Source organism: Ranitomeya variabilis, chromosome 4 (assembly GCF_051348905.1).
Source record: "Ranitomeya variabilis isolate aRanVar5 chromosome 4, aRanVar5.hap1, whole genome shotgun sequence".
Taxonomy (NCBI): domain Eukaryota; kingdom Metazoa; phylum Chordata; class Amphibia; order Anura; family Dendrobatidae; genus Ranitomeya; species Ranitomeya variabilis.
This window is the reverse complement of record NC_135235.1, coordinates 220,822,076-220,894,164: the sequence shown is the minus strand read 5'-3', so window position 1 is coordinate 220,894,164 and position 72,089 is coordinate 220,822,076. Positions and strand designations below refer to the sequence as shown.

The following is a 72,089-nucleotide window of genomic DNA, read 5'->3' as shown; positions in this document are numbered from 1 at the left end:
ACCGCCGGTACACCGCGATCATGTTTGATCGTGGTGTGCCGGGGGTTAATGTGCCGGGGGCGGTCCGTGACCGCTCCTGGCACATAGTGCCGGATGTCAGCTGCGATATGCAGCTGACACCCGGCCGCGATCGGCCGCGATCGGCCGCGATCGGCCGCGCTCCCCCCGTGAGCGCGGCCGATCGCGTATGACGTACTATCCCGTCGGTGGTCATACGGGTCCACCCCACCTCGACTGGATAGTACGTCTAATGTCAGAAAGGGGTTAATTCCATGGTGCTGTACATGTGAAAAGGGGTTACATACAGGGTTATAGATATAGTTAACAGTAAACAAATTTACAGTGACAGACTGGTACAGAGGGGAGATGACCCTGTCCTTGCGGACTAACATTCTTCAGGATAATGGGGAAGAGACAGGAGGTTGGTGTGCTGCAGCACTGGTGGTGGTGATGCAGCTGCTCGGGTGGTCGTGGCGGCAGCTCGGGTGGTCAGTGACGTGGTGGCAGCTCGGGTGGTCGGTGACGTGGCGGCAGCTCGGGTGGTCGGTGATGAAGTGGCAGCTCGGGTGGCCGGTGACGTGGCGGCAGCTCGGGTGGTTGGTGACATGGCGGCAGCTCGGGTGGTTGGTGAGATGGCAGAATGGTTATTGTAGGCTGTAGGCTTTCCTGAAGAGATGGGTTTTCAGGTTCCGTCTGAAGGATCCGAGGGTGGTGGATAATCGGACGTGTTGAGGCGTGGAATTCCAGAGGATGGGGGATATTCGGGAGAAATCTTGGAGGCGGTTGTGTGAGGAACGAATAAGTGTGGAGGAGAGTAGGAGGTCTTGGGAGGATCGAAGATTATGTGAGGGAAGATAGTGGGAGATTAGTTCAGAGATATAGGGAGGGGATAGGTTGTGGATGGCTTTGTAGATCAGTGTCCATTCACAGAGAACAGACTGCGAAGAAGAGATAAAGTCTGCAATAATCAGGTGTTAAGCAAAATATTAATTAGATAGGTTTACTGGGTTGATCTGACATACTGTACATGTACAGTTCAGTGGATTTTTTGTTTTGTAGCATTGACTTCTACTTTGCAGCTCCTGACCTTTCATCTGCAAAAAAAGGGAAGGACATGAAGAGATGACTGATGAAGAGCCCATGAATCACCGGTGGAAGAGGAAATGGAATGATAGCATGATCATATTTTGATGCTAGATGATGACAAATAGATTAAATTGGATGGACCGAATTGGAGTAGATTGAGTGTGAATGGATCCATTCAATTTAAATTAGCTTGAATTGTGTTATATTGGACAAGATTAGTATTGCCTCAGTGAGGTATTAGATTTATTGTTATGAAATTGTATAAAGTCGGGTTACACTATGCTGGTGTATCGTGCGCGAGAGTGGTAGTCTTGACCGAGCTACTGTCCGGTTGCATTCTGGCACTTCACAGGCAAACATTGTCTGTGTTTTCAGGTATGGGGTGCAACACACTCACTTGTAGGCCAGAGACCTCCATTGTCTCGAGGCCTCCATCTTCAGAATCCCCACACACAATTTGGGGGCACCAACTCCATTGCAGCAAGCAAAGTTTAGCAGTCAATCCAAGTTCAAGTGTCAAGTGGTAACACGTTGGATAGGGCACAGTGATTCATATTCCTTACTTTCTTAGCACAACACATCTTCAACCCTACCAATCGTTCCTCCTTGAGCATTCCTTTGCCCACTGGCTCTGTTATCCTTAGGGATCTCTCTTCCTGTTCGACAGTGCACCCTGGATCCATGACCTTTTATCTTGGCTGGCACCTGCCCATCATCCCTTGTTCGCCAAAGAACACAATGTGCCAGGCAGCCCCTATGTCAGATCTAGGGCTCGGGAGTGTCAGGAGAGTCCGCTCGGGATTACAGTATTGCGTTGCATTCCACTATCTCAAATGGTAGACACATGCTGACCCTAGCAGCCCACTGGACTTAAGCTTGAACTTGTCATAGCACCTCTCTATCTCCCCCACTACCAAGAAGTGCCCACCTTTTATTAACACTAGTCCCCACCCACTGGGCTAGTTCTATTATTAACTATGTCCTATCCTACAGACTAAACCTACTGTTCTCATCCTATGCCCTACACCGTTGATAAACCACTTACTATATAAACAGTACTTATCCTATCCCTAATCTAATCCTGTGCTTTCCCTGCCCTCTGCACTACCCACACTATACATTAACACTGTCAGGACTCTGAACATTTTGATTACCTTTTGTGCATTAATGCCCTTTTCCAAGATGGCGTCTTTGGTCTCATGTGCACTGTGTCTTCCTGCTATATAACTCCACCCCAGCCTTTAGTCTGTGCTAGAGTATTCTGCCTTGCATGTGCAGCGCCCCAGAGTCCTGGTCGTTGCAGTACTGTAGCTCCGCCACTAAGGGGGGCTATGGTACGTCTGATGGCACTGAAGGAGTTCATCTGACCAGGTATCACAGACACCAATACATTTCACAGTCTGGCCTCCAGGGGGAGCTAAGGGTTCTATTTATTAGGCCACTCCTCACAATCTGGTAAAACTGGGGGTTAGGCAGGAAGTTAGAAGAGAAAGCTGACTGGGTTGGAACCAGGCAACACCTTGTGGCAGAGGGTGTTGTAGGGGAAGATTCAGAGGGGTCCCTGTCAGGGGTGGGATCCTGACAGAGGCCTAGCAACCAGGGAGAACGTTACGGGACCGCGCCTGCACGACATAGCGGCGGTACCCTAAGAAAGGACAAGAAGCGAGGTATATTGTGCTGAGTGAGAAACGAGATCAACGCAACAAGGAGAATACCAGTAGGAGTCATGCTGTAAGACGAGGCAACATCCTATTGAGGCGCATAACCGGTGGCCGGAACGCCGAGGAAGTATAGAGCTCCAAGCCAAACTTCAAACCTATGGCAGAACAGTCAGTTATAGGCGGGCTGTCTCACCCAATTGACCTAGGAAGACACAGGGGGGTAACAACAGGAGTGGGGCGACGCTAGAGTCCCGGAAGAGCTCCAAGCCTCCCCGTCATACGGGTGCGTCCTAACCATAAGATCTGGGGGACGTGGAAGAACATCAGAATCGAGTTGTGAGGGAACACGAGAAACAGACACAACAGTTGTGAGGACTATCCCGTGGTGCTCAGCAGGGAAGGACTACAACACACAAGCGCTAGCAGGTAGGCACAGATTTCCACCTGCAAAGGGAACTCTGGATGTGCCATCGGACCGACCAGGCTTGCGCAGCCCGGTTAACCGTATTCCGGATTGAGGACCCTGAAGCCTTCAGTAAAGAGGTAAAGAGACTGCAACCTGGTGTCCTCGTTATTTACTGCACCGCACTACCACCACCATCCACACCTATTATTGGGCGCCCCTCAGCAGGGTCACGGACCGGGTCTAGCCACCGTGACAATCCCAGAGCAGAGACTCAGAGGCCCGTACCTCGGCCCTGCGACAGTGGCGGCGCTGCAATTTTGGCGTCACAAACAGGATCTACTTAAGCCTGAAGAATCAGGTCATGTGTGCCTTGGAACTGTGATTTATTATACTTGGACTGTGACTTATTGCAAAGACTGTGGATTGCCACTTGCCGCCAAAAACCGCCACCATTACAGCACTAAGGAGAGCGCAGGAGAAGAAGAGGGGCGTGGAGTGGGCGTAGACAAGCTGGAGAGCGCGAAAGACAATGGCCGCCCAGTCTAAATATTTCTGCGTCCTGAGGACGTGCCCGTCAGCAGCCGAGGTCCGCCTCCTTATTCTCTTTGGAGGATGGAGACCATGGAGACGGGGCCGCCCACAAAAGAGACTGCGGGAAGAGGACACTGGAGAGGAAGCGAAGATGGCGACGCCGGGAGCACCGCGTGGGAATAACCCGACTCAGCGAGAGGCTGCACAACCCGACACAGCCCCGGACATGCCATCGTTGCGGGAACTGACCCTTGCGGAGCTACCGATGGGCCGACCCACCTGGCCGCCGTCCGAGGAGTGTGTGGCTGCAGCCGAGGCCCGGCAGATAGCCTACCGCCTGGAGGCCGACGCCCGTGTGATCGCTCGGCTGGGCCAACCTACGGAGGTCCGCCTGTCTCCGGTGTCCCCCGCTTCTTTCATCCCGACCGCGGCGGAGTGTGAGCTGCAGGCACAGGGCCTGAGGATCCTGCCGGAGGCGGAACACCTGCAGCGCCTGATGACAGCGTGGCGGAACAGACCCCAACCGGCAGCCCAGGTCGATCTGAAGAGCGTTGAGGAGGTTCCACCGTCACACTGGGGTGTAGTGATATCCTTTAACTCCCGGAAAGGAAGGGGAGTTATTCAGGAGATCGGGGAGTCGCTACAGGTCCGTGTCAACCGGGAGGAAGTGGAGCCCTGTGGAGGAAGGTTCGCTTGCGATCTGGAGCTGGGTGACGCCGTGACCTATACCCGGTGGAGGAGGGAAACTGGCGAAGCTGGCTGGATAGCTCGGGGCATCCAGCGGTGTGTCGCACTTCAGGCCGAAGCCGGGACATCTGAGGACGAGCCCCCTGCAGAGAAGGCGATGGAACCTGTCTCCGTGGAACCTCCGGAAGTCCGGGCTCACCGTGTGCCCCTGGGTCGCGCTTGCCCATGAGTAAGGAGGGCATCCCGCAGAGGGATTCTGTCGTTGCTGGAGCCGGGACCGGCCCTTGCTGCACCAACGCGACCCGTTGGCTGGGTGAGGCCTGGAAGGAGACCACCCCCTGCACTGCAAGAAAACTGAGTAAGCAAGAATGCTTTATTGATTGTAAATAGTTAACTGCTTGTTTCTCTGCTGTTTTGCTGCTAAAACCCGTCCAGGGTTAACTCTTAAGGGGATCCCTTTGTTGACCCGGGATCCCTATTGCCTTTTGTTTGTTTTCTACTTGTTGCCTCAGTTATCAAGAGACTGCCGAATCATGGACGGTGAATGATTCAAAAACTGATGTTGTAAATAGTTTGCACCTTCTTAAAGGTGCTCTCTACTGGTTTTACACAAGGAAAGGACTCTTTGCGAAGACACTGGTCTAGGAACCAGCATCGGAGTCCTTACTGCAAACAGACTTGCAGCTTGAGAAGTTGCACTACCTCATAGAGACTTGGTTCCCTCTTAAAGGGAATGTTCACATATTGCACTTATGAACAGTGTTGCCTTAAGATGGTTAAATGGCAATAATGTCTTGAAAGAAGAAGTTAAATGTAACTAACTAGTTGATTGTAAGAAATGTTGGTAATGCGCTCTGAAATAAAGTCCTGTAAAGGTGAAAGCTAGAAGAAAGATGCAGCAGACCCGTAGGGGTAGACATAGCGTCCTGCATACGTCAGTAAGAAAGTAATGAAGGAAGTTTAATGTTTTATTTAATAGAAAATGTTTAATAATGTGCTAGAAAATGGGGACAGGAAGTGAACCTGTAGGGGTTAGTTAGTGAGTCCTCCTAGGAGCCATACAGAGATGGCTCAGTAATCCGAACTGAAAGATGGATGATATGTTCTATACTGTGTATAGTAGTAGAAAGACAGTAGGCCCGGGCAGAAAGGGGCGGTCCTGTGACAGAAAGGAGAGGCAGTAGGTCTGGAGCAGTTAGGACAGGCGGTCCTGCCAATGTAAAGAAGGAGAATGCATAAAAGTTGATTAGCCTTATAATGTTTTATAAGAAGATCTTTAGTGGATCCAGCGAGTACGTCCTTAAAGGCAATGTTGAATTATTGTTCAAAGATTTTGAACTTAGTAGAATACCCGGTTGGGTAAGAAAAGTTATTTAAAATATTTAACCATGTTTGTAACGTTCAAGTGTCCTCACCTCCCATAAAGGGAAGCTCTGTTAAAAAAGTTTACTTGTACTTGCAATTTCAAAATTGTATGTCTTTTTGCTGACATGTATTGTTGTTTTCTTCCCAGTCCAGGAGTACTGGATTTAACCAGGGGGGAGTGCAGCGCCCCAGAGTCCTGGTCGTTGCAGTACTGTAGCTCCGCCACTAAGGGGGGCTATGGTACGTCCGATGGCACTGAAGGAGTTCATCTGACCAGGTATCACAGACACCAATACATTTCACAGTCTGGCCTCCAGGGGGAGCTAAGGGTTCTATTTATTAGGCCACTCCTCACAATCTGGTAAAACTGGGGGTTAGGCAGGAAGTTAGAAGAGAAAGCTGACTGGGTTGGAACCAGGCAACACCTTGTGGCAGAGGGTGTTGTAGGGGAAGATTCAGAGGGGTCCCTGTCAGAGGTGGGATCCTGACAGAGGCCTAGCAACCAGAGAGAACGTTACGGGACCGCGCCTGCACGACATAGCGGCGGTACCCTAAGAAAGGACAAGAAGCGAAGTATATTGTGCTGAGTGAGAAACGAGATCAACGCAACAAGGAGAATACCAGTAGGAGTCGTGCTTTAAGACGAGGCAACATCCTATTGAGGCGCATAACCGGTGGCCGGAACGCCGAGGAAGTATAGAGCTCCAAGCCAAACTTCAAACCTACGGCAGGACAGTCAGTTATAGGCGGGCTGTCTCACCCAATTGACCTAGGAAGACACAGGGGGGTAACAACAGGAGTGGGGCGACGCTAGAGTCCCAGAAGAGCTCCGAGCCTCCCCGTCATATGGGTGCGTCCTAACCATAAGATCTGGGGGACGTGGAAGAACATCAGAATCGAGTTGTGAGGGAACACGAGAAACAGACACAACAGTTGTGAGGACTATCCCGTGGTGCTCAGCAGGGAAGGACTACAACACACAAGCGCTAGCAGGTAGACACAGATTTCCACCTGCAAAGGGAACTCTGGATGTGCCATCGGACCGACCAGGCTTGCGCAGCCCGGTTAACCGTATTCCGAATTGAGGACCCTGAAGCCTTCAGTAAAGAGGTAAAGAGACTGCAACCTGGTGTCCTCGTTATTTACTGCACCGCACTACCACCACCATCCACACCTATTATTGGGCGCCCCTCAGCAGGGTCACGGACCGGGTCTAGCCACCGTGACAATCCCAGAGCAGAGACTCAGAGGCCTGGTACCGGGTACCCCTCGGCCCTGCGACAGTGGGGGCGCTGCACATCCAGCTTCTACCCTGGTGACTCCCTGGCTTTGCACCTGCTCCTGTGAACCTGTGTGGAGATCCTGCTACTCAGCTCTGAGTTTCTGCTGCATACATCATTTTCCAGTAATCCTCCTCCATCTGGCTGCTTGTGTTTGTTTCAATCTGCATTTGCTCAACATGTAAGCTGTTGCTGCACTGCTTAAATCTGAGATTATCACCCAGGCCTTCCTGGTTGAGCTAAGACATTGCTTGAACTGCCTTATAAGCATGTCTATCTGTGTTTGGACTATCAAGGACTTATTCGTGTCAAGTATCCTCAAGTACAATTGTGCTTCATAGACTTTCTGCTTGATTGCGTTTTTCCTCTAAGGTTCCTATAGACTGTTAAGCTGCATTTTATATTCACACCAAGTGTTGTGGAATTGAGTTTCGCTCTGCACCTGTTTGAATCACCGTGTGATAATATAGACTTTACCACTTATAAAACTGTGTCCTGTAGTTGTCTTGTTCCACGCAAAGAGTCTCCTGAGTTATCCCCTATAATCATTACAGGATACTCTAGCCTCAAAAGAGGAGACTGCTGTAACAATGACTGCAGAAAGCAGACTAAAGCAGGTGTTCTCCATAATTAGATCACTGCAGAAAGATGTGGAAGGGCTGCAAAAGAAGTTTGGAAGCTTTGAACACAATCAAAAAGTGTTTGGACAAACTTTGCAGGACTTAACCCCTTTCTGACCTCGGATGGGATAGTACGTCCGAGGTCAGAAGCCCTGCTTTGATGCGGGCTCCGGCGGTGAGCCCGCATCAAAGCCGGGACATGTCAGCTGTTTTGAACAGCTGACATGTGCCCGTAATAGGCGCGTGCAGAATCGCGATCTGCCCGTGCCTATTAACTAGTTAAATGCCGCTGTCAAACACAGACAGCGGCATTTAACTACCGCTTCCGGCCGGGCGGCCGGAAATGATCGCATTGCCGACCCCCGTCACATGATAGGAGGTTGGTGATGCTTCTGAATAGTAACCATAGAGGTCCTTGAGACCTCTATGGTTACTGATCCCCGGCAGCTGTGAGCGCCACCCTGTGGTCGGCGCTCACAGCACACCTGCATTTCTTCTACATAGCAGCAAACATCAGCTATGTAGCAGAGCCGATCACGTTGTGCCAGCTTCTAGCCTCCTATGGAGGATATTGAAGCATGGCAAAAGTTAAAAAAAAGTAAAAAAAAATGTGAAAAAAATATAAAAGTTTAAGTCACCGCCCTTTCGCCCCAATCAAAATAAATCAATAAAAATAAATCAAACCTACACATACTTGGTATCGTCACGTTCAGAATCGCCCGATCTATTAATAAAAAAAAGCATTAACCTGTTCGCTAAACGTCGTAGCGAGAAAAAAATTTGAAACGCCAGAATTAAGTTTTTTGGGTCGCCGCGACATTGCATTAAAATGCAATAACGGGCGATCAAAAGAACGTATCTGCACCAAAATGCTATCATTAAAAACGCCAGCTCGGCACGCAAAAAATAAGCCCTCAATCGACCCCAGATCATGAAAAATGGAGACGCTACGAGTATCGGAAAATGGCACAATTTTTTTTTTCTTTTTCAGCAAAGTTTGACATTTTTTTTCACCACTTAGATAAAAAATAACCTAGACATGTTAAGTGTCTATGAACTCGTACTGACCTGAAGAATCATAATGGCAGGTCAGTTTTAGCATTTAGTGAACCTAGCAAAAAAGCCAAGCAAAAAACAAGTGTGGGATTGCACTTTTTTTTGCAATTTCACCGCACTTGGAATTTTTTTCCCGTTTTCTAGTACATGACATGGTAAAACCAATGATGTCATTCAAAAGTACAACTCGTCCCGCAAAAAATAAGCCCTCACATGGCCAAATTGATGGAAAAATAAAAAAGTTACGCCTCTGGGAAGGAGGGGAGCGAAAAACGAACACAGAAAAATGGAAAATCCCAAGGTCATGAAGGGGTTAAGCACCCGAATGGAAGTCCAGGAAAACAAACTTGCTGGCATGGAGTCCCAGTATGGACGGGCTTTTCAGGACATAAGCACACAAGTAGTGGCACAAGCCACATTACCCTCTGGGCAACCGCCACCTGCTAGCCCACCTAAGTTACCCCCATTCAGATTTAATGGTGATCGTGACAAATTTCGTGGCTTTGTGAATCAATGTATGCTATATTTTGATGTGCATGCTGACCGTTTTCCTAATGATAGATCCAAAGTATTGTGTGTAATAATGCTGCTGACCGCACAAGCGCTCGCCTGGGCAAATCCAATGATTGAGTCTCGTGACCCGCTCTTAAATAATTTGGATGATTTCTTGGCCGCTATGGCATTAATGTTTGATGATCCTAATCGCCGTGCAACTGCTGAATCTGCTTTATTGTCTTTACGCCCGGCTAAACGTTCTGTTATTGAGTATGCTACTGAATTCAGGAGATTAGTAGATACTAATTGGGACAGTTATGCACAATTACCTATTTTTAAAAGGGGTCTCTCTAGCATTGTAAAGGATGAATTAGCTCACTCTGAATCACCACAAGAGCTAGAAACATTTATACAGCAATGTGTGCGCATTGACATTCGCCTTACTGAGCGTAGGCAGGAGAAGTTTGCTGCATATAACCGTATTTCTAACTTTTCCCTTCCTTCCAAAGAGCCTGCAGGTAAGACATCTCGAGAGGTAGAGGAGGTGCCCATGCAAATTGATTCCGTTCAGAGGCGCGAGAGTAATGAGCGCCGGGAGCATCGCCTTCGAGAAAGTCTATGTTTCTACTGCGGCCAGTCTGACCACTTTCTAATCAACTGTCCCAAGTGGCCTAACAATGTGCTAGCAGCGGTAGGGGAGTATGACAACTATGATGATGAATCTGACATCTCTGAATGTAGCCTGCCTTTAAACGCTGTATTCCATTCACTCTCTATGACTTCACCAGCCAAGGAGCTAAATGAAAAGAACTCTCACTGTTCTCTGCCAATTAAGATCCTGTGTACAAGACAGTGGATTTCCAGTGCAGCTATGATTGACTCTGGTGCAGGTGGCAATTTTATGGATATCGCATTTGCCAAGGAACATGGTATTGAAATTCAGCAAAGAGCCTCTCCAATTACCATGGAAACAGTGGATGGGTCACCTTTAATCTCCGGGCCTGTGGATCAGGAGATCGCACCCCTTGAGATTTTGTTGGAGCCTAATCATCAGGAGCAACTCTCTTTCTTGTTAATTTCTTCTCCTCATTTTCCTGTGATTTTAGGCATCCCTTGGCTGCGTTCTCAGAATCCAACTATCAACTGGGAGACCAAGGAGATTATCTTTCCAACAAGGAGCAACTCAGCATTAACTGATGTTGTCCCCGAGTCCACAGCTATGGAACCACCGGTACAGGTATTTACTTTACCTTCAGCATATAAAGAGTTCTCTGACATCTGTGACAACAAGAATGCAGATCAGCTTCCTCCACACAGGCATTATGAATGTCCCATTGAGTTGCTTCCTGGGGCAGCTATTCCTTTTGGTAACGTATACCCTTTGGTGGCACCTGAGCTTCAAGCCTTAAAGGAGTATATTGATGAAAATCTGGCCAAGGGCTTCATACGTCCTTCTTCCTCACCAGCAGGGGCACTATATTTTTTGTAAAGAAGAAGGATGGGTTCCTGAGACCCTGTGTGGACTTTAGAGAGCTCAATAAGGTAACCATATGGAACCGTTACCCTTTGCCTCTGATTCCCGAATTACTGGAAAGAGTCCACCATGCTAAGGTGCTCTCTAAACTGGAGCTTCGTGGGGCTTATAATTTGGTGCGTATTCGTCCAGGGGATGAGTGGAAGACAGCATTCAGATACCGGTATGGACACTTTGAATATCTCGTGATGCCCTTCGGGCTTTGTAATGCCATTTTCAGAGATTTGTTGGACCAGTTTGTGGTGATCTATTTGGACGATATTCTAATCTTTTCTGACTCTCAACAGGAACATGAAGAACATGTCAAAGCTGTTTTAAGACGTCTGAAAGAGAACCATCTGTATATCAAGCCGGAGAAATGCGAGTTCCATCGTTCTGAGATACAGTTCTTGGGTTATATCATCTCTCCCCAGGGGCTGAACATGGAATCTGGTAAGATTCAGGCTATCCTTCACTGGCCGGTACCCAAGAACGTTAAGGAGGTCCAACGTTTTATTGATTTTGCAAATTTCTACAGACGTTTTATTTGAAATTTTTCTGATATTGTCCATCCCATTACTTCCTTGACAAAGAAGGAAAAGCTCTTTAAGTGGTCATCATAGGCTCAAGAAACTTTTGATCGGCTTAAGATCTGTTTCACCTCAGCACCGCTGTTGATACACCCAGATCCTAAACTTTCTTTCATTGTGGAGGTGGACTCTTCTGATAATGCCTTGGGGGCTATTCTCTCCCAAAGAACTGGAGAGAAAGGTCTGCTACATCCTTGTGCTTTCTTTTCCCGTAGACTAACCTCAGCAGAGAAGAATTACGATGTGGGAGACAAGGAATTGTTGGCTATTATTGTGGCTTTCAAGGAATGGAGGCATCATCTGCAAGGAGCTGCACAACAGATCGTAGTGCTTACTGACCATCGCAATTTAGAGTTCCTCAGATCCACTAGATGTCTTTCTCCTCGTCAGGCTCATTGGAATTTATTTTTAAATCAATTTAATCTTGTTATCTCGTACCGTCCAGGTACTCGTAATGGGAAGGCTGATGCTTTATCCCGAATCCATGCTGCTGATTCCGTACCTGGAGCCCCATCCAAGACCATTCTATCTGATGCCAATTTCATCGGAGTTATCCACGATCAGGACTTGTGGAAGAAGTGAAGGGAGGCTTATGACGGTGAGGTATTTCTGGCCAACCCACCTGTTGATATTAATCTTGTCTTTAAGGGTGGCATGTGGTTCAGAGATCGACGTATCTACGTCCCTGAGGCCGTCCGTCTGCAGATCCTCAAGTTGGTACATCACTCCAAGTTGGCTGGTCACAGGGGGTTACAGAAGACACAAGAGTTCCTAAGCCGATTTTTCTGGTGGTCAACTTGCCTGAAGGATACTAAGGACTATGTTCTCTCTTGCGAGGTATGTGCTCGTTACAATGACTCCTCATGTGGCACCTACGGGTCTCCTGCAACCATTACCTGTTCTGTACCGCCCTTGTGGGTCTATATCAATGGACTTTATTGTGGAGCTGCCTACATCGGGGGGCATGAATACGATCATGGTGGTACCACAGTTGATCGCCTGACTAAAGCCGCTCATTTTGTTCCATGCACCGGCCTCCCCTCACCTAGGGATACAGTGAACTTGGTTATTCAGAATGTCTTCCGGTTGCATGGGGTCCCGGATGAGATAATCTCTGACCGTGGAGAACAGTTCACTTCAAGATTCTGGAAGGGGTTTTGTTCTGCACTCAATATTAATGTCTGTCTCTCTTCTGCTTACCATTCCCAGACAAATGGTCAGACTGAGCGTACAAACCAGACGTTGGAACAATATCTAAGATGCTATGTCAGCCATCTCCAGGATGATTGGTTGGAGTTACTGCCATTAGTTGAATTTTCATATAACAATTCTCAGAGCGCCTCCACTAAGTTCACTCCTTTCTTTGCCAATCTGGGTTATCATCCATGTATCTTACCTAGGTCTCCGATTAATTCTCCAGTTCCAGCAGTTGAGGAAAGCCTGGCTGAGATGAGGCAAAATCTGGAGGTTCTGAAGGAATCCCTGACCACAGCTCAAGAACGTTATAAGAGAACGACTGATAGATTCCTTAAACCTGCACCGACGTTGAAGGTAGGAGATTCCGTGTGGTTATCAACTAAGAATCTGAAGTTAAACGTTCCTTCACAAAAACTTGGACAGAAATTCATTGGCCCTTTCAAGATCAACGGTATTGTGAGCTCTGTGGCCTGCCGGCTGAAGCTGACTAGGACTATGAAGGTACACCCAGTTTTTCATGTATCTTTACTAAAGCCTGTATCTTCTAATACCTTCCAGGGACGTGTTGTGCCACCTCCGCAGCCTGTGGTGATTGATGGGCAAGAACAATTTGTGGTGGAGTAAATTATTGATTCCAGGATTCGCAGGAATCGGCTCCAATATCTTATAAGCTGGCAGGGATATCCCCCTGAGGAAGACTCTTGGGAACCTGTGGAAAACATCAATGCCCAACAGAATATCTCTCGTTTTCGTCAAAGATTCCCTGAGAAACCAGGTCCAGGATCATCCTGAGGCCGCTTCTAAGGAGGGAGTAATGTCAGGACTCTGAACATTTTGATTACCTTTTGTGCATTAATGCCCTTTTCCAAGATGGCATCTTTGGTCTCATGTGCACTGTGTCTTCCTCCTATATAACTCCACCCCAGCCTTTAGTCTGTGCTAGAGTATTCTGCCTTGCATCCAGCTTCTACCCTGGTGACTCCCTGGCTTTGCACCTGCACCTGCTCCTGTGAACCTGTGTGGAGATCCTGCTACTCAGCTCTGAGTTTCTGCTGCATACATCGGTTTCCAGTAATCCTCCTCCATCTGGCTGCTTGTGTTTGTTTCCATCTGCATTTGCTGGACATGTAAGCTGTTGCTGCTCTGCTTAAATCTGAGATTATCACCCAGGCCTTTCTGGTTGAGCTAAGACATTGCTTGAACTGCCTTATAAGCATGTCTATCTGTGTTTGGACTATCAAGGACTTATTCGTGTCAAGTATCCTCAAGTACAACTGTGCTTCATAGACTTTCCGCTTGATTGCGTTTTTCCTCTAAGGTTCCTATAGACTATTAAGCTGCATTTTGTATTTACACCAAGTGTTGTGGACTTGAGCTTCGCTCTGCACCTGTTTGAATCACTGTGTGATAATATAGACTTTACCACTTATAAAACTGTGTCCTATACATAACAAAAATCCAATAGTGGACTAGCCACCTCCAAAAACAATGTTTTTACACAAACACCACACCAATTGCAGGTGAAAAAGAGGCATAGGCAGATGTATAAAAAATGTATATATACTTTATTAAACATTCATATAAAACAAGACTAGGAAATCCATAAAATACTGATGGCAGGCAGAACAGAAAAATAAATACAGCTGCAAACACTGCACCACACTAATACTATTCACAATAAATATTGAAAACCTGCATCATGACTCATAAATTAGTCTATCAAAGCAGGACATACTGCTGGATAAGTGATTTTCCACCATATTGTAATGTGCTATAATTTAGAAAAATAATCCATGTGCATACATTACTAAACGAACGGTAACTTCGTGCTATAACAACCAGAGTCTGACAAGGCTCACATAAGCCTAAGTGGTGCCCTGTCATACACAAAGTGTTTAGTGCAGGTAAATCCACTGATTATAAGTATAACAAATGCAGCTAAGAATCTTTATTACTCACATAAATGTGTATCCTGTCCTGGGTGTCCATCAGTAACCCCGACAGCGCCGTTTCACCATAATGGTTTCCTCAAATAGGGGCATGTATGTACGCTGCATAGTTTCATATATTTATACCCCCGCCCACAGCTGTAATCAATGTCGGCATTCCCGGCTCGTCACTGCGCATGCGCCGATTGACGAACTTCCCCCAGAAAAAGTGACTTACTGTTCTCCGCGCTTGGAACGCAAGCGTGAAACGCTCTACGTCACCCTATGTGAGCGGAGCAGGAAAACATCGGGCTGTTCCCATCAGCGCATGCATCAACCAGGTACCAAGATCTAATATATAAAGCTGAATGTGTGTATGTGTGTATGTATGTATGTATGTGTGTATGTCCGGGATTGGCATCTGAACCGTCGCAGCTACAGCCACAAAATTTTGTACAGTCACACGTCTGGACCCCGAGAGCGTCATAGGCTATGTTGTGAGGTGAAATTTTAACCCCGCGCTTTCCAATACACCAAACAATTTTGCCCCTATCTACATAATGGGGAAAAAGTGAAAGGAAAAGTGTTGGAGGCGTCGCAGCTACAGGCACAAAATTTTGCACAGTCACACGTCTGGACCCCGAGAGCGTCATAGGCTATGTTGTGAGGTGAAATTTTAACCCCGCGCGTTCCAATTCACCAAACAATTTTGCCCCTATCTACATAATGGGGAAAAAAGGAAAGGAAAAGTGTTGGAGGCAAATTAACAGCTGCCAGATGTGAACAAGGGGGACTTAAAGAATGACAGCGATGGCGCCAAAGAGTATATACTGTACAGTTGCTAAGGTGGGGCCCCAACATGGGATAATCACCACACCACGACGGGGATATGAACACACACACAAAATGTGCCACACACTACCACGTGCTCGAACACATATACCACCCTCAGCGCACATTTCACCACACATACACCAACCTCGCCACATAAAAGTAGAAACACAAAAGTCGCCGCTCAAAACTCGCCACGCGCAAAACTCTCCACATGCAAAACTCGCCACACGTGCAAAACTCACCTCATGGAAAACTCGCCGCACGCAAAACTTGCACACGCAGAAAAAATGCCACACGCAGAAAAATTGCCACATGCACAAAAGTTGCAACACATGCAAAAGTTGCCTCACACAAAACTTGCACATACTCAAAAGGCACCACACATAAAACTCGCCACGCGCAAAACTCGCCATGCGCAAAACTTGCTGCACACAACTTGCTACACTAACCTGTCACATGCAACTCGACACACAAAAAGTTGCTACATGCATGTCGCCACACAAAACTCATCTCACAAAAGTCGCCACATGCATGTCGCCACACGCAACTCAACACACACAACTTGATACACGAAACTCGCCCTAAAACACACACAAGTCTGGTATTATCCTTCAAAAATAAAAATCTGATTAATAAGCAGACAAACTACAAGAGCAACAAATGTACCATATAGGAATCCGGCAGCTGTCAGTCACATGACCAGTCTATTATGTGTATGTGTGAGCTAATATATACTGCCAGGGGGTGGGCTTACTGTTGGCTGGGGATTTATCAGGCTGCCATTTTAGCTTACAAATACTGAGGTAAAAATACTGACCAAATAACGTGTGAACGAGGGCTAATACAGGAGGAGATGACATACAGATATATACTATATACAGGAGGAGATGACACACAGGTATATACTATTTACAGGGGAGATGACACACAGGTATATACTATATACAGGAGGAGATGACACACAGATATATACTATATACAGGAGAGATGACACACAGGTATATACTATATAGAGGAGGAGATGCCATACAGGTACATACTACATACAGGAGGAAATGACATACAGGTATATACTATATACAGGAGGAGATGACACACAGGTATATACTATATACAGGAGCAGATTACCTACAGGTATATAGTATATACAGGAGGAGATGACATACAGGTATATGCTATGTATAGGAGGAGATGACATACAGGTATATACTATATACAGGAGGAGATGACACACAGATATATACTATATATAGGTGAGATGACACACAGGTATATACTATATACAGGAGATTACATACAGGTATATCTAATATATAAAGCTGAATGTGTGTATGTATGTATGGGTGTATGTCCGGGATTGGCATCTGCACCGTCGCAGCTACAGCCACAAAATTTTGCACAGTCACACGTCTGGACCCCGAGAGCGTCATAGGCTATGTTGTGAGGTGAAATTTTAACCCCGCACGTTCCAATTCACCTAACAATTTTGCCCCTATCTACATAATGGGGAAAAAGTGAAGGGAAAAGTGTTGGAGGAAAATTGACAGTTGCCAGATGTGAACAATGAGGACTTAAAGAATGAGAGCGATGGCGCCAAAGAGTATATACCGTACAGTTGCTAAGGTGGGGCCCCGACATGGGATACTCACCACACACGGGGATATGAACACAAACACAAAATGCGCCACACACTACCACGTGCTTGAACACATATACGACCCTCAGCACACATTTCACCACACACACCAACCTCGCCACATAAAAGTCGAAACACAAAAGTCACCACTCAAATCTCGCAACGCGCAAAACTCGCTACATGCAAAACTCGCCATATGCAAAACTAGGCTCACGCAAAACTCGCCACACGTGCAAAACTCACCTCATGGAAAACTCACCTCATGCAAAACTTGCACACACAGAAAAATTGCCACATGTACAAAAGTTGCACCACATGCAAAAGTTGCCTCACACAAAACTTGCACATACTCAAAACGCACCACACATAAAACTCGCCACGCGCAAAACTCGCCATGCACAAATCTTGCTGCACACAACTTGCTACACTAACCTGTCACATGCAACTCGACACACAAAATGTTGCTACACGCATGTCGCCACACAAAACTCATCTCACAAAAGTCGCTACATGCATGTCGCCACACGCAACTCAACACACACAACTTGACACATGAAACTCGCCCTAAAACACACACAAGTCTGGTATTGTCCTTCAAAAATAAAAATCTGATTAATAAGCAGACAAACTACAAGAGCAACAAATGTACCATATAGGAAATACGGCAGCTGTCAGTCACATGACCTGTCTATTATGTGTATGTGTGAGCTAATATATACTGCCAGGGGGGAGGGCTTCCTGTTGGCTGGGGATTTATCAGGCTGCCAATAGCAACCAATCACAGCTCAGCTTCTATTTTGCTACAGTTAATTAACCTAAGCTCTGATTGGTTAATATAGGCAACAAAGACATTCTCAGTATAACAAAGCTAATATATGTTGTGAAATGCTTCTATTAGCTTAGTTTTTGCCTTTTAATAATTACATTTCTATCTATTTGTTTTGTGGTTTTTGTGTGCAGAATAAATTTTTGTTAACACATTCTATTTTGCTAACAGCTGTCATTAACCCGGGCGAAGCCGGGTAGTACAGCTAGTAAATCAATATAACCAGAACAATTTAAAAGCGGCCGGACAGTGGGCATTTAATAGAAGTAGGAAACATGATGATACAATTAACCCCTTAGTGACAGAGCCAATTTGGTACTTAATGACAGAGCCAATTTTTACAATTCTGACCACTGTCACTTTATGAGGTTATAACTCTGGAATGCTTTAACGGATCCTGCTGATTCTGAGATTGTTTTTTCATGACATGTTGTACTTCATGCTAGTGGTAAAATTTATTCGATATTACTTGCGATTATTTATGAAAAAAATGGAAATATGGTGAAAATTTTTAAAATTTTGCAATTTTCAAATTTTGTATTTTTATGCCCTTAAATCAGAGAGATATGTCACACAAAATAGTTAATAAATAACATTTCCCACATGTCTACTTTACATCAGCACAATTTTGGAAACAAAATTTTTTTTTGTTAGGGAGTTATAAGGGTTAAAATTTGACCAGCAATTTCTCATTTTTACAACACCATTTTTTTTTAGGGACCACATCACATTTGAAGTCATTTTGAGGGGTCTATATGATAGAAAATAACCAAGTGTGACACCATTCTAAAAACTGCACCCCTCAAGGTACTTAAAACCACATTCAAGAAGTTTATTAACCCTTTATGTGCTTCACAGGAACTCAAACAATGTGGAAGGAAAAAATGAACATTCAACTTTTTTTGCAAACACTTTAATTCAGAACCATATTTTTTTATTTTCACAAGTGTAAAAACAGAAATTTAACAATACATTTTGTTGTGCAATTTCTCCTGAATACGCCGATACCCCATATGTGGGGGTAAACCACTGTTTGGGCGAACCGCAGAGCTTGGAAGAGAAGGAGCGCCGTTTGACTTTTTCAATGCAGAATTGGCTGGAATTGAGATCGGATGCCATGTCACGTTTGGAGAGCCCCTGATGTGCCTAAACAGTGGAAACGCTCCACAAGTGACACCATTTTGGAAACTAGACCCCTTAAGGAACTTAACTAGATGTGTGGTGAGCACTTTGAGCCCCCAAGTGCTTCACAGAAGTTTATAACGTAGAGCCGTGAAAATAAAAAATCGCATTTGTTTACACAAAAATGATTTTTTCGCCCACAAATTCTTATTTTCACAAGGGTAACAGGAGAAATTAGACCACAAAAGTTGTTGTGCAATTTCTCCTGAGCACGTTGATACCCCATATGTGGGGGTAAACCACTGTTTGGGCTCACTGCAGAGCTTGGAAGAGAAGGAGCGCCGTTTGACTTTTTCAATGTAGAATTAGCTGGAATTGAGATCGGATGCCATGTCGCGTTTGGAGAGCCACTGATGTGCCTAAACAGTGGAAACCCCCCACAAATGACACCATTTTGGAAACTAGACCCCTTAAGGAACTTATCTAGATGTGTGGTGAGCACTTTAAACCCCCAGGTGCTTCACGGAAGTTTATAACGTAGAGCTGTGAAAATAAAAAATCCTTTTTTTTCACTCAAAAATGATTTTTTAGCCTGCAATTTTTTATTTTATCAAGGGAAACAGGAGACATTGGACCACAAAATCTGTTGACCAGTTTGTCCTGAGTACGCTGATACCCCATATGTGGGGGGAGGGCACTGTTTGGGCACCCATCAGGGCTCGGAAGGGAAGGAGCGCCGCTTGGAATGCAGACTTTGATGGGATGGTCTGCAGGTGTCATGTTGCATTTGCAGAGATCCTGATGTACCTAAACAGTAGAAGCCCCCCACAAGTGACTCCATTTTGGAAACTAGACCCCCAAAGAGCTTATCTAGATGTGTGGTGAGCACTAGGAACCCCCAACTGCTTCACAGAAGTTTATAATGTAGAGCCATGAAAATAAAAAAAATCATATTTTTTCCACAAAAATGATCTTCTCACCCCCAAATTTTTACTTTCACAAGGGTACCAGGAGAAATTGGACCCCAAAATTTATTGTGCAATTTATGCTGAGTAGGCTGATACCCCATATGTGTGGAATAAACCACTGTTTGGGCGCATGGCAGAGCTTGGAAGGGAAGGAGCGCCGTTTTGGAATGCAGACTTTGATAGAATGGCCTGCAGGCATTATGTTGCGTTTGCAGAGCCCCCGATGTACCTAAACAGTAGAAACCCCCCACAAGTGACCTCATTTTGGAAACTAGACCCCCAAAGGAACTTATCTAGATGTGTGGTGAGTAGTGTTGAGCGATACCGTCCGATACTTGAAAGTATCGGTATCGGAAAGTATCGGCCGATACCGTCACAGTATCGGAATCCAATCCGATACCGATACCCGATACCAATACAAGTCAATGGGACTCATGTATCGGACGGTATCCCTGATGGTTCCCAGGGTCTGAAGGAGAGGAAACTCTCCTTCAGGCCCTGGGAACCATATAAATGTGTAAAAGAAAGAATTAAAATAAAAAATATCGCTATACTCACCTGTCCGACGCAGCCGGGACTTCAGCGAGGGAACCGGCAGCGTTGTTTGTTTAAAAATCGCGCTATTACTTGGTTACGTGAATTCCCGGCTTGTGATTGGTCAGGTCGGCCATGTTGCCGGGACGCGGACCAATCACAGCAAGCCGTGACGAAATTACGTCACGGCTTGCTGTGATTGGTCCGCGTCCCGGCAATATGGCCGCCCTGACCAATCACAAGCCGGGACGTCACGGGAGGCTGGACACGCGCTCATTTTAAAATGGGCGCGTGTCCAGCCTCCCGTGACGTCACGGCTTGTGATTGGTTGCGCCGCGATCAACCAATCACAAGCCGGGAGGCTGGACGCGCTCATTTTGAAATGGGCGCGTGTCCAGCCTCCCGTGACGTCACGGCTTGTGATTGGTTGCGCCGCGATCAACCAATCACAAGCCGGGAGGCTGGACGCGCTCATTTTGAAATGGGCGCGTGTCCAGCCTCCCGGCTTGTGATTGGTTGACCGCGACGCAACCAATCACAAGCCGTGACGTCACGGGAGGCTGGACACGCGCCCTTTTTAAAATGAGCGCATTTCCAGCCTCCCGTGACGTCACGGCTTGTGATTGGTTAATGGCGGCCATGTTGCCGGGACGCGGACCAATCACAGCAAGCCGTGACGTATTTTCGTCACGGCTTGCTGTGATTGGTCCGCGGCCCGGCAACATGGCCGCCCTGACCAATCACAAGCCGGAACTTCGCGTAACCATGTAAAAGCGGGAATTTTAAACAAACAACGCTGCCGGTTCCTGCGCTGAGGTCCCGGCTGCGTCGGACAGGTGAGTATAGCGATATTTTTTATTTTAATTCTCTATTTTACACATTTTAACATTAATGTTGTTCCGATACCCGATACCCGATACCACAAGAGTATCGGAATCCCGGTATCGGAATTCCGATACAGCAAGTATCGGCCGATACCCGATACTTGCAGCATCGGAATGCTCAACACTAGTGGTGAGAACTTTGAATGCCCAAGTGCTTCACAGAAGTTTATAATGCAGAGTCGTGAAAATAAAAAATATTTTTTTTTTCCACAAAAAAAGATTTTTTAGCCCCCAAGTTTTTATTTTCACAAGGGTATCAGGAGAAATTGGACCCCAAAAGTTGTTGTCCAATTTATCCCGAGTACGCTGATGCCCCATATGTGGGGGTAAACCACTGTTTGGGCGCACGGCAGAGCTCAGAAGGTAGGGAGCACCATTTTACTTTTTGAGCACAAAATTGGCTGTGGCGTTTAGAGACCCCCTGATGAACCTAAACAGTGGAAACCCCCCAATTCTAACTCCAACCCTAACCCCAACACACCCCTAACCCTAATCCCAACCCGATCCATAATCCTAATCACAACCCTAACCCCCAAAACACCCCTAACCCTAATCCCAAAGCTAACCATAACACTAATCAAAACCCTAAACCCAACACCCCCCTAATCCTAATCTCAACCCTAACCTCAAAACCTAACCCTAATCCCAATACACCCCTATCCGTAATCCCAACCCTAGCCTTAACCCTAATCCCAAACCTAACCCTAATCCCAAATGTAACCCTAATGCCAACCCTAATCCAAATCCTAATCCCAACTCTAACCCTAACTTTAGCCCCAACCCTAGCCCTAACCCTAACTTTAGCCCAAACCCTAACTTTAGCCCTAAACCTAGCCCCAACCCTAACCCTAACTTTAGCCCCAACCCTAGCCCTAACCCTAACTTTAGCCCAAACCCTAACTTTAGCCCTAAACCTAGCCCCAACCCTAACCCTAACTTTAGCCCCAACCCTAGCCCTAACCCTAGCTCTAACCCTAATCCTAGCTCTAACCCTAACCCAAGCCCTAACCCTAACCCTAAGGCTATGTGCACATGTTGCGGATTTTGCTGCGGATCCGCAGCGTTTCCGCAGCTGTGGGTCCGCAGCAGTTTCCCATGAGTTTACAGTACAATGTGAACCTATGGGAAACATAAAACGCTGTGCCCATGCTGCGGAAAAAACCACACGGAAACGCAGCGGTTTACATTCCGCAGCATGTCAATTCTTTCTGCTGATTCCGCAGCGGTTTTACACCTGCTCCATAATAGAAAACCGCAGGTGTAAAACCGCAGTGGAATCCGCACAAAAACTGCGGTACATCCGCGATAAATCCGCAGGAAAAACGCAGCATTTTGGTCCTGCGGATTTATCAAATCCGCTGCGGAAAAATCCGCAGAGAACCATTCTATGTGTGCACATATCCTAACCCTAACCCTAACCCTACCCCTAACCCTACCCCTAACCCTACCCCTAACCCTACCCCTAACCCTACCCCTAACCCTAACCCTAACCCTACCCCTAACCCTAACCCTACCCCTAACCCTAAACCTAACCCTATTTGGAAAATAGAAATTCATACATTTTTTTTATTTTATTACTTTTTTGTTACTAAGGGGGTGATAAAGGGGGGGGTTATTTACTATTTTTTTTATTTTGATCACTGTGATAGGATCACACAGTGACCAAAATAAAAAAAGAGGAAGAATTTTCTTCTGCCGGCCGGCAGATCATGGCGGGCGCATTGCGCATGCACCCGCCATTTTCTTACCGAAGCTAGAAGCCGGCGGCCAGCAGAACAAGCAGGAGGACCCAGGGACACCGGTAAGTATAACAGGGTCCCCGAATCCCCCTATTTCTCTGTCCTCTGATGTGCGATCACATCAGAGGACAGAGAAATGACATCGCTTTTTTTTTTTTTTTTGCGGTCGCCGGTAAAGTTAATTACCGGCGATCGCAAAACAGGGGTAAGTAAAAACCGACCCCAATCATGTTCTTTGGGGTCTCGGCTACCCCCGGCAGCCGAGACCCCAAAGAACATCCGGGTGCCGGGCGGCGGGCGCACTGCGCATGCGCCCGCCATTATTTCCCCGGAAAAAGATGGCGGCACCCATCGGGAGCCACGAGGAGCTCCGGGGGAGGTAGGTGAGTATTGGGGGGCTATCTGGGGCTATCGGGGACCACATTTCTCTATCCTCCGATGTGCGATCACATCGGAGGACAGAGAAATTAAATGACAAATCGCGTTTTTTTTTTTTTTTGCGACCGCCGGTAAACGGTTAATTACCGGCGATCGCAACTCGGAGGTCGGTAAAAAAACCCCGAATCATGTTCTCTGGGGTCTCGGCTACCCCCGGCAACCGAGACCCCAGAGAAAATCCGATTTTGGGGGGCGCTATTCACTTTTTCCACAGCGCCGTTAATTAACGGCGCTTTGGTTTAAGTACCCTTAGCGGCCGCCGTTAAAAGGCGTATCGGCGGTCGTTAAGGGGTTAAGAAATAAAATCCCAAACCCTAAATGTAAACAATGTCTCTATAAGAAGGATATAATAAGCAAAAAACATTACTATGATATATACAATGAAAAATACCCTTAATATACCCATACATATCATTTATAGGTAAATATTACCCCATAAAAATGTACATAAACAAAGTGATTAGTGAAATACAATCATAATAAATATTACAATACAAAAAATATAAATATTGAAGTAATAATGCCAAAATAATCATCTTATTACATATGGCTAGCTATACCATAATTAACACCCATAAATAGATTGCACAACCTTCCTAAATCTAACCAGCCAATGCCCTACAAACATATGCTCCAGAACAAAGGAAAGGAAGGGGAAAGGGGAGTGCAGAAGGAAAAGCAAAAAAAGGGAAAAAAGAAAAAAAGAAATAATTTCCCCATTATAAAGACTCCTCATGTGGCACCTACGGGTCTCCTGCAACCATTACCTGTTCCTTCCCGCCCTTGGGGGTCTATATCAATGGACTTTCTTGTGCAGCTGCCTACATCGGGGGGCATGAATACGATCATGGTGGTATTTGATCGCCTGACTAAAGCCGCTCATTTTGTTCCGTGCACCGGCCTCCCCTCAGCTAGGGATACAGTGAACTTGGTTATTCAGAATGTCTTCCGGTTGCATGGGGTCCCAGATGAGATAATCTCTGACCGTGGAGTACAGTTCACTTCAAGATTCTGGAAGGGGGTTTGTTCTGCACTCAATATTAATGTCTGTCTCTCTTCCGCTTAACATCCCCAGACAAATGGTCAGACTGAGCGTACAAACCAGACGTTGGAACAATATCTAAGATGCTATGTCAGCCATCTCCAGGATGATTGGTTGGAGTTACTGCCATTAGCCGAATTTTCATATAACAATTCTCAGAGCGCTTCCACTAAGTTCACTCCTTTCTTTGCCAATCTGAGTTATCATCCATGTATCTTACCTAGGTCTCCGATTAATTCTCCGGTTCCAGCAGTTGAGGAAAGGCTGACTGAGATGAGGCAAAATCTGGAGGTTCTGAAGGAATCCCTGACCACAGCTCAAGAACTTTATAAGAGAACGGCTGATAGATTCCGTAAACCTGCACCCACGTTCAAGGTAGGAGATTCCGTGTGGTTATCAACTAAGAATCTGAAGTTAAACGTTCCTTCACAAAAACTTGGACAGAAATTCATTGGCCCTTTCAAGATCAACGATATTGTGAGGTCTGTGGCCTGCCAGCTGAAGCTGCCTAGGACTATGAAGGTACACCCAGTTTTTCATGTATCTTTACTAAAGCCTGTATCTCCTAATACCTTCCAGGGACGTGTTGTGCCACCTCCACAGCCTGTGGTGATTGATGGGCAAGAACAATTTATGGTGGAGTAAATTATTGATTCCAGGATTTGCAGGAATCGGCTCCAATATCTTATAAGCTGGCAGGGATATCCCCCTGAGGAAGACTCTTGGGAACCTGTGGAAAACATCAATGCCCAACAGAAGATCTCTCGTTTTCATCAAAGATTCCTTGAGAAACCAGGTCCAGGATCGTCCTGAGGCCACTTCTAAGGAGGGAGTAATGTCAGGACTCTGAACATTTTGATTACCTTTTGTGCATTACTGCCCTTTTCCAAGATGGTGTCTTTGGTCTCATGTGCACTGTGTCTTCCTGCTATATAACTCCACCCCAGCCTTTAGTCTGTGCTAGAGTATTCTGCCTTGCATCCAGCTCCTGACCTCTGGTGACTCCCTGGCTATATACCTGCTCCTGTGAACCTGTGGGGTTATCCTGCTACTCTGCTCTGAGTTTCTGCTGCATACACCAGTTCCAGTAATCCTCCTCCATCTGCTGCTCGTGTTTGTTTCCATCTGCATTTGCTGGACATGTAAGCTGTTGCTGCTCTGCTTAAATCTGAGATTATCACCCAGGCCTTCCTGGTTGAGCTAAGACATTGCTTGAACTGCCTTATAAGCATGTCTATCTGTGTTTGGACTATCAAGGACTTATTCGTGTCAAGTATCCTCAAGTACAACTGTGCTTCATAGACTTTCTGCTTGATTGCGTTTTTCCTCTAAGGTTCCTATAGACTGTTAAGCTGCATTTTATATTTACACCAAGTGTTGTGGACTTGAGCTTCACTCTGCACCTGTTTGAATCACCGTGTTATAATATAGACTTTACCACTTATAAAACTGTGTCCTGTAGTTGTCTTGTTCCACGCAAAGAGTCTCCTGAGTTATCCCCTATAATCATTGCAAACACTTTACATTACTCACATGCTGTACATTTCCATAACACATTATATAAGATGCACATCACCATTCACATTACATGTAATACCGCATGACACTATACACATAGCGCCACTGTTGTCTTCAGGGGTAGGAACGCAGCAGAGCAGTCCATCATTATTACATTGAACTGGAGTAGGTGTGACTGAATAGGGTTCAGTTGGGTTGGATTAAATTGCACATATTGGATTTGATTTACGTGGTAGAACATACATTTACATTTGTGGTGTCCTGATGAAGGAGTCACAGTGCTCTGAAATGCTTTGAATTAAACAACAATTTCATTTTTATCATTCCTTTGGACTCGTATACTTCAAGTTGCATGGAGATAATCCACTTTCTGTCTACTTTTTTTTACTTTGGTTGGTCACGAGGAAGACCGGTGGATCGGCAGCAGCCGACATCTCTATGAGCCTATGTATGGGCTCTATCTTGTGAGTAAATTCATTCGGAGTTAAACTCTTAATACCCAGATAAGACCCTATTGCGCTATTTTCCTTCCAGCAGTTAATCGATACTTTATCACTCGTGATACCATTGCTCTATACTGAACCATTCTGTATATCAACAGGTCATCAATATCAAGAGTGCACAGTGCACTTCATTTCTGTATTTACACAGGTACGTGAGCAGACACAATGCATTGACGCTAGATGGCGACATCATGGCACTTGGGAGTTAAATTGCAGCACTCAGTACAATGTATGTAGGAGGGTCGGACAAGGTCAGGGCACATATGTCACTTATCTCACAATTATCTTACATGTAGAGAAGAAGTAGGAGATAAGCATTCTGGTAAACTGTCATGCTTAAGAGGAATAATTACTTGTGTGATAAGATTTTCTTAACTCGTTTCAGGTTCGTATCGAACCTTTCATCAAAGCTGAACTACATGAGATACATGATATATACAGTATGTGGTCCAGTTTTGAGAAACCTGAAACGCGTTGTTAGAGGCTGCTTGAAACACCTATAAAGATGAAGCTTTGTAGAAGGCTAAAAATATCTTTATTAAGACAATTTATTAAAACATTATGATGAAAAAGCATATGCAGTATAATATATTATGAACAGGGTGGGTTAAATACAGGAAAAAGGTGGGTATACCTGGATAAAAAGCTTGTGCTGCTCTACTATATCTTTTAAAGATCAACTTGAATGTAAAGAGAAATAATTTATTCTTACCAAATGGTCTTGTCCTATAGATAGTTATACAAGAAGACGCAAGCTTGATTAAAGCAAATACTAACAAATTCAACCAAAAATATGAGTAATATACAGTTCCTGCAACAATGTATATAACTATCACTATAAAGAAGGGGGTCATGATGGACAAATGCAGTGATCTCTTACATCCATATAGGAACATTGTATCCACATAAGACTAAAAGGAACAACCCAAACATGAAAAGAAACATGATTAAAGAAGACCTTTGATACATGTAAAATTACCAGCATTGCAGGAAACCAGGGAGCCAACATACCCGACGCACGTTTTGCTATTAAAAGCTTCATCCAGGGGTGACACATGGTGATACTTAAAGGGACACTGTCACCCCCTCCAGCCGTTATAAACTAAAAGAGCCACCTTGTGCAGCAGTAAAGCTGCATTCTACCAAGGTGGCTCTTTTAGTTTTTGTTGCTGTTATTCCCCAAATAAAGGTATTTATAATTCTGCCCAAATACCTTTCTTTAGACCTGGAGGCAGGTCTCAACCCCCCTCTTTGAAGCGCAAAACTGCCGTCAGTCATATCTTCTGGGGGCGCTGGTCGCCGCCCCCTCAGCGCTGTTTTCCTCGGAAATCCGGCGCCTGCGCTGTGCTCTTCTGCCTTGGGCAGGTGCATTGAGCATTGGCCGTCTGACCTCACCTGGTGAGTTGCAGACTGGTCCTGTGTGGGCAGTGCGGCCACCCAGCTACTGAATCCCCGCCCCGCAGTGTGTTATGCATTATGCACAGTGCGGGGCTGAGATTCCTGGGCATGCGCACTGCGCTTGTCAGATGCTCCCCCAGGTCCCCCCCCCTTCCAGCCCGTACAGGCGCAGTCTGCAACCCAGCAGGTGAGGTCAGACGGCCAATGCTCAATGCGCCTGCCCAAGGCAGAAGAGCACAGCGCAGGCGCCGGATTTCTGAGGAAAACGGCGCTGAGGGGGCGGCGACCAGCGCCCCAGAAGATATGACTGACGGCAGTTTGGTGCTTCAAAGAGGGGGGTTCAGACCTGCCTCCAGGTCTAAAGAAAGGTATTTGGGCAGCATTATAAATACCTTTATTTGGGGAATAACAGCAACAAAAACTAAAAGAGCCACCTTGGTAGAATGCAGCTTTACTGCTGCACAAGGTGGCTCTTTTAGTTTATAACGGCTGGAGGGGGTGACAGTGTCCCTTTAAGGTCATGCAATGCCTTTACATGAGGAAAGAGGCATTGTGAATCAGAAAGACTACATTTCTAATTGGAGGTTTTTGCCTTTATTATTATTATTACACCTACTACATATTGGGAAAGGATATTGGAGATGGAAATACCCTTTTAATTCATCCAGTACATATGGAAAACACCCAAAAATTAATTACGGCATCTATGTGTGGTACTCCATTTTACTGCTGCTGAGGAAAACAGTTGTCGTGTAGCAGGGGATCTGTTCCCGTGTGCCACAATCACTTTGGTTGAGTTAGGAAATGTATAATATAACACTTTTTTTTATTTTTGATATTTTTTATAGTACTGGTTGTAAAATTGGCTTTTTGACATACAATTAGAATTGAAAAAAAAGCAAAGTTAAATCTCTAAAATAGTCAAACGTTGGGACAACTGTCCTCTCTGGTCATTTAATATGCATGCATTACAAGATATCTTCAACGATAAGTTTTTCCACTTGGAAAGTCCCACAAACTCTTTAAAAACTCGATGACCCTTTATCTTGCTCTTTCAGGACTTTTAGAGTCCTAACTGAAAGATTTCTCCAATATGGATGGAAAAGAGCTCCAGAATTTATCCCTAAAGTCCCGACCAATAAATGCATAAAGAAAAGGATTGACACAGCTGTTGATGAAGGCTGGCAGGCTGGTGGCGATAGGAATCCCAAAGCGAAGTTCTTTCAATAGATAATTATCGGTCTGCTGAATTGTAGGCAATTCCAAAATGGAGAAAATATGATAAGGAGCCCAACAGACAAAAAAGGCCATTATGACTGCGATTATGACTTTGAAGGGCTTGGAAGAGGTGGCCATGTGGTTTCTTCTGATATATACGGCAATCACAGAGTAACATGTGACAATGATGGTGAAAGGAATACAAAATCCCACAATGAACCTTATTATCACTGTCATTTTATGGCGGTAAATACCAATCTCTTCTGACCCTCCAAGTTCAAAGTTGGTATAGCAAAAAGAGTAGTGATAATCCTGGTAGGTTTCTCTAAAAATAAAGTATGGTAAGCTAAATAAAATGGCCAGGATCCAAACAGAAGTGACAACGATTTTAGCCAGTTTCGCAGTTCGATGGTTTCGACACCAAACCGGGAAGATGACAGCAGCACAACGGTCCATACTGATGATGGTGAGCAGGAACACGCTAGCGTACAGATTGATGAAAGTCACCATGCTGCTCAACTTGCACATGAAGTTTCCAAAGAACCAGTTGAAATCATTAGCCAGGTAGATGATGCGCAAGGGGAGAAATAATATGAAGATAAAGTCGACGATTGACAAATTAAGGAACCAAATGACGTTGACTGTCTTCTTCATCTTGAAGACTGCGATCCAGATAACTAGGCCGTTTCCTATAGTTCCTAGTAATAAAGTCAAAGAGTACATCACCAAAACAAAATAATCTACAGAGGATTTTGTGTATTCCATAAAGTCATCATAATCATAATCGGTGGGAACAGCAGTGCCATCCAGGAGTGAAATATTGAAGGTCGAATACGCTGTTGTGTTGTTCTCCATGGCTTTAGTTGTGGAGAGTTGGACAGTTCTTCAAAAGTCTACAAATGTAAAAAAAAAAACACTAATAAGAACAATTGTAAGTTACTATATATCTTTTTGTATTAAAGACATGACACCTTAGTGCTTTGGTATTTTATCATTAGATCAGTGTTACAGTCTCAATAGAGCATTTAGGAAATCCTAATGAATAAACTTCATTCTTCTTCTTTTGGAAAGATCTCATAATTATTTTTTAAAACAAGTAAAATCTACAGATAACTCCACTGGTAATATTACACATCTGGGAAATCAATGTAATCATCACAGTCGAGAAATTTATATGGGAAAGGATTTGGGGATATTAGTGAATAAGAAAGTAAACCAGTGCCAGGCAGCTGCTGCAAAAGCAACTAAGATCATGAGGTGCAAAGATGAAAGCAAGTGAGATTGCAAATAGAATATTTTCACCTATCTTGTCTATCGCTGACTACTTCCTATGGCATATTCCATACTGTAGGGGACCACGCTTTCAGGTAGTCACTTGGATACACGTGGCACAGGATTTTATATCAAAACAGCATGTAGTTTATTGTCCATCATAAACTTTACAGCTCCAAAATGAAAACCGCCTTACTTAAGTATCAATAGATAACAAACAGCCCTTTCTTCAGTATAATAGAACTATCTGAATGTGGCAGCCTCACCAACCTCCATATTCCCAGCAGAAACTCAAACTTGCATTTAACACGTTCAACCAAACAACACCTCTCTGTTTGGCTCCAGCAAACCTCTCTTTGCAGAACTGACAAAACAGCACTTCTGCCTTACTCCAGTCTCAGCACAATCAAAACTGCTGAGCTAATCCTGCTCTCCTGTCTCTATAGCACATACAGACATGAGGGGACTCCTGCTCTCCTGTCTCTATAGCACATACAGACATGAAGGACTCCTGCTCTCCTGTCTCTATAGCACACACAGACATGAGGGGACTCCTGCTCTCCTGTCTGTATAGCACATACAGACATGAAGGACTCCTGCTCTCCTGTCTCTATAGAACATACAGATATAAAGGACTCCAGCTCTCCTGTTTCTATAGCACATACAGACATGAGGGACTCCCGCTCTCCTGTCTCTATAGCAAACAGACATGAAGGACTCCTGCTCTCCTATCTCTATAGCACACACAGACATGAGGGACTCCTGCTCTCCTGTCTCTATAGCACATACAGACATGAAGGACTCCTGCTCTCCTGTCTCTATAGCACATACAGACACTAAGGATTCCAGCTCTCCTGTTTCTATAGCACATACAGACATGAGGGACTCCTGCTCTCCTCTCTCTATAGCACATACAGACATGAGGGACGCCCGCTCTCCAGTCTCTATATCACACAGGCATGAAGGACTCCTGCTCTACTGTCTCTATAGCACACACAGACATGAGGGACTCCTGCTCTCCTGTCTCTATAGCACACACAGACATGAAGGACTCCTGCTCTCCTGTCTCTATTGCACACAGACATGAAGGACTCCTGCTTTTCTGTCTGTATAGCACACACAGACATGAAGGACTCCTGCTCTCCTGTCTCTATAGCACACACAAACATGAAGGACTCTTGCTCTCCTGTCTCTATAGCACACACAGTCATGAAGGACTCCTGCTCTCCTGTCTCTATAGCACAAACAGACATGAAGGACTCCTGCTCTCCTGTCTCTATTGCACACAGACATGAAGGACTCCTGCTCTCCTGTCTGTATAGCACACATAGACATGAAGGACTCCTGCTCTCCTGTCTCTATAGCACACACAAACATGAAGGACTCCTGCTCTCCTGTCTCTGTAGCACACACAGACATGAGGGACTCCTGCTCTCCTCTCTCTATAGCACATACAGATATGAGGGACTCCCGCTCTCCTGTCTCTATAGCACACAGACATGAAGGACTCCTGCTCTCCTGTCTCTATAGCACACAGACATGAAGGACTCCTGCTCTCCTGTCTCTATAGCACACAGAGACATAAGGGACTCCTGCTCTCCTGTCTATAGAGCACACACAGACATGAGGGGACTCCTGCTCTCCTGTCTCTATAGCACACACAGACATAAGGGACTCCTGCTCTCCTGTCTCTATAGCACACACAGATATAAGGGACTCCTGCTCTCCTGTCTTTATAGCACACACAGACATGAGTGACTCCTGCTCTCCTGTCTGTATAGCACACATGGACGTGAAGGACTCCTGCTCTGCTGTCTCTATAGCACACACAGACATGAGGGAGTCCTGCTCTCCTGTCTCTATAGCACACACAGACATGAGGGACTCCTGCTCTCCTGTCTCTATAGCACACACAGACATGAGGGACTCCTGCTCTCCTTTCTCTATAGCACACACAGATATAAGGGACTCCTGCTCTCCTGTCTTTATAGCACACACAGACATGAGTGACTCCTGCTCTCCTGTCTGTATAGCACACATGGACGTGAAGGACTCCTGCTCTCCTGTCTCTATTCCAGATACAGACATGAAGGACTCCTGCTCTCCTGTCTCTATAGAACACACAGGCATGAGGAACTCCTACTCTCCTGTCTCTATAGCACACACAGACATGAGGGACTCCTGCTCTCCTGTCTCTATAGCACATACAGACATGAAGGACTCCTGCTCTCCTGTCTGTATAGCACATACAGACATGAGGGACTCCTGCTCTCCTGTCTCTATAGCACACAGACATGAGGGACTCCTGCTCTCCTGTCTCTATAGCACATACAGACATGAGGGACTCCTGCTCTCCTGTCTCTATAGCACACAGACATGAGGGACTCCTGCTCTCCTGTCTCTATAGCACATACAGACATGAGGAACTCCAGCTCTCCAGTCTCTGTAGCACACACATGTGAAACAACACCGTGAGCACAGCTACGAAGTGGTGCTATAGTTAGGCTCCCACGCCATATACTTAATCAACATAAAACTTAGCACTCAACTTAGGATGCTGGAACAGAAGAATTTATTTTGCAGTATACTCAAAACGTTTTGGTTCAACATGAACCTTCTTCAGTTACGTTTACAGCATATATGTGATGAATGGGGCCGGAAGTCAGTGGGCCACACAAATTCTATGCTGGGGGACCACAGCCGAGGTATGCAGAGAGAAGTGCTTTAGGAGAGCGAGGTGTAGGTGTACATGCCACCAGACACGGAGTCCACCGCTAGTCTGTAGCACACACAGACATGAGGAACTCCTGCTCGCCTGTCTCTATAATATATAGTATGTATAGTTACCATTTAAATGACAACCATACCTACATAAATTAGTGATGAGCAAATATGCTCAGATATTGTCTTACCTGAGCATGCTCGGGTGTTGCCAGAGTATCTTGTGGTGCGCGTATATTAAGTTTGAGTTCTTGTAGTTGCATTATTTGCAGTTGTTAGACAGCAGCAACACATGTGGGGATTGCTTGTTTGTTAGGGAATCCCCACATGTGTTCAGGCGCACCACAAGATACTCTGACAACACTTGAGAATGCTCAGATAAGACATTATTTCATCATTAACATAGATATTTTTGCAGTGCCCCAGAGTCCTGGTCGTTGCAGTAATGTCGTTCTTCCACCAGGGGGAGTGATGTTACGTCTGAAGTAGTGTTGAGCGATACCGTCCGATACTTGAAAGTATCGGTATCGGAAAGTATCGGCCGATACCGGCAAAGTATCGGATCCAATCCGATACCGATACCCGATACCAATACAAGTCAATGGGACTCATGTATCAGACGGTATTCCTGATGGTTCCCAGGGTCTGAAGGAGAGGAAACTCTCCTTCAGGCCCTGGGAACCATATTAATGTGTAAAATAAAGAATTAAAATAAAAAATATTGCTATACTCACCTCTCCGACGCAGCCTGCACCTTACCGAGGGAACCGGCAGCGTTGTTTGCTTAAAATTCGCGCTTTAACTTCCTTACGCGAAGTCCCGGCTTGTGATTGGTCGCGCGCCGCCCATGTGGCCGGGACGCAACCAATCACAGCAAGCCGTGACGTAATTTCAGGTCCTTCAGGATTTTAAAATTACGTTCCGGCGTTGTGATTGGTTGCGTCGCGGTCACATGGGCGACGCAACCAATCACAAGCCGTGACGTCACGGGAGGCAGGAGACGCAAAAATGCGCGCATCTCCTGCCTCCCGTGACGTCACGGCTTGTGATTGGTTGCGTCGCCCATGTGACCGCGACGCAACCAATCACAGCAAGCCGTGACGTAATTTCAGGTCCTTCAGGATTTTAAAATTACGTTCCGGCGTTGTGATTGGTTGCGTCGCGGTCACATGGGCGACGCAACCAATCACAAGCCGTGACGTCACGGGAGGCTGGACACGCGCGCATTTTAAAATGCGCGCGTCTCCTGCCTCCCGTGACGTCACGGCTTGTTATTGGTTGCGTCGCCCATGTGACCGCGACGCAACCAATCACAACGCCGGAACGTAATTTTAAAATCCTGAAGAACCTGAAATTACGTCACGGCTTGCTGTGATTGGTTGCGTCCCGGCCACATGGGCGGCGTGCGACCAATCACAAGCCGGGACTTCGCGTAAGGAAGTTAAAGCGCGAATTTTAAGCAAACAACGCTGCCGGTTCCCTCGGTAAGGTGCAGGCTGCGTCGGAGAGGTGAGTATAGCAATATTTTTTATTTTAATTCTTTCTTTTACACATTAATGTTGTTTCGATACCGATACCCGATACCACAAAAGTATCGGATCTCGGTATCGGAATTCCGATACAGCAAATATCGGCCGATACCCGATACTTGCGGTATCGGAATGCTCAACACTAGTCTGAAGGCAATAAAGGAGATCTTCCTACCAGGTATCACAAACCATACACCACACTTCACACTCCAGGCCGCCAGGGGGAGCCTTGCTCCTATCTACTAGGGCACTCCTCACAATTATGTAAAACTGGTGGTCTGGATAGAAAGTTAGTCAGAAGCTGACTGGGCTTCACCCAGGCAGCGTCCTGTGAGTCAGAAGCTGACTGGGCTTCGCCCAGGCAACATCCTGTCAGGCAGCCAGAGGGGCAGGAGGAACATCACAAAGCTGCAGACAGAGAGGTCCCTGACAGGGGTGGGATCCTGTCAGAGGCCTTGACAGAAGGCCATGGAGCTGCACCTGCCCCACGTGCGGCAGCATCATAAGGAAGGACACGAAAGAGAATTGTATTGTAGCGGGTGAGAAACAAAGTCATAGCACAAGGAGAGGAATCCAGAAGGAGTTCTGCCCTGCAAAAGGCTTCCTCCTTCTGAGGCGCAGAATCTGGTAGCCAGAACACCAAGGGAGCAATCATCTCCAAGCCTTGCTTCAGAGACCGGCAGGACAGTCAATTCCACGTTGGCTGCCCGACCATATACCCAGGAGGCACGGTGGCAACTTGTGGGGGCTGGGGCGTCGTAGGGTCCCTGTAAAAAGCCTCAGGCCACCAGTCATACGGGTTTGTCCTATCCATACCAACTGGGGGACAGAGAGAAAGAGAAATAACATCTAGAACACCAACATCAGCAGTTGTGAGGACCTTACCGAGAAGCTCAGCAGGGAGGTACTACAACACACAGGCGCTAGAGGAAGGCTACTGATTTCCACCTGGAAAAGGGGACTCTGGATTTGCCTTCAGACCAGCCGGACTCTGCCTACCCTGTGGTCTGTACCCTGGACTGTGGATGCTAAAGCCTCCAGTAAAAGTAAAGAGACTGCAACCTTGTATCCTCGTTATTCTCTGTGCCTTATATCATCCACCATCACCATCTACATTTCTGGGAAGCCCTGGGGATACACTTCCCCTGTGGGAAGGTATACCATCTAGCTGCCATAACATCACCCCAGCGGACCCCTAAGCAGCGTCGGTCACCCTGACCAAATACCACAGGTGGCGTCACGAACATTATCCCTTTAAAGACCTTTCCCCCATTTATCAAACGGACGTTCCCCGAGGGCCACTGACCGGGTCAGCCACCGTGACATCCCCTGAACTGAAGGACCCGGTACCGAGTACCCCATTGCCCTTACGTGGGGGCGCTCCATCTTCATTAGGGTTAGCGTAGCAAAAATCACTCATTGCAGTAACTATGTAATATAATGCATAACAATTAGCTGTACTAAATGTAAGAACTCCGAGTCTTCTTCTCACTCACATCCAGTCCTTATTCATCGTCAACCTGATATATGGTTCAAACTTTGGTTACTTACTTGTCTATCTCCAGGATCGGTTTCTTGATTTAATTTTTGAGGTTCTTCGCTCTAAACGAATGTTCTCCAGAAATACATCAAGTATAAAGAAGTTCAGCTGTGATATTGGTTATTACATGAGATGCCGAGTCAGCGAAAACTTATTGTTAATAGAAGATCCTCTTTTGCCTTAACACTAGTGTTGAGCGATACCGTCCGATACTTGAAAGTATCGGTATCGGAAAGTATCGGCCGATACCGGCAAAGTATCGGATCCAATCCGATACCGATACCCGATACCAATACAAGTCAATGGGACTCATGTATCGGACGGTATCCCTGATGGTTCCCAGGGTCTGAAGGAGAGGAAACTCTCCTTCAGGCCCTGGGAACCATATTAATGTGTAAAAGAAAGAATTAAAATAAAAAATATTGCTATACTCACCTCTCCGACGCAGCCTGCACCTTACCGAGGGAAGCGGCAGCGTTCTTTGTTTAAAATTCGCGCTTTTCTTTCCTTTACGTGAAGTCCCGGCTTGTGATTGGTCGCGTGCCGCCCATGTGGCCGGGACGCAACCAATCACAGCAAGCCGTGACGTAATTTCAGGTCCTTCAGGATTTTAAAATTACGTTCCGGCGTTGTGATTGGTTGCGTCGCAGTCACATGGGCGACGCAACCAATCACAGCAAGCCGTGACGTAATTTCAGGTCCTTCAGGATTTTAAAATTACGTCCCGGCTTTGTGATTGGTTGCGTCGCGGTCAACCAATCACAAGCCGGGAGGCTGGACACGCGCGCATTTTAAAATGCGCGCTTGTCCAACCTCCCGTGACGTCCCGGCTTGTGATTGGTTGCTTCGCGGTCAACCAATCACAAGCCGGGAGGCTGGACACGCGCGCATTTTAAAATGCGCGCTTGTCCAACCTCCCGTGACGTCCCGGCTTGTGATTGGTTGCTTCGCGGTCAACCAATCACAAGCCGGGAGGCTGGACACGCGCGCATTTTAAAATGCGCGCTTGTCCAACCTCCCGTGACGTCCCAGCTTGTGATTGGTTGCTTCGCGGTCAACCAACACAAGCCGGGAGGCTGGACACGCGCGCATTTTAAAATGCGCGCTTGTCCAGCCTCCCGGCTTGTGATTGGTTGATCGCGACGCAACCAATCACAAGCCGGGACGTCACGGGAGGCTGGACAAGCGCGCATTTTAAAATGCGCGCGTGTCCAGCCTCCCGGCTTGTGATTGGTTGATCGCGACGCAACCAATCACAAGCTGGGACGTCACGGGAGGCTGGACAAGCGCGCATTTTAAAATGCGCGCGTGTCCAGCCTCCCGTGACGTCACGGCTTGTGATTGGTTGCGTCGCCCATGTGACTGCGACGCAACCAATCACAAAGCCGGGACGTAATTTTAAAATCCTTAAGGACCTGAAATTACGTCACGGCTTGCTGTGATTGGTTGCGTCGCCCATGTGACTGCGACGCAACCAATCACAAAGCCGGGACTTCACGTAAGGAAAGAAAAGCGCGAATTTTAAACAAAGAACGCTGCCGCTTCCCTCGGTAAGGTGCAGGCTGCGTCGGAGAGGTGAGTATAGCAATATTTTTTATTTTAATTCTCTCTTTTACACATTTTTACATTAATGTTGTTTCGATACCGATACCCGATACCACAAAAGTATCGGATCTCGGTATCGGAATTCCGATACAGCAAATATCGGCCGATACCCGATACTTGCGGTATCGGAATGCTCAACACTACTTAACACTTGTAGGACTGAGCCAATTTCAGTCATTATTTTTTTTTATTAAACAAGATTTTATCAGTCGGAACATTTGTGTTTCCGCTCCTTCAGAGCTGTGCTTTGGTGATATAAGTTGTAGATTTATCTATTTTGAGTTAACCCCTTTCTGTTACAGATAATTTTCATTTTTATTTGTGCTTTCCTCTTTTCCTCCCCCTTTTTTCCAGGCTCCATGACATTTAACCCCTTAGTGACAGAGCCAATTTGGTACTTAATGACCAGGCCAATTTTTACAATTCTGACCACTGTCACTTTATGAGGTTATAGCTCTGGAACGCTTCAACAGATCCTGTTGATTCTCAGATTTTTTTTTCGTGACATATTGTACTTCATGTTAGTGGTAACATTTCTTCGATATTACTTGCAATTATTTATGAAAAAAACAGAAATATGGCAAAAAAAAATTAAAATTTTGCAATTTTCAAACTTTGTATTTTTATGCCCTTAAATCAGAGAGATATGTCACAAAAAATAGTTAATAAATAACATTTCCCACATGTCTACTTTACATCAGCACAATTTTGGAAACAAATTTTTTTTTGTTAGGGAGTTATAAGGGTTAAAACTAGTTGACTAGCAATTTCTCATTTTTACAACACCATTTTTTTTTAGGGACCACATCACATTTGAAGTCATTTTGAGGGGTCTATATGATAGAAAATAACCAAGTGTGACACCATTCTAAAAACTGCACCCCTCAAAGTGCTCTAAACCACATTCAAGAAGTTTATTAACCCTTTACGTGCTTCACAGGAACTGAAACAATGTGGAAGGCAAATATGAACATTTAACTTTTATTTGCAAACATTTTACTTCAGAACCATTTTTTTTTATTTTTACAAGTGTAAAAACAGAAATGTAACCATAAATGTTGTTGTGCAATTTCTCCTGAATACGCCGATACCCCATATGTGGGGGTAAACCACTGTTTGGGCGCACCGCAGAGCTTGGAAGAGAAGGATCCCCCCACAAATGACACCATTTTGGAAACTAGACCCCTTAAGGAACTTATCTAGATGTGTGGTGAGCACGTTAAACAGGTGCTTCATGGAAGATTATAGCGTAGAGCCGTGAAAATAAAAAGTCGCATTTTTTCTACAAAAATGATCTTTTAGCCCCCAAACTTTTATTTTGACAAGGGTAACAGGAGAAATTAGACCACAAAAGTTGTTGTGCAATTTCTCCTGAGTACGTCGATGTGTGGTGAGCACTTTAAACCCCCAAGTGCTTCACAGAAATTTATAAAGTAGAGCCGTGAAAATAAAAAATCCTTTTTTTTTCCTCAAAAATGATTTTTTTTAGCCTGCAATTTTTTACTTTCTCAAGGGTAACAGGAGAAATTTGACCCCAAAATTTATTGTGCAATTTATGCTGAGTAGGATGATATCCCATATGTTGGGGTAAACCACTGTTTGGGCGCATGGCAGAGCTCGGAAGGGAAGGAGTGCCGTTTTGGAATGCAGACTTTGATAGAATGGTCTGCGGGCATTATGTTGCGTTTGCAGAGCCCCCGATGTACCTAAACAGCAGAAACCCCCAACAAGTGACCCCATTTTTGAAACTAGACCCCCCAAGGAACTTATCTAGATGTGTGTTGAGAACTTTGAATGCCCAAGTGCTTCACAGAAGTTTATAATGCAGAGTCGTGAAAATAAAAATAAAAATTTTTTTCCACAAAAAAGATTTTTAAGCCCCCAAATTTTTATTTTGACAAGGGTAAAAAGAGAAATTGGACCCCAAAAGTTGTTTTCCAATTTGTTCTGAGTACACTGATACCCCATGTGTGGGGGGACCATTGCTTGAGCGCATAGCAAAGCTAGGAAGGGAAGGAACGCCATTTTGGAATGCAGACTTTGATAGAATGGTCTGCGGGCATTATGTTGCATTTGCAGAGCCCCTGATGTGCCTAAACAGTAGAAACCCCCCACAAATGACCCCATTTTGGAAACTAGACCCCCCAAGGAACTTATCTAGATGTGTGTTGAGAACTTTGAATGCCCAAGTGCTTCACAGAAGTTTATAATGCAGAGTTGTGAAAATAAAAAAATATTTTTTTTCCCACAAAAAAGATTTTTTAGCCCCCAAGTTTTTATTTTGACAAGGGTAACAGGAGAAATTGGACCCCAAAAGTTGTCCAATTTATCCCGAGTACGCTGATGCCCCATATGTGGGGGTAAACCACTGTTTGGGTGCACGGCAGAGCTCGGAAGGGAGGGAGCACCATTTGACTTTTTGAGCACAAAATTGGCTGTGGCGTTTAGAGACCCCCTGATGTACCTAAACAGTGGAAACCCCCCAAATATAACTCCAACCCTAACCCCAACACACCCCTAACCCTAATGCCAACCCGATCCATAATCCTAATCACAACCCTAAGGATAATCGCAACCCTAACCCCAAAACAACCATAACCCTAATCAGAACCCTAAATCCAACACACCCCTAATCCTAATCTCAACCAACCTCAAACCTAACCCTAATCCCAATACACCCCTAATCCCAACCCTAACCTTAACCCTAATCCCAAACCTAACCCTAATCCCAAACGTAACCCTAATGCCAACCCTAATCCAAACCCTAATCCCAACTCTAACCCTAACTTTAGCCGCAACCCTAGTCCTAACTTTAGCCGCAACCCTAGTCCTAACTTTTGCCCCAACCCTAGCCCTAACTTTAGCCCCAGCCCCAACTCTAACTTTACCCCCAACCCTAACCCTAAATTTAGCCCCAACTCTAACTCTAGCCCTAACTTTAGCCCCAACCCTAGCCCTAACCCTAAATTTAGCCCCAGCCCTAACCCTAAATTTAGCCCCAACCCTAACCCTAAATTTAGCCCCAACCCTAACCCTAGCCCTAACCCTAGCCATAACCCTAACCCTAACCCTAGCCCTAACCCTAGCCCTAACCCTAGCCCTAACCCTAACCCTAAATTTAGCCCCAACTCCTCTAGCTGCCGGCAGGCAGATCATGGCGGGCGCACTGCACATGCACCCGCCATTTTCTTACAGAAGGAAGAAGCCAGCGGCCAGAAGAGGACACAGGAGGACCCAGGGACACCGGTAAGTATGATAGGGTCCCCGAATCCCCCTATTTCTCTGTCCTCTGATGTGCGATCACATCAGAGGACAGAGAATTACACATCGCTTTTTTTTTTTTTTTTGCGGTCGCCGGTAAACAGTTAATTACCGGCAATCGCAAAACAGGGGTCGCTAAAAACTGACCCCGATCATGTTTTTTGGGGTCTCGGCTACCCCCGGCAGCCAAGACCCCAAAGATCTCCCGGGTGCCGGCCGGCGGGCGCACTGCGCATGCGCCTGCCATTTTTTTGCCGAAAGAAGATGGCGGTGCCCATCGGGAGCCACGAGGAGCACCGGGGGAGACAGGTGAGTATCGGGGGGCGATCGGGGACCCCATTTCTCTGTCCTCTGATGTGCGATCACATCGGAGGACAGAGAAATTAAATGGCACATCGCGTTTTGTTTTTTTTTGCGATCGCCGGTAAATGGTTAATTACCGGCCATCGCAACTCGGGGGTCGGTAAAAAAAACCCGAATCATGTTCTCTGGGGTCTCGGTTACCCCCGGTAACCAAGACCCCAGAGAAAATCCAACTCTGGCGGGCGCTATTCACTTTTTCCACAGCGCCGTTGATTAGCGGCGCTGTGGTTTAAGTACCCTTAGCGGCCGCCGTTAAATGGCGTATCGGCGGTCGCTAAGGGGTTAATTAATGGTGAAACAAAATTCTGACATTTTGGTAAACAAACGGATTTGTGTCGCCATTTTTGAAACCTATAACTTTTTTATTTTCCTGCTAACGGAGCTGAGACAGGTTTGCTTTTCCTGTTGTGAGCTGAACTATTTTGAGGTACATGTAACATTTTGATCACTTTTATTGCAAGTGTGGCAGATGTAATAATATATACTGCTATACTGTGTATGGTAGTATTTAGTAAAATGATTGCTCGATGAAGCTCAGCCTGTGGATGAGCTTCACAGGAGGACCAAGATGGCAGGTAAGAGGACATTCAGTAGGACTCTAATTGCCATAATAACCCATTGCATTGAGTGTTTACTTGTTCTCCGGCAGTTTCATCTGGCAGCAGCTTATCTGCCCAGAGAACAAAATGATCTGACATTTTAATTCATCCTTATCTCTCCCAAAATCATCTTTGGTAGGAGAATCGGGAGGTCACACGGCACATTAGATGATCAGTTGATTCCACCAAAAGTTGACATTCATGTGTATGGAGAGTTTTCATTGGTGTTTCGTAGTAGTTTTCATAACATTTTTTATGAGCTGCAGCTGGAGCCAAGTCCGGGTAATTTTAAGGAGTGAACTTCACCCACCTTTCCATTGACTCCCTGTATAAAGAGGAAAGCTTTCACTCAGAAGAAGGGGAGAGGGTGGATCTTGCTGACTGAGGAGCGGGAGCACATTATGGAGAGAACCTCCATGATTGGTTCCCACTACGGATGACAGAGAGTCATGACTAGAGATGAGTAAATAAGACCCTGGTCCAACGGCCAAGTCATCATTCTCCACAACCTCCCAATACCTGCCAAGATCAAGACCTACAATTTTGATTACCCGACTTGTCACGACTTTGTCTTTGTGTCATGTCACAATGAAGATATTGCACAAGGTCAGATAATCAAAACTGGAGCCGGAGAAGCAGGCAGGTTTGCAGGGCTTCCAGCCAGCAGCTCATCTCTGTCACTTTCTTTTAAGATGGGCAGTATCTTTTTACATGTTCTACTTTTTTTGTTTGAGCATACCTACCATTCAAAATAAGCTGTGGTGTGTGTACATGAGGAATGACACAATTTATAGTCATTCCATAAATTGCATTTTGCATTTTTTCAGCAGGTTTTCTCCTCTGCACAGTCTATATCTAATTTTCAGTTGTCTCACAACTAGTGGATGGAGACCAGCTGCTTTTATGTCTCCCATTCACAACACACAGACATTTTGGATTACTACTCTTCTGTCTCTATGTAGCACGCGTTCGGCATCAGCAGAAACATAAGGGAAACTCCAATAGGCTGCTGTAACTTGATCTCTCAGTGAGCTCACAGTCTGATTTTAGCAGCTTTTCAAAGCAAATAATGAGGTCTAGAGGCAGAAAGGTGGAGAAGTGGCTCATGAGAGCAGATAGAAGTAAAAGATGTAGTACATAGTTAATTTTTGGAAAGCTTGTTGAAATGAGTGTCCTGATGGATGACAAATTTGGCTATACCACATCCACATCTATAGAAGCATTTTCATTATTTGTAATATCTGTATATTATACGGCAGAATAGAACCTTATAACAGCTTCGGGTCTTCTCACCAACACCACGGTCACTACACGTTCTCCGGAAGATACATGACATATTCATCAGTTACTTACTTGTCTAACTCCAGGATCAGCTTGTTGTTCTCACTTTTGAGGTTTTTTGCTATGTAAAAATTTTCCCCAGTTAGGTGTCAAATATATAGGAATTTAATAATTTCATCAGATCCTTAGTCAGAGAAAATGTATCATTAGTTGGAAATTATTCTTTACGCTAACTCTTTGAGGACTGAGCCAACTGTAGCATTGTTTGGTTAAAATATTTTTTTATCAACCATAACAATTTTGTTTTTTCAGTGTTTTTTTTAAGTACACTTAAGTAGAAGTGAGCAAATTTTTCACAATTTGGTTCCAATTGCGATCGGCGGTGAATATTGTTTTTGCAATGTTCGCCGAACATAGCCAAACGTCATTGAAGTCAATGGGAGTATAAATGATCGAATATGTTCGGAACCAATCATCAAACATAAATTTGGCACAAATAAGTTACCAATATGGCACGAATATGGCAAATTCTGATTCGGAGACCGATTCCGAACATATTCGTTCAACTCTACACTTAAGTCAACCCTTTCCCACCACAACAAATTTTTATTTTTGCACTATTGTTTTTTTCCCCATCTTTCTTCCAAGAGCCAAGACTTTTTCATGCAGGAGGAGATGTTGTTTAGAAATATTCATTTCATTTTACCATCTAATGTACTGGAAACCAAAACAAATTAATGTGTAGTGAAATGGTAAAATTAAAGGAAAGCACAATTCCTCAGTTGTTTTTTTGGATTTTTTTTTATAGAACTCGTTGTGTATTAATATTGACCCGACGACAAGATCAGTATGAATATTCCGACACCAAATTTGTACATTAATTGCTTTTATCTTACTGAAAATAAAATCAAATGTTTGTAAAAAAAAAAGTTTCTAGGGTTCATGCTGTCATGTATTGCGCTGGGACCCTGAAATCTCATTGTGCCCTTAGTGCTGCAATTAATTGCAGCAAGTAAACGAATAACAGCAGCGATCAGAACATAGCTTTTACAGGCAGATGTCAGATGTCTAACACAGCTGGCACCTGCTGCTTCTCAACTCCCTGCTTTCATTCTCATTTATAATCTTGTGGGAGGAGGAATAGAGTCCTGCTGGGAGATCTTTCCTAAAATGAAAAAGGTTGATAACTGTAAAATACTAAAAAATATTCTAACATTGCAATACATTTTACATATTATCTCAAAAACTAAGAATAGGGTTACTGGTAATAATATAGTTGGAGCTAGGGTTAGTTTTAGGGCCAGGGTTAGTTTTAGGGCCAGGGTTATAAAATAGTTATGTTAAAAAAAAGACACAAAAATATAAAAAAACATATATAACTTTTCATTTTTTATATACCTACTCAAAAAGAGGGAATAAAGCAAAAGAAAAAAATATATATAAAAAATATAATATTTATTAGATTATAATGATTAAAAATATAAGAACAATAAAAACACATGAAGGGAGGAGGAACCAATGCACAAAATATTGGTAATGGGTATAGGGAGTCAATATCATAAGAGCTTCCATACATATATAGTCTATGGCATTTGTAAACAGGTAAATATATTTCTGTGAAGAAACATCATAGATATTTACATAATAAAGTAGGCATAAAAAACAAAGAAGTGTAAAAAAAGTTGTGCTTAACAGTAGTCAGCACCCTGTGGCTCCTGTGACTCCAACGTACGTTTCGCCTAGTGGCTTTCTGAAGGAGTATTATGTTGGAATTTAGTGAAAATGGGAAAAAAAAGGACAAACGATAGTAAAATCTGAAATTTCTTTTAAATAAAATACATGCAGGATAAGGAAATCTATACTGGACAACTGGAAGGAACTCAGTGAGAGAGTGCCCAAAGTCTAAACTTTTTGAGAACCGCACAGGACGGTTAGCAAACCGCTTCTGTAGTACGGAACAGGGGTGGTGGTGAAGCCTTCTCCAAGATCTCTTTGGTTCTGCTCTTGCTTGGCTGGTTCCTCCTCTACTCTGTAACCTTCGACAGAATCCTCTCTGCTGTCACGACTTTGTGGATGTGAAATAGCTGCAAAGTCCCGTCTACTCACTAGAGGAGTGGGCAACAACTGACCACTGCCCTCCTCCAGGAACCCTACTCTGGTTCTCAGTTACCGCCTTCTCTTTATACAAATTGCTAAACAGCGTTGATAGAAGCGAGTTCCAGTTATTACAGTAACAGGCAAATAATGCAATAGCTGACATCCATCACGTCAAGCATGAAACCGGCCTGTCTCTTGAAGTTGCTTCATACTTTCCTGTATGTTACAGGAATTTAAAGAGTTAAATGGCAGAGTTTAAAACTAAAACGAGTCCCCGAGAAACAACGATCTGTTATACGATATTATCAACAGAAAGTATCTAAAAATGATGGCTCTCGGAAAACGAAAAAGCTAAAAAACAAAAAAAGGGAAAACACAACATAAATCAAGATGGTTGATCAAATCTATAGGTTGGAGGAGCAATGTGGCTGGGCAGATGTGATGTATTCTACATTGCTGAAATATGTTTTTTGCCATCACTTTTCTTTGGGGCAATAATCCCCTTAAATTCCAATAAAAAAACAGAACAAACAGGTCGATCTCCAGATCATCCTTATATTGATTTTAGTTTTTGTTGCAAGCAATTTTCTAAATTTTCAACGTCATTCTGGTTATACACTAATTTGTTGTTCATTTTAATAGCTAAGATTGTACCAATGTAATTATTGCTTTCTTTTGATGTCCATGATGGTTTCAATACTGGTTGCCCAAATGTCTTTTCAACAAATAATTGAATTAAAAGAAAAAGTAAAGGTAAATCTCTAAAAGAAACCCAACCATTGGAACACCCGGCTTCTATCACTATGGTTTGAAAAGATGTGCAAACTCTTTAAGGATTAGATGGTCCTTGGACTTGCTCTCCAGGATTTTGAGAGTTTTAAGAAAAAGCTTTTTCCAAAATGGACTGGAAAGAGCCACAGAATTTATCCCTAAAATCCCGACCAATAAATACGTAGAGAAAAGGATTGACGCAGCTGTTCATGAAGGCCGGCAGGCTGGTGGCGATAGGAATCCCAAAGCGAATTCTATTATTTAAATAATAATTTTCGTGATAATATGAATGAAATTCCAAGATGGAGAAAATATGATAAGGAGAACAACATATGAAGAAGGCAATTATCACAGCGATTATGACTTTGAAAGGCTTAAAAGAGGTGGCTATGTGTTTTTTTCGGATACGTAGGGCAATCACAGAGTAACACGTGACAATGATGGTGAAAGGAATACAAAATCCCACAATTAATCTTATCATCACTGTCATTTTTTGCCTGTAAATACCATCTTCTGATGACTCATCAAGTTCAAAATTGTTATAACAAACAAAATGATCATTTTGCTTGATGGTATCTCGAAAAATGAAATGGGGTAAGCTTAATAAAATAGCCATTATCCAGATAGCTGTGACAAAGGTTAAAGCCAGTCTCGGAGTTTGGTGGTTTCGACACCATACTGGGAAGATGACAGAGGCACAACGGTCCATACTGATGGCGGTGAGCAGGAAGACGCTTACATATAGATTGATGAAAGCCACCATGCTGATAAACTTACACATGAAGTTTCCGAAGAGCCAGTTGAAATCATTAGCCATGTAGATGATGCGCAAGGGGAGAAATAATATGAATATTAAGTCGACAATTGATAAATTAAGGAACCAAATGACGTTGACTGTCTTCTTCATCCTGAAGATTGCGATCCAGATAACCAGGCCGTTTCCAATAGTTCCCAATAGAAGCGTCAAACAGTACATCACCAAAACTAAGTAATTTATGGAGGATATTGCATGCTCTTCATCACTTATGTCATAATAATAATAATCGGTGGGATTAGAAGTGCCATTCAGGAGTGGAATACCGGAGGTTGGATACGCCGCTGTTGTGCTGTTCTTCATGACTTTACGTGTCGATAGTTGGACAGTTCTTCAAACAAATCTGCAAATTTAAAATTTAAATATTAAAATAGTATTAAAAATATTTGAAAACTACTTTATGTCCAATGGTCTTAATATAATGGCTTTGGTATTTTATCATTGGCTTTACAGTCTCTAGAGAGCATCTAGAAAAGACAAAGAATGAGAAAAACTTTTCATGCCAACCATTCACTTTGATAAATATTCCTCACACAACATTGTCTAAAGAAAATAAATAACACATTTACATTTTTCATTAGACGATACCTGCCTTTCAAAATAAACTTTTGGGAGACATGAGTTATTCCTACTCCCCTGTCTTTGATGAAGCATGTCTTCATAATCAGCAGAAACATAGGGAAATCTTCAATTGGCGGCAGTAATCTGATCTCTCAGTAAGCTCAAGTCTGATTTTAGCAGTTTCTCTAAGCAAATAATGAGTGGTTGTACTACACCCATATCTATAAAATCTGTTCCATTATGTGCATAGTAACAAAATCATCTCTGTAATAACTGTAGATTATATGGTAGAATAGTAAGCTTATAACAGCTCCGGGTCTTCTCACGCGCCACTACACGTCCTCCGGAGGATACATGACATCTACATCGGCTACTTACTTGCTTTTCTCCAGGATCGGCTTCTTAATTTCACTTTTCTGGTTCATTACAAAATGAAAATCATCTCCAGTTAGGTGTCAAATATATAAAAATCAAATTGTGAAATCAGCTATTTCACCAGATCCCGGAGGCAGAGAAAGTTTCTTACCAGTCGGAAATCCTCTTGTGCCTTAACCCTTTGATCACTGAGCCAACTGTGGCGTTGTTTGTTCGATGCATTTTTTATCCAACATAACTCTTTTTTTTACATCTACGTTGCTGTTTTTTTTGTAAAATGAGTTGTAGATTATTTTTCAGAGTTTTTTTGAGCTGCATATAAGTTAACCCCTTCCGACCTCAGTGAATTTTTATTTTTGCCCTTTCGTTTTTTGTCCTACCTTTTTTTTCAAAAGCCATGGATTGTACATGTAATGGTGAAAACATCATCAGCATTTGTTTGGGGGATATTACTCGTGGGTTTCAGCTATGTACAGAGCTCAGTATAAATGAGTACACCCCTTTTGAAATGTATAATTTGAACCAATATCTCACTCATCGTAAGTACCATCTCCAAAATTTCAACAAGAGTTTCATAGAACATTTTTTAATCCATAACATGAAAGTAAGGTTAATAATACAACTTTCATTACAAAATCTTCAGTGGTACTTCAATTAGTTGAATCAAAAATGAGTACACACCATATCAAAATCTACTACAATGCATAGTTAAATTGGCCAGGGAAGGGGAGTATTTGGCCCTTATAGGAGGAATAGGAGAAACGAGTTAATGTACCATTATTGTTAATGGTTTGTGATTTTATATTTAGATGTAAAATGTTTATGTTGTAACGAATGAGAAAGTTTAATGCGGAATCTAAGAGGTGTAGACTCTGGAATTAATGTCAGCTGTGCAAGAGTTAACTAAACACTATTTAAGATCCTGAGGTTAGATATAGGATTAAGCTGTGACAAAGATCTTAATCGATCGAAACGCGTTGCTTGTACCTTCCTTTTCCGCTGCATGAACATCCACAATGCACAAGGATCTTGCGACTACTATGAAGTTTTAAACTGATAATAAAGATTTGGAATTTTAAAGGAGCTGGAACTACCATTTTTTTCTTCATACTGGTGTCCACTGCACGTCAAGTCAAGGCGAAGTTCCGCGCCCCTGTGGTTGTCGGTGAGCTGGCTGAGGCTAAGCCTCCTTTTTTCCTTTTGCTTTAGCAATAAATTGTCATAAGAACAGCAGACATTGTTAAGCTCAATTAAGCTGTCTGAATGCAAAAATGTGGCTTATTACGAAAATTCCAATGTAAAAAGATAAAATTCTGCTTTCAACAACATTTATGACACAACAATCATAGATGTTTACAGGACAGGAGAACAGAAGGGGGAAGTTAAACAGGATCCCGTTTCTCGGCCCCGCCCATAATCATCATGTGACTCCATGGACACACACACAGCCGGCTTCCTACATCACCGCTCCGGATTTCCAATTCTACCTGGGTTAGGAATGCGGTATCATATCGCACATATCCCCGCTGCACCTCCATAATACAGCTCAGTTCAGTACATAGTATAGTATTTTTTTTCCACTTCCGGCGACCAGCCTAGCTATCTTATTGGCCACATCTCTTTATAGTCCCGCCCCTTCCCTTCTTATATGGGCACGCTGACACTATAGGGCCAGACAAGCGGTGGATGCCGCGTCGGAGAGCACTACAGCTCCAGGTAATGGATTTAGCTCTTGTTTCAATATCCCTGGCCCTTTTTTTCTATTATTATAAGTTGTCATTTCTTATTGCCCCCTTAGCAATCTTCCTATTTGCTCATAGCAGGTTTGCCTACAATTACCATGCTTAATTAATCTTGATATATGAAAGTGGACTAGACTTTCCTATACTACTTGGCACCTACATATGTAGTCCTCTTACTTCACTCTTATCTGTATACAGGATCGTGCAGCGAGTATAATTCCCGTTATTGGCTTTTATTTGATAACCTCCTGGTACGTCCCTTTTTGACCTATTCGGGCACTTCTTCACTTTTTCTTTATAGATTCAATAATAGAGATTGGAATTGGTATTGTGCTTGATTCCTAGCTCTGCCAATATATTCTTATGTGATATTATGACCTTATATTGTTTACTATGTTCTTTGTATATACTATTGTTATTATTTTGTTTGTCATTTTTTCCTTATACTGACACAGATGTCTGTGTTTTTGTAGTAACTGAAGAAGGTCACAATTGACCGAAACGTTTTCCTGTATTTACTACAATAAATTTTTCCTGCTGCATCTTACCTAAAGTTGAGTGCTAGGTCTCTTACTATTAATCTATATGGTTTGGGAACCTGTCCTTAGCACCCCTTCTCTAGTAGTGTTAAATTTTCCTCCATTCAGAGAGAGACCCTGGCTTGTCTCTCTCCCAGCTACAGCTCACATTTTGGCTGGTCACTCCCCAGCTTTAGCACACTCCACTCTGCACAACATCCAGCAGACTGAGGCTGCCGTCACACTAGCAGTATTTGGTCAGTATTTTACATCAGTATTTGTAAGCCAAAACCAGGAGTGGGACAAATAGAGGAAAAGTATAATAGAAACATATGCACCACTTCCGCATTTATCACCCACTCCTGGTTTTGGCTTACAAATACTGAGGTAAAATACTGACCAAATACTGCTAGTGTGACGGCAGCCTGACACAGGGTGAAATCATTTCCTGGTTCTTAATTAAATCTAGCCAGGTGCATCTAATTAAGACCTGCATTGATATAATAATGTAAAAAATTGTAATATTGTATTATTAACAGTGGCCTCTAGGGTTATTTTTGTGACTAATCTTTCAATATAAAAAGGTAAAATTCTTCTTTAAACAAAACGTACAATAGAACAAACATAGTCATTCACAATACAAGAGAGCAAAAGGGGAAGTAGGACACCTTATACTTAGTAATGATCAGAACTTAATGTTGCTGTGTGTCCAGTTTTGGGACCCAGTCCTGCTCAGCCTTTATCCACACTAATGTCACTATGAAGCACGATAAGGCTTTAATAATAGAGGTTAGGACCAGGCCGAATTTGAGTACACCTTGACATTGGTAGGACGGGTTTTACTTTTTTACTTTTATTTTTGACTAAATACCTAATGTTATCTATATGCACTATTGCTTTTTCTTATCTTTTTACAGCAGGGTACTTGTTTAATTTGTAACTGTCTTGGATTTTGTCTGTCTGATAGCCAGTGTGAGCATGCTCCTATTTTCCATGCGTACCAACTTGTACTCCAGTTCACTTTTTTCTGTATATACCACGGTCTTTATTAAAAAATATAGAAATAAAATTAGTAATATTGCAATGTTCACAATGGTCACTAGGATTAGTTTAGATTCCTACTTCCTATCTTTTCAGGAATAGCTTTCAGCAGTTTCTTTATCATCAGAGGCAGGATTACAACGAGAGACGATCTAAGAGGAACGTTTCTCCTTGTGAAGTGCTAAGCCAGTGTTAGGAGACTTATGGGCCATGCAATGCTCCTCTGGGAATTTAAGTATGCAAATAGACTTTTCGGAGAGGAAAACTTGAAGTCTAGCGCCACTTATTAGATCTATCACCACCACCCATCAGACCCTATAGTGAAATTTGCCACATGACTTAGGAATCTAAATCACCCCACAAAATCCATTTTCGTACACAGATGATATCACAGCTGATATCCACCAATCACAATAGGTCATGTCCTATTTGACCCTGCTCATTCTCTCTTCAAATTTATCGTTGGACATGCTCAATAGATGCTTCAATACAAAACTAGGTTTTTATTGGGAGTTTTTCATGTAAAAAAAGGCAACAGAATTATGCAAACAGGACCTTATAGAAATTTGGGGCAAAAAAAGAAGAGTTATAAAATGCATTAATTTATTAGTTTATATTTATTCTGGCCATGAGGTGTTTAAGGCCGGGTTCACATTCATCTTTGCTACACGGCAGTGGCTTTGTCGGAGCTTCCATCTGAAGATCTGAAAAATGTGATTCGAGTGCATCCACGGATGGGACCCTTGATTTCAATTGTTACACACCTGTCCCGGGTCTAGGCTCAGTTCCCTACACCCTAGGTCTGCTAAACTTTCTTGTACTCCACGTCAGGCTTTGCAAGTAGCCTGGCAAGCTCTCATCTGTTGAACTTCTTATGCCTAAGGCCTCCCAAGACACTTGGTATTAAAGGGAATCTGTCAGCAGCTTTTTGCTACCTCATCTGAGAGCAGCATGAGAGACCCTGAATCCAACGATGTATCACTTAGTTTACTGGAAGCAGCGAATCTGACACAATAAGAGTTTTTAGATTTAGCAATGGAGCAGAGCTGAGAAAGCTAGCCCCACCCACACCTGCTTCTGTATATACAATGGTTATAGACTCTGAGCTGCTTATCACAGAAGGGGATGGAGTGAACCAGGAGGCATACACTGCTGTGTGCAAGCAATGAAAAGCTCCTGGTGCTAAAACAAACACAGCAAATAAACAAAAGCACAGAGCTTGATAAGAGAGGCGTCGCTGAAATCTGTGTTTTAAACCCTATAGCATGCTGTTTTCAGATTTCATAGCAAAAACCTGCTGACAGATTCCCTTTAAGACTTTCTAGTAAGACTTTTAGTTATTCGATGCACAAATCCTGTCCACAGTCTGCAGGATTTTTCCTGCCAGCCTGTGGTTTCTAGTCCCCGAGTTACCTGTCTAAGGCTTTAAGTACCATTACTAACTCCAGGACATCTCCTGTCTGCCTGCAACTTTCAATAAAAACTGCTAGCTGTCTTCGGTCTCCATGACATCTCCGATCTGCCTGCATATTCCAGTAACTTTGCTACCTGTCTCAATTCTCCCAGACATCTAATTTCTTTTTGCAGCTTCCGTTAACCATGCCTCCTGTTTGCGGTCTCCAGGATTTCTCCTGTCTGCCTGCGGCTTCCAGCAATTGTAGTACTGGTCTGTGATCTCCAGTACATCTCCTGTCTGCCTGTGGCATCCAGTAACCCTGCTGCCTGTCGGAGGTCTCAAGGATGTCTCCTGTCTGCCGGCGGCTTCCAGCAATTTTGCTTCCGGTCTGTGGTCTCCAGGACATCTCCTGTCTGCCTGCGGTCTTCAGGAAGTCTCCTGTCTGCCTGCAGCTTCCAGTAACTCTGCTACCTGTTTTCCAGTTGCAGCACATACCTGGAGCACCGACGGCCATGGCCCGCGTGTCCACCCAGACCTTGAACTGTGAGGATTCGCACCTTTTACAATGAAGTAAATATAGTCACTTTGTGCCCAGTTATATATCCTCCAATGCTGTATCATTTACGTTTTGAAGGGGGCACAAAATCGTGTTTGACTAGGATTTTGTCTGCCGCAAAAAGGCGGACACTGTTGAAAACGAGATCAGCCAGGACACAAAGTGATTGTCTGCTTCATTAAAGTCAATGGCTCCATCGTCTGATACATCTGAATCCTTTTTTTAGGGCTTTAGGCACTGCAAGTCCTGATGGAACTACTGATGTGTAGCAAAAAAGTGATGTAAACAGAGGTCGAGCGAATTCCACTAAATGTATTTTGCAGTCTGCTTTGTTGATGAATGCGTTGCAATGTGAACCATTTTATGTATTAGTACAGTTTTGTATCCTAGGGCGTTTCGTAAATACATATACTGCAATCTGGGAAAGAATAAAAACTGCAGAAAACAAGTGCCACCAAAACCCACTGCCCTGTAATTAGGATGTGTTACAAGTTACAGTTCTTACAGCTTAGTAGGTAAGAAGAAATAATAAAGACTCAAAAGAGATTTCTAATCCTTGGAATTTCAAATGTTTTTCCATTTTAACATCTGTTCTTAGCAAACAACAGTGAGATTTATAAAACTCCTCCACTTGCATTTATATTTTTGGTTCGATTTACATTGGCTCATCATAGTGATATTATTCATTACTGAAGTTCCAGGGGGGCCCCCGGGTTGCAGTTGTTCGGCTTCATAGTGATGTTCACAATTTTTATTGTATTAATAGATTTCCATTTATTTCATTTTTATGTGTTCTCTAAGAATTCTTTGTTCTCATATTTAAACTGCATTCCAGAACTGCAGTGATGTCTGACACTAATGGAGCCAAAGGATGAAATGAAATTACAATGTAGATATACGTGGCATTTAGGTTCTGTATAACGCTCTTAAGGACTGTCTCCTCTAAAGGCGTAACTGGTCCCCTTTTTCTGCCCTTCCCTGGCCCCCTGCAACACAAGTATCTTCTAACATAGTAGAACCCAGTTGCAACTGCTGCCTCCTTTTTAACCCTTTAGTGACAAGGCCAAATTTTTCAAATCTGCCGTGTCACTTTATGTGGAAATAACTCTAAAATGTTTCCATATATCCCAGTGATTTTGAGATTCTTTTATCTGGACATTTTATTTTTTATGATGATGGTAAGTATAGGTCAATATGATTTCCAAGGTATAGTGTGAAGTCTCCACAATCAGTGACGGTTTGGGGAGCCATGTCATCTGCTGGTGTAGGTCACTGTGTTTTATCAAGACCAAAGTCAGCGCAGCCATCTACCAGGAAATTTTAGAGCACTTCATGCTTCCCTCTGCCGACAAGCTTTTTGGAGATGGAAATTTCATTCTCGAGCAGGACTTGGCTCCTGTCCACACTGCCAAAAGTACCAATATCTGGTTTACAAACAACAGTATCACTGTGCTTGACTGGCCAGGAAACTCGCCTGACCTTAACTCCATGGAGAATCAAGAGGAAGATGAGACACCAGACCCAACAATGCAGATGAGCTGAAGGCTGCTAACAAAGCAACCTGGGCTTCCATAACCCCTCAGCAATGCCACAGACTGATCTCCTCCATGTCACGCCGCATTGATGCACTAATTGATGCAAAAGGAGCCCTGTTGTGAAATTGGATTCTGGGCTCCCCCGGTGGCCACTTGTGGAATTGTACTTGTGTGCATCATCCCCTCTGTTCACCTGCTCCTATCAGGATGTGGGAAACGCTATATAACCTTGCTCCTCTGTCAGTTTCATGCCGGTCAACAATGTAATCAGAAGCCTTTCTGTGCATGTTCCTGCTACTAGACAACTCCCAGCTAAGTTGGACTTTTGTCCTTGTGTGTTTTTGCATTTTGTTCCTGTTCACAGCTGCTGTTTCGTTACTGTGTCTGGAAAGCTCTTGTGAGCGGAAATTGCCACTCTGGTGTTATGAGTTAATGCTAGAGTCTTAAAGTAATTTCTGGATGGTGTTTTGATAGGGTTTTCTGCTGACCATGAAAGTGCCCTTTCTGTCTTCTTGCTATCTAGTAAGCGGACCTCGATTTTTGCTAAACCTATTTTCATACTACGTTTGTCATTTCATCTAAAATCACCGCCAATATATGTGGGGGCCTCTGTCTGCCTTTTGGGAAAATTTCTCTAGAGGTGAGCCAGGACTGTCTTTTCCTCTGCTAGGATTAGGTAGTTCTCCGGCTGGCGCTGGGCATCTAGGGATAAAAAAACGTAGGCATGCTACCCGGCCACTTCTAGTTGTGCGGCAGGTTTAGTTCATGGTCAGTATAGTTTCCATCTTCCAAGAGCTAGTTCTCATATATGCTGGGCTATGTTCTCTCGCCATTGAGAATCATGACAGTTTGACCGGCCCAAAAAAAAGGGTTAAATTACTGGCTGAGAAAGGAGAGAAAAAAGAAGTCTGCTACAATTTTTTTTTTTTTTTTTTTTTTTTTTCCCTCTAGTTCTGAGTGTGCTCTTAATTGAATCACTTGCTAGTCTGCCTATACTGCAGCCTTCCTCTCTTTCTCTCCTTCTTATCCTTGAATGGCTCTGTGTTCACCTGTTTCAAATGGATCTTCAGAGTGTAGCTACAGGTTTGAATAATCTCGCCACAAAGGTACAAAATTTGCAAGATTTTGTTGTTCATGCACCTATGTCTGAGCCTAGAATTCCTTTGCCTGAATTCTTCTCGGGGAATAGATCTCACTTTCAAAATTTTAAAAATAATTGCAAATTGTTTTTGTCCCTGAAGTCTCGCTCTGCCGGAGACCCTGCACAGCAGGTCAGGATTGTAATTTCCTTGCTCCGGGGCGACCCTCAAGACTGGGCTTTTGCATTGGCACCAGGGGATCCTGCGTTGCTCAATGTGGATGCGTTTTTTCTGGCCTTGGGGTTGCTTTATGAGGAACCTCATTTAGAGCTTCAGGCGGAAAAGGCCTTGATGTCCTTGTCTCAGGGGCAAGATGAAGCTGAAATATACTGCCAAAAATTCCGCAAATGGTCTGTGCTTACTCAGTGGAATGAGTGCGCCCTGGCGGCGATTTTCAGAGAAGGTCTCTCTGATGCCATTAAGGATGTTATGGTGGGGTTCCCTGTGCCTGCGAGTCTGAATGAGTCCATGACGATGGCTATTCAGATCGATAGGCGTCTGCGGGAGCGCAAACCTGTGCACCATTTGGCGGTGTCTACTGAGAAAACGCCAGAAAATATGCAATGTGATAGAATTCTGTCCAGAAGCGAGCGGCAGAATTTTAGACGAAAAAATGGGTTGTGCTTCTATTGTGGTGATTCAACTCATGTTATATCAGCATGCTTTAAGCGTACTAAGAAGCCTGACAAGTCTGTTTCAATTAGCACTTTACAGTCTAAGTTTATTCTATCTGTGACCCTGATTTGTTCTTTGTCATCTATTACCGCGGACGCCTATGTCGACTCTGGCGCTGCTTTGAGTCTTATGGATTGGTCCTTTGCCAAACGCTGTGGGTATGATTTGGAGCCATTGGAGGCTCCGATACCTCTGAAAGGGATTGACTCCACCCCATTGGCTAGTAATAAACCACAATACTGGACACAAGTGACTATGCGTGTTAATCCGGATCACCAGGAGGTTATTCGCTTTCTGGTGCTGTATAATCTACATGATGTTTTGGTGCTGGGATTGCCATGGCTGCAATCTCATAACCCAGTCCTCGACTGGAGAGCTATGTCTGTGTTAAGCTGGGGATGTAAAGGAACTCATGGGGACGTACCTTTGGTTTCCATTTCATCATCTATTCCCTCTGAGATTCCTGAATTCTTGTCTGACTTTCGTGACGTTTTTGAAGAACCCAAGTTTGGTTCACTACCTCCGCACCGGGAGTGCGATTGTGCCATAGACTTGATCCCGGGTAGTAAATACCCTAAGGGTCGTTTATTTAATCTGTCTGTGCCTGAACACGCGGCTATGCGAGAATATATAAAGGAGTCCTTGGAAAAGGGACATATTCGTCCTTCGTCATCTCCCTTAGGAGCCGGTTTTTTCTTTGTGTCTAAGAAAGACGGCTCTTTGAGGCCGTGTATTGATTATCGACTTTTGAATAAAATCACGGTTAAATATCAATATCCGTTACCACTGCTTACTGATTTGTTTGCTCGTATAAAGGGGGCCAAGTGGTTCTCTAAGATTGATCTCCGTGGGGCGTATAATTTGGTGCGAATCAAGCAGGGGGATGAGTGGAAAACCGCATTTAATACGCCCGAGGGCCATTTTGAGTATTTGGTGATGCCTTTTGGTCTTTCAAATGCCCCTTCAGTCTTCCAGTCCTTTATGCATGACATTTTCCGCGATTATTTGGACAAATTTATGATTGTGTATCTGGATGATATTCTGATTTTTTCGGATGACTGGGACTCTCATGTCCAGCAGGTCAGGAGGGTTTTTCAGGTTTTGCGGTCTAATTCCTTGTGTGTGAAGGGTTCTAAGTGTGTTTTTGGGGTTCAAAAGATTTCCTTCTTGGGATACATTTTTTCCCCCTCTTCCATCGAGATGGATCCTGTCAAGGTTCAGGCTATTGGTGATTGGACGCAACCCTCTTCTCTTAAGAGTCTTCAGAAATTTTTGGGCTTTGCTAACTTTTATCGTCGATTTATTGCTGGTTTTTCTGATGTTGTAAAACCATTGACTGATTTGACTAAGAAGGGTGCTGATGTTGCTGATTGGTCCCCTGATGCTGTGGAGGCCTTTCGGGAGCTCAAGCGCCACTTTTCTTCCGCCCCAGTGTTGCGTCAGCCTGATGTTGCTCTTCCTTTTCAGGTTGAGGTCGACGCTTCTGAAATCGGAGCTGGGGCGGTGTTGTCGCAGAGAAGTTCCGACTGCTCCGTGATGAGACCTTGTGCTTTTTTTTCCCGTAAATTTTCGCCCGCCGAGCGGAATTATGATATTGGGAATCGGGAGCTTTTGGCCATGAAGTGGGCTTTTGAGGAGTGGCGTCACTGGCTTGAGGGGGCCAGACATCAGGTGGTGGTATTGACTGACCACAAAAATTTAATTTACCTTGAGTCTGCCAGGCGCCTGAATCCTAGACAGGCGCGCTGGTCGTTGTTTTTCTCTCGGTTTAATTTTGTGGTGTCTTACCTACCGGGTTCTAAGAATGTTAAGGCGGATGCCCTTTCTAGGAGTTTTGAGCCTGACTCCCCTGGTAATTCTGAGCCCACAGGTATCCTTAAAGATGGAGTGATATTTTCTGCCGTTTCTCCAGACCTGCGGCGGGCCTTGCAGGAGTTTCAGGCGGATAGACCTGATCGTTGCCCACCTGGTAGACTGTTTGTTCCTGATGATTGGACCAGTAGAGTCATCTCTGAGGTTCATTCTTCTGCGTTGGCAGGTCATCCTGGAATCTTTGGTACCAGGGATTTGGTGGCAAGGTCCTTCTGGTGGCCTTCCCTGTCACGAGATGTGCGAGGCTTTGTGCAGTCTTGTGACGTTTGTGCTCGGGCCAAGCCTTGTTGTTCTCGGGCTAGTGGATTGTTGTTACCCTTGCCTATCCCGAAGAGGCCTTGGACGCACATCTCGATGGATTTTATTTCGGATCTGCCTGTTTCTCATAAGATGTCTGTCATCTGGGTGGTGTGTGACCGTTTCTCTAAGATGGTCCATCTGGTTCCCTTGCCTAAGTTGCCTTCTTCTTCCGAGTTGGTTCCTCTGTTTTTTCAAAATGTTGTTCGTTTGCATGGTATTCCGGAGAATATCGTTTCTGACAGAGGGACCCAATTCGTGTCTAGATTTTGGCGGGCATTCTGTGCTAGGATGGGCATAGATTTGTCTTTTTCGTCTGCTTTCCATCCTCAGACTAATGGCCAGACCGAGCGGACTAATCAGACCTTGGAGACATATTTGAGGTGTTTTGTGTCTGCGGATCAGGATGATTGGGTTGCTTTTTTGCCTTTGGCGGAGTTCGCCCTCAATAATCGGGCCAGCTCTGCCACCTTGGTGTCCCCGTTTTTCTGTAATTCGGGGTTTCATCCTCGATTTTCCTCCGGTCAAGTGGAATCTTCGGATTGTCCTGGAGTGGATGCTGTGGTGGAGAGGTTGCATCAGATTTGGGGGCAGGTGGTGGACAATTTGAAGTTGTCCCAGGAGAAGACTCAGCTTTTTGCCAACCGCCGTCGTCGTGTTGGTCCTCGGCTTTGTGTTGGGGACTTGGTGTGGTTGTCTTCTCGTTTTGTCCCTATGAGGGTTTCTTCTCCTAAGTTTAAGCCTCGGTTCATCGGCCCGTACAAGATATTGGAGATTCTTAACCCTGTGTCCTTCCGTTTGGACCTCCCTGCATCCTTTTTGATTCATAATGTTTTTCATCGGTCATTGTTGCGCAGGTATGAGGTACCGGCTGTGCCTTCCGTTGAGCCTCCTGCTCCGGTGTTGGTTGAGGGTGAGTTGGAGTACGTTGTGGAAAAGATCTTGGACTCTCGTGTTTCCAGACGGAAACTCCAGTATCTGGTCAAATGGAAGGGATACGGTCAGGAGGATAATTCTTGGGTCACTGCCTCTGATGTTCATGCCTCCGATCTTGTCCGTGCCTTTCATAGGGCTCATCCTGATCGCCCTGGTGGTTCTGGTGAGGGTTCGGTGCCCCCTCCTTGAGGGGGGGTACTGTTGTGAAATTGGATTCTGGGCTCCCCCGGTGGCCACTTGTGGAATTGTACTTGTGTGCATCATCCCCTCTGTTCACCTGCTCCTATCAGGATGTGGGAGTCGCTATATAACCTTGCTCCTCTGTCAGTTTCATGCCGGTCAACAATGTAATCAGAAGCCTTTCTGTGCATGTTCCTGCTACTAGACAACTCCCAGCTAAGTTGGACTTTTGTCCTTGTGTGTTTTTGCATTTTGTTCCTGTTCACAGCTGCTGTTTCGTTACTGTGTCTGGAAAGCTCTTGTGAGCGGAAATTGCCACTCTGGTGTTATGAGTTAATGCTAGAGTCTTAAAGTAATTTCTGGATGGTGTTTTGATAGGGTTTTCTGCTGATCATGAAAGTGCCCTTTCTGTCTTCTTGCTATCTAGTAAGCGGACCTCGATTTTTGCTAAACCTATTTTCATACTACGTTTGTCATTTCATCTAAAATCACCGCCAATATATGTGGGGGCCTCTGTCTGCCTTTTGGGAAAATTTCTCTAGAGGTGAGCCAGGACTGTCTTTTCCTCTGCTAGGATTAGGTAGTTCTCCGGCTGGCGCTGGGCATCTAGGGATAAAAAAACGTAGGCATGCTACCCGGCCACTTCTAGTTGTGCGGCAGGTTTAGTTCATGGTCAGTATAGTTTCCATCTTCCAAGAGCTAGTTCTCATATATGCTGGGCTATGTTCTCTCGCCATTGAGAATCATGACAGAGCCCCGACCAAGTACTGAGTGCATTTACTGAACATACATTTCAGTAGGCCAACATTTTGAATTTTAAAATAATTTTGAGCTGGTGTTATAAAGTATTCTAATTTACTGAGATAATGACTTTTGGGTTTTCATTGGCTGTAAGCCATAATCAATATTAACAGAAATAAACACGTGGAATAGATCACTCTGTTGGTAATGACTCTATAGAATATATGAGTTTCACTTTTTGTATTGAAGAACTGAAATAAATTAACTTTTTGATTCTATTCTTACTTTGTGACGTGCACCTGTATCTATATGAATAATTTTATTTTCGCCTTCGATTTTTATCTATAGACTTTTTCTTACAAATTTTTTTTTTAAGAAAGACTGTGACTTCTACCCACATTCATTCCTGTTGCCTTTGAAGTCTTTTCTTGGGTGGAGCTGATCATGTGATTAGTCGTAATATTGTATCAATGGAGTTGATGTTACTGAAGAGCTTTCTATCCTGTATTTAAAAAAGGTGCCGAAACCCAGGAGATGGCCGACTACACTATACTGTAAGGTCTACTGTCAAACTGGCCTGAAGAGGAGAAGTTGGCAATTTTAGAATAGAGCAAAGGGTTATTTTCATCAATATTTTTTAGGAGCGCACCGCTCCACGTCCTCATGGTTTCCTGCTTGATGGATTGATAGTTTTGGCCAACAGCAAACCTGCATCCCTGGACCAAAATTTGTCCTCTCTAATACTTCAAGCAGACACAGCTTCAGAAGAGTGCACGGCACTGAAGATGGCCAGTCACAGCAGAGCAGCACTTACAAGTTCTATAGAAAACAGCTTGTAAGGCGCTACGATTGCTGCCTAAGGCTAGGTTCAAATTGCGTTAAGTACATACCGTTTAACGGATCCGTTAAATGCATGAACAGAAATAAGCCAAATTTGTTGAAAATTTGGCTTCACGTTAACGCTTGCGTTAACGCACGTGACTGCGTTTATGTCATTTTGATGTCCGTTCGTGAAGCATCCGTTTGTCTGCCTTCAGGCACTGAATAAAGTTTTTGTTTTTTTTCTCCTTTTGTCAGCGTCGGGTGTGGGTGCATACACATTCTCCATTTTGAAAGCATTGAGTGAACTTCTGCTAGCAAGATGTTTGTGTCTGAGCTCATTAGATTTCACTTGATGCAGTTGCGACTTCGGCAGAGAAAGCGTATTTCCCAAAGGAGATATTGGATCCATGAAGTGAATTTTTTACGGAATACATATGGTGCCTTTCACACCCTGTATGTTCAGCTTCGGGATCATCCATTTAAATTTCAACTATATCTTCGGATGTCCATTGAGACCTTTGATATTCTGCTCTCGCATGTGAAGGATGAGAAGGACCACATGGACCACCCTCATTAACGCAATTCAAACGTATGGTTTATTTGGAAATTTTGCATGATTTGCGTCTGGCTGCGTTTGCAATAGCCTTCAATGGCAGAATTGATGCTTCTGTTACTCTTGCGTTAGCTTGACCGGACCCGAAAACGAGCCGCGTTCGAAGGTCCATCATAAAAAAACGGAAGGTGGCAAACGCATGCCAATTTTGACATGTGTCACGATGCGTCATACAATGCAAGTCTATGGGTGCGTTACAATGTCCGTTACATTGCGTTTTCACTACTTAAAAACGTGTCCGTTAGACGGACTCCCCTAGCGCAATGTGAACCTAGCCAAGAGACTTGAACACAATAATTGTTAGTAGTCCAACCACAACTTATATTTCTGAGCAAAAGGGTTGTGAAAAGGTAAAAAACAATACTCACCTATCTACTCATCTGTGTCTACTGCTGGAGCTCCCTCGTCAGTCCCCCACTGGCTTCCTAAGCCCCTCAGGCTGGTTTCACACTTGCATTTTTGTAAGCTGCGTTTTAGCGCTAAACGCAAAAAACGCATGCGTTTTTTTTCCTATACTTAACATTAAAAACGCATGCGTTTTTTCGCATGCGTTTTGACGCGTTTTCGGCAATGCATGCGTTTTTTGACGCGTGCGTTCATATGCAGAAATGCAACCTGTAGTAATTTCTAGCGGCGTTTTTTTGCCGCGAAAAAACGCATGCGTTTTTCGCGGCAAAAAAATGCATTGCTGTCTATGTAAACGCATGCGTTTTTAAGCACATGCATTTGTTTGCATTAAAAACGCATGCGTTTTTATAGAAAAACACAAGAAAACACAAAAAAAAACAAGAAAACCCTAACCCTAACCCTAACCATAGGGATCCAAACCCTAACCCTAACCCTAAGGTTAGGATACCTAGTAACCCTAGGGATCCTAACCCTAACCCTAACCCTAGGGATCCTAACCCTAACCCTTAGGGTTAGGGTTAGGATCCTAACCCTTAGGGTTAGGGTTAGGGTTAGGATCCCTAGGGTAACGGTTAGGGTTAGGGTTAGGATCCCTAGTAACCCTAGGAATACTAACCCTAACCCTAGCCCTAGGGATCCTAACCCTAACCCTTAGGGTTAGGGTTAGGATCCTAACCCTTAGGGTTAGGGTTAGGGTTAGGGTTAGGATCCCTAGGGTTATGGTTAGGGTTAGGGGTAGGGTTAGGGTTAGGGGTAGGGTTAGGTTTAGGGGTAGGGTTAGGGTTAGGGTTTGGATCCCTATGGTTAGGGTTAGGGTTAGGATCCCAAGGGTTATGGTGAGGGTTAGGGGTAGGGTTAGGGTTTGGATCCCTATGGTTATGGTTAGGGTTAGGATTAGGGTTAGGATCCCTAGGGTTATGGTTAGGGTTAGGGGTAGGGTTAGGGGTAGGGTTAGGGTTTGGATCCCTATGGTTAGGGTTAGGGTTAGGATCCCAAGGGTTATGGTGAGGGTTAGGGGTAGGGTTAGGGTTAGGGTTTGGATCCCTATGGTTAGGGTTAGGGGTAGGGTTAGGGTTTGGATCCCTTTATCACCTTGATGGTGGGGGGTGGCTTATCAGTGACCTGGTGACCAGGACATTCTAATAAAAAGCTACCCCTAACCCTAACCCTAGGGATCCTAACCCTAACCCTAACCCTAACCTTAGCTAATTCTATTAATAGTGTGTTTTCTAGTTGATTTTGATCAACACACATTTCTCAGCAGCTGTCACACACTTCTCAGCATGCGTTTCAAAAACGCAAACGCGGGAAAAACGCATGTAAACGCGGGAAAACGCCGCGTTTTCCCGTTGTTTTTTTTTGGCGCAAAAATGCATGCGGCAGCGTTTGCTTGCGTTAACATGTGTTTTTTCACCACATGCGTTTTTTTTAAAAACGCTGCAGATCAAAACGCAAGTGTGAAACCAGCCTTACTCTGCTCCGGAACCGGTGTCCTATTAACTTGCCAATTCTAGACATTGATGCATGTTCTGACATTATACTATCAGAACAGGTGTCACTACACGCAGTCACGAGGAGCAGTGCTCAACATGGTGTGAAGGAACAATATGAAATAATATGTTGCACAATGTATAAAAGCAGAATATAACATTATTATGACATTTGCAAGACAAAGAGGCAACTTAGGTAAGAAGGTGATGTATCAATCACAGCAAGGTCAATGAGCTGGACTCACTATTCTGCTGGAGCAGTGACAGTGTACATACATTACATTACTGATCCTGAGTTACATCCTATATTATACCCCAGAGCTGCACTCACTATTCTGCTGGTGCAGTCACTGTGTACATACATTACTGATCCTGAGTTACATCCTGTATTATACTCCAGAGCTGCTCTCACTATTCTGATGGTGCAGTCACTGTGTACATACATTACATTACTGATCCTGAGTTACATCCTGTATTATACTCCAGAGCTGCTCTCACTATTCTGCTGGTGCAGTCACTGTGTACATACATTACTGATCCTGAGTTACATCCTGTATTATACTCCAGAGCTGCTCTCACTATTCTGCTGGTGCAGTCACTGTGTACATACATTACATTACTGATCCTGAGTTACATCCTGTATTATATACCAGAGTTGCACTCACTATTCTGCTGGTGCAGTCACTGTGTACATACATTACATTACTGATCCTGAGTTATATCCTGTATTATACTCCAGAGCTGCACTCACTATTCTCTGGTGCAGTCACTGTGTGCATACATTACATTACTGATCCTGAGTTACCTCCTGTATTATACCCCAGAGCTGCACTCACTATTCTGCTGGTGCAGTCACTGTGTACATACATTACATTACTGATCCTGAGTTACCTCCTGTATTATACTCCAGAGCTGCACTCACTATTCTGCTGGTGCAGTCACTGTGTACATACATTACATTACTGATCCTGAGTTACCTCCTGTATTATACCCCAGAGCTGCACTCACTATTCTGCTGGTGCAGTCACTGTGTACATACATTACATTACTGATCCTGAGTTGCATCCTGTATTATATACCAGAGCTGCACTCACTATTCTGCTGGTGCAATCACTGTGTACATACATTACATTACTGATCCTGAGTTACATCCTGTATTATACTCCAGAGCTGCACTCACTATTCTGCTGGTGCAGTCACTGTGTACATACATTACATTACTGATCCTGAGTTACATCCTGTATTATACCCCAGAGCTGCACTCACTATTCTGCTGGTGCAGTCACTGTGTACATACATTACATTACTGATCCTGAGTTGCATCCTGTATTATATACCAGAGCTGCACTCACTATTCTGCTGGTGCAATCACTGTGTACATACATTACATTACTGATCCTGAGTTACATCCTGTATTATACTCCAGAGCTGCACTCACTATTCTGCTGGTGCAGTCACTGTGTACATACATTACATTACTGATCCTGAGTTACATCCTGTATTATACCCCAGAGCTGCACTCACTATTCTGCTGGTGCAGTCACTGTGTACATACATTACATTACTGATCCTGAGTTACATCCTGTATTATACCCCAGAACTGCACTCACTATTCTGCTGGTGCAGCCACTGTGTACATACATTACATTACTGATCCTGAGTTACATCCTGTAGATCTTTTATTATAAAAATGAAAAACATAACAATAATAATAACAGAAACAAAACAGAAATATCAGCCAGAAAAAAATAATCAGTATACTGAACACTGGTCCAGCCGCTCATTCTCTCCTCTCACACATATTATACAGTATATACAGAATAACTACTTTGACCTTCTGGTCCGGTCACCAAACAAAATAATAATAACAAATAAAATAAACAATGGCAAACAAAAACTATATACATAAACTTTTTTCTCTTTTTTTTTTTTTTTTTGAATTATTATTATTATTATTTTTTATTTATTTTTTTTTAGTTTTAAATAATATAGCCACAAATTTAAACAAATATATACAAAACTAAGCTATCCTCCATTCCCAACCCCCCGCACTGACCTGAGAGCTGGTCCTGCGTCTCATGCCTCAGTCCATGTCCAACGTCCATAGGCCAGATCAGGCAGTGCCAGTTTTCCCCCAAACAACCCAGTGTCCCATAGTCCCACAAGATAAACCCACCTCCCCCCCTTTCCCACCACCCAACCTAACACCTACACCCAAATCTCTATCCCCATATACAATATATACAATATATACAGCAGCACACACCACAATAATCACAACTCACGAAGCCCAAGTTCGGCGCCTGCAGCCCTACATCACTGTATAATGATCACACAAAACAAAAATCTACAGTGTCAGCAGCAGCCCACCACCAGGAAAGGAGATGACCAGACTAGGGCACACTAAAAGAAAAGCCCCTCCAGAGGAGCGCGGCCCTCCGTGTGCCCAGTCTCTCATACTCCAGAGAGCGCACCTTCACCAGGTCACCGAGTATGGTCCTAAACACATCATCCACGGGGAGGATTTTTCGTTGCGTCGATACTAAGCACCGTGCGTTCCACGTGTGATACCTAACCACTGCGCTAACTAGAAATAAGGTGCAACGGTCCCGACCACCAAGGTCTCCGAATGCTCCATAGGCCCATTCCGCATAGGAGAGACCGGCCAGCCAAGACCAGCCAATGAAGGCGCCCACCCTGTTGTACACCTCTGTGTTGAAGGGACAATGAAGCAGGAAGTGGTCCATGCTTTCCAGCAAGGTACCACAATGCTCCCGAGGACAATTCCTGTCCTCAGAGCTCCTACACTTCAGATTGTCCCTCACACACAGTTTCCCATGGAAGCAGCGCCAAGCCAAGTCCCAAAACTTCGAGGGGATCCGGATAGAATTCAAAAGATGTAAACCCACCCCAAGATCCCGACTTGGGCAGTCCCTGAGCGCCAGAGGCATCTGGAAATGGGTCAACAGAACCCTATTGTCAAGGAGTTTCCTTGGCAGAGTCCTGATCTCCCACATTCCCAGACCCCACCGACGAATTACCTTCAGAACCAAGGTAGCGTAAGCCGGAAGATGTCCATGCGGTGTGCGAAGATCCTTCACTTGCCCTCCTGTCTCCCATTCCTGGAAGAAAGGCTGAAACCATCCCCTACAGGAGAATACCCACGGAGGAGCCCTCTCTTTCCAGAGGTTTGCAATATTGATCTTAATGAAGGTATCCACAAGGAATACCACAGGGTTGACCATACCCAACCCTCCTAGTCTCCTCGTACGGTAAGTAACCTCCCTCTTGACCAGGTTCAGTCTATTCCCCCATAACAGTTGGAAAAACAAACTGTAGACCCGAGTCCAGAGAGATTCCGGCAAGATGCACACACTGCCCAGATAAATCAGTAAAGGGAGCAGGTAAGTTTTGATCAGGTTTACCCTTTCCCTTAGGGTCAAAGACCAACCCTTCCATTGGTTCACCTTCTGAGTGGCGATCTCTAGCCTGCTGTCCCAATTTTGTTTGGGGTAATCCCCCTGGCCAAATTCGATGCCAAGGATTTTTGCAGAGATTTTGGGTCCTGGAAGGGTGTCCGGGAGATCAAAACCAGGATCTCCTCCTCCCAGCCAGAGACTCTCACACTTATCCCGGTTGATCTTGGACCCGGATGCCTCCGAGTAGCGATCTACCTCTGACATCAGCCACCCTGCCTCCTCGTGAGAGGAAACAAACACGGTGACATCATCGGCATACGCCACCACCCTCAGAGTGGCCTCCGTTGCTGCCTGGTCCATCCCGATCCCGGCCAACGGTCCACGCTCCACCCTCCTAACAAGAGGGTCAATCGCAAACACGTACAGCAGCGGGCTCAAGGGACAACCCTGGCGAACACCGGACCCAACCTCAAAAGAGCTGCCAATCCAACCATTTACAAGCGGGAAACTCTCTGCCCCACTGTACAAGGTCTTAAGCCAATCAACAAACCCCCCGGCAGGCCATATCTCAGAAGGACGGACCAGAGGTACTCGTGATTAACCCGATCAAACGCTTTTGCCTGGTCCAGTGACAGCATGTACCCCTTCCAGTGACCAGCCCTACCCTGTTCCACTGCCTCCCGGACACAGAGCACAGCACTAAATGTGCTGCGGCCTGGAACAGAGCAATGATGGGCCTCCGAAAGGAGTCGGGGTGCAAATTTCACCAGCCGATTAAACAGCACCTTTGCCAGAACCTTCCTGTCTGCATTGAGAAGCGCTATGGGACGCCAATTCTCAATGCAAGATGGGTCCTTACCCTTTGACAAGATGATCAGAGCAGACCTCCTCATTGACTTCGGCAGAGTGCCCGAGGAAAGACACTCATTGAATACCTCAGTCAAGAGGGGAACCAAAACGTCCTTAAAGGTCTTATAGAATTCAGATGTTAAGCCATCTGGACCAGGCGATTTTTTTGGGGCAAGCCCTTCAATCGCCAACTGAACTTCCTCTTCCCTGAACATTTCTGTCAAACTGTCAAGAGAGGGGTCTACCCCTGGTTCGGGGACGGCTTCAGCCAGGAAAGCCGACATCTCATCCCAATCAAGATCCCTCTTCCCCAAGAGGTGCGAGTAGAAGGATCTGACAACCTCCAGGATCCCTGATCTGGATCGCCTCAGGGACCCCGTAGTGTCGACCAGTCCTGTAACTACTTTACTATTCACTGACATCTTGCAGTTTCTGTAAGGGTTGGGCGAGCGGTACTTCCCGTAATCCCTCTCAAAAACCAAAGATGCGTGTCTATCGTACTGACACCTCATAAGCAAAGATTTCACTCTGGAGATCTCCTCGCGGCTACCTCCAGTTGAGACAAGATGTTCGAGTTTCCTCCTCAGACCCTGATACAGGCGGTACCTGCTCAGATTCCTGAGGCTCGAGAGCTGGCGGAAGAATCTCGCCACCCTTTCCTTGAACATCTCCCACCACTCTGACTTACTACTACAAAGATCCAGTAAGGGTACCTGGCTCTGAAGAAAATCCTCAAAGGACTGTCTTATCTCCGCTTCTTCCAAGAGAGATGAATTGAGCCTCCAAAAGCCTCTTCCCATCCGGAGGGTCTCTGTAACATTCAGAGAAAACAAAATTAAACAGTGGTCGGAGAACTCCACCTCAACAACAGACACTGCTGAAGAGACAGCTTCCTCCTTTAAATAAAACCTATCTATTCTGGACCTACAGTTACCTCTATGATAGGTGAACCCCTCGTGGCCTGGGGTGTGCCGAATGTGGACATCCACCAGGCGAGCCTCACTAGCTATACTATTAAGGGCGACGCTATCATAAGTCAGCTTGTCTCTGGAACCTCCTCTATCTCGGGGCCTCGTGACAGCATTGAAGTCCCCTCCAAAGACAACCTGCCGACTTGTAAAAAGGTAGGGCTTGATCCTCATAAAGAGACACTTCCGGTCCCACTTAGATTGGGGACCATAGATGTTGATGAGCCGGAGCTCTTGTCCCTTCATGAGGACATCTAAGATCAGGCACCTCCCCATTTCTAGCTCAATAACCCGTCGGCATTCCATCGGTGCGGTAAAAAGGACCGCCACTCCGCTATACGGCTCGGCCGCAAGAGACCAATAGGAGGGCCCGAGTCTCCACTCCCTCTTAGCTTTAAACACATCTGCCATGTTTGGCAGCCTGGTCTCTTGCAAAAAGAAAATGTCAGCTTCAACCCGGCTGAGAAAATCAAAGGCCGCAAATCTAGCTGTATTTGACTTTATGCTGGCGACATTAATGGACGCCAGCGTCAACGGAGTGGGTTCCGCCATCATTGGTGATTGAGTTAGATGGCTTTCTTTTTCCCACTACCCTTATCCTCTGCCTCAGAGGAGGAATCCTTCCCCCTCTTTAATGACAATGAGGTATCCATTCCCATGTGTTTTTTATTTTTATCGTCCTCGTCTCCGGACTCTGGGCCAGTCCCTCCCTCCAAGGATCTTACATTCCCCGAAGAAGGAGACTCGGCGTCCCCTGTGAGCCCCGCCGAAGCCAGAACCTCACCCTCAGCTTCCTCCTCAGAGGAAGAGATGTTTTCAAGGGCTTGGAACCGGTTAGAAAGACCAACCAGAGGGGAGTCGGTTTTTCCTTCCTTAGGTACCTTGGTCAGAGCGGGAGAAGATTTTTTATCTCCCTTCTTTCTCTTCTTTTTGGTGCCGAGCTTACGCTTGTTCTCTAGCCACTGCCTATTATCCTCATCCATACTTTCATAATGGGAGGACTCTGAGGCAGTGGCACTTTCCTCCCTGTGGATCCTCCTGACCTCCTCATCCAACTCATCATCCCTCGGGGCCTCAGCAGCAAGACTGGCATCCAGGACAGGAGCTGCCCCAGTAGCCCGAGGCTCGCCCAGCTCCCTATCCTGTCTGCGCTTGTCTAGACGCCTTAGCTGGGCAGGCGTCTTTTTATTGCTTTTCTTCCTTGGCCCCTCAGCTCCCTCACCCCTGCTAGTCCCTTCCCCAGCAGACAGCAGAATCAGCCTCACGGCTTTCTCCCACCGGGGTCACGACTGCGTTAGCGAAGGAGCGAGGACAACGGCTGAATGGGTGACCTAACTCACCACACAGGTGGCACCTAATCTCCACACAAGATGCAGCAAGATGGCCTATATCCCCACACAATGCACACTTCTGCACAGTGCAGTTTGCGCTGAAGTGTGTGGGGTCGCCACACTTGTGACAGAGCTTCGGTTGCCCCTGGTAGAAGACCAGGATACGATCCCTACCCAGGAAGGCAGATGATGGTATGTGGGCAACCGTACCACCTGAACGCTTAAGTTTTACCATAAACGTCCAGGCACCTGACCAGATACCAAACTCGTCACGGTTTTTCTTTGGCATTTCTACCACCTCTCCATACCGGCCAAGCCACGTCATGATGTCATAACAAGAAAGCGACTCGTTACAAGTCATCACGGTCACTTTCTTGACTTGGTTTTGGCGAGACACAACCTGAACGGCAAAGTCTCGCCAGCCAGGCTCATTTTTTGCCAACTCATAGTTCGACCAGAAGAGCTCAAGCCCCTCCGGCCGGACAAAGCTGACATCAAACTCAGGTGTGGAATAGGGATGTATCAAGGCGTAGATGTCAATCGCCTTGAAGCCCATCCTCAGCAGGAGCTCCACAACCTTCGACCTTGGAGGACACGCATCACTGCCCCTCCACCGAAGACGGACCACATTCCTACGCACACTACCCGGCCCGGCTGTTGGGAGGGACCACACTGTATCCCCCCTCTTTGCTCTCGGAAGGCCCCGAGGCCATGCCTCTCTATCCAGAAAGATAGATCAACCTCTCGACCCTCTACCATTAGTGATCTCTCTCCCTTCTTTAGAGCCTCCAGGAGACGCCGTTGCAACATGCCGTCCCCAGAGCCCGGAGACGAGGAGGACGCCCTATTTCCCCCGGAGGTGACAGCGGCAAAACTCCTGACAGGTGCTGCCACCACCGGGGGGGCAACCGGACCAGTGACCACATCCACACCAACAGCATCACCATTACCCACCTCCATAACCCCCTCACCCTCTACCAAACCAGCAACCACACCACTAGACAAAGAGTTTTCCTCATCCATACCCACCACCACATTCACTCCTGCTGGACCAGTGACAACAGGGGGTGACACTTTGACCTCCGCATCATCAGGCACAAGGGGCTGAGTCTCCTCCACAGAACTGGAGGTGACCTCACCCCTGGTTTTATGTGTGCCCTCCGCATCATCAGATGATATTTTCTGCTGCTTTACTGCTGATACCAGGCGCCGCTGATCTTTCGACGCTGTGGCGCGCCGCTGTTCCTTCATATCAGCATCTTGTTGACCAGCGACGCCAACACAGAACAGGACTTTGGTGGGAGGACCGGAACGCCCAGCCCCGGTAACCCCCTCACACTGCCGCCGCTTCTCAACTAAGTGATCAGCGGCAACAGCATTCAGGGGCACCGAGGCTACCGGAGCTGCCCCTGACACCGGGCTGCTCCCCCTCCCACTAGGGAGCGCACCACAGTGTCATGGCCTGATTTTTCGCCTGCCGCCGGGCCGCCCTCACTGTCCAGCCTCTCGGCTGATGCACCTGCTGCTACGTCCCCGCTACTACAAGCAGAGACGGAGCTCTGCGCCTCACTACATTGCTTTGTAGTCTCCCCGCGCCTTTGCACCGGATCCACAGCAGAACCCGGGCTGGGCTGGGCAACGGGGCTTATACAGCGAGCTGACCCTGCAGCCGACTCAGGGGGTACAGGGAGGGGGGC

General features: G+C 44.9%; 2 protein-coding genes across 2 annotated transcripts; both read right to left on the bottom strand.

Annotated features, from left to right (window-relative positions):
- Nucleotides 1-28,359: 28,359 nt before the first annotated feature.
- Nucleotides 28,360-29,962, bottom strand: LOC143768669 (chemerin-like receptor 1). Its single transcript, XM_077257312.1, has one exon. It carries the CDS (start codon nt 29,928-29,930, stop codon nt 28,929-28,931), a length of 1,002 nt encoding a protein of 333 aa, XP_077113427.1. The 5' UTR covers nt 29,931-29,962; the 3' UTR covers nt 28,360-28,928.
- A 15,593-nt stretch (nt 29,963-45,555) lies between these two features.
- Nucleotides 45,556-47,231, bottom strand: LOC143767790 (chemerin-like receptor 1). Its single transcript, XM_077256310.1, has one exon. The coding sequence runs from the start codon at nt 47,229-47,231 to the stop codon at nt 46,221-46,223; it is 1,011 nt and encodes a 336-aa protein (XP_077112425.1). The 3' UTR covers nt 45,556-46,220.
- Nucleotides 47,232-72,089: the final 24,858 nt, after the last annotated feature.

Excerpts from the sequence above, each read along its gene's own strand:
- LOC143768669 (XM_077257312.1), bottom strand. The coding sequence starts at position 29,930 with ATGGAGAACAACACAACAGCGTATTCGACCTTCAATATTTCACTCCTG.
- LOC143767790 (XM_077256310.1), bottom strand. The coding sequence starts at position 47,231 with ATGAAGAACAGCACAACAGCGGCGTATCCAACCTCCGGTATTCCACTC.